Source organism: Mustela nigripes, unplaced genomic scaffold (assembly GCF_022355385.1).
Source record: "Mustela nigripes isolate SB6536 unplaced genomic scaffold, MUSNIG.SB6536 HiC_scaffold_76, whole genome shotgun sequence".
Lineage (NCBI taxonomy): Eukaryota > Metazoa > Chordata > Mammalia > Carnivora > Mustelidae > Mustela > Mustela nigripes.
Genome location: NW_026739491.1, coordinates 877,096 through 947,273, shown reverse-complemented (window position 1 = coordinate 947,273; position 70,178 = coordinate 877,096). Strand labels below are relative to the sequence as shown.

Genomic DNA, 70,178 nt, shown 5'->3' with positions numbered 1-70,178 from the left:
TCTGTCTAGTCTTCTAATTACACGTTAGATTTTTGTACTCAATCCTCCACGTCTTTTCACTTTTCTTTTATATTCAACTCTTTTCCTTTTGGAGCTGCACTCAGGATAAATTTCAACAGCTCCCTTACATTTTACTAATTCTGTCTTCAGCTTTACCTAATCCATTTGGCTCATACCTTGAATTCTGCAATTTCAAGGATGACATTTTTCATTTCTAGCAGTTGTGTTTGACTAATGTCTGAATGTCTGTATGTATGTATGGGTTCTTGTTACTCGTCTGTATGTTGAAGTATGCTGAAGACCTTCATGTTTTAGCTTTACCTTTGCCTCTGTTATGGCTTTTTACAGTCATCATAGATTTTTATAGTAAGAAGGCCAATAAAAATTTGTGTTCATTGAGAAAAGCTGAGGTAGGGTTGGGCCCATGGGGGGTAGAGGGGAGGATTTTCACATTGTTTCCCAAATTTACTCTACACATACCCTAACTACTGTTATTTTATTTTTGGTAATGGTGCGTGCAGGTGTGCCTCTTGGGAATGACTATCCCACAGGCAATCAAGATAGACCGGAAGTTCCTTTCCCTGGGGCAGAACCCTGATAGACAGGACCTCATTTAAGCCTCAGGCGTTTGCCTCTCTGCTCTGGGGCAGGGCTAATTGTCATCCTTGCTTTAGAGATGAAGTCCAAAAAGATAAAGGCCCTCATCCAGGACCACCCAGCTGGAAGATTCTGAGTATGCATTTGGATGTGTCTGGCTTGGTCTCTGGGACCAAGTCTGCTCCAGCAAGACAGAACAGCCTCCAGCTGGAGGGAGAAAGTGCATTGAGCCTGGGGCTGAGGACCTTCAAGGGTCTGTCCCAGGGGACATCCCCCTCCCCCACCCAGGATGTGTCATATTCTCAGGGGCAGCCAAGGGTGAAGGGTAAGCAGGGCCAGAGATGGGGTGGGACCAGGAGGATGATGTCACCCCCATACTTCGTAATGCTTTGGCAGAGCCTGAAGCTCCCACCTTGGGAAGGAGAGGAAGGAGGGGGAGAGCTGGAACCAGCAGCTCAGAGGCTGCCAAGTTGCTGATCAGGACTGGGCACCATGCCAGGAGCATCCGAGACCAGGCCTCCTGAGCAGGGGGGCTCGGGGAGAGGAGAGCCATTCTCAGAGTCCTGGGAGGGGATTCTGGAAAGCGGTGTCCACATCAGATCAAATGCAGAGTGCTCAATGGTTGGTCTACGTGTCTGACTGGCCAGGCTAGTGTCCAGCCGTCCCCTGATGGGTGTTCGACTGTCTGATGGCCTGTTTGTCTTCTCACTGGTGGATCGGCTGTCTGATTTATGAGGCTGACAGCTGGAAAAGCCAGCAGGGATGGCCCAAATCTCTGTCCACTTCCATGAGAACTTGGGCTACTCTCCCACAGGTGCCTGACGTCCCCCTTCTGAATACACAGGGTCAGGCAAAAGGAAGGCCACCCCAGGTAGCCAGGTACGAGGGGGATGGAGCTGACTCAGATAAGGCCTGTCCTCCAAAAGCTCCCATTCTAGGAGGGGAGACAGAGTCATACCCGGGATGACTGAAACCCGCTCCTTGCCTCATCTGACCTTGTGGGCTGGAAGTAGATAGCAACTGGGTTGTAGCCTCCTGATGGCTCTTTAGGATGTGTTCTTGGGAGTAAGTCCTTCCTCTGTTCCTGGAAGAAGGCTCAGGTAGTGTCACACCTCTGTAAGGTGACAAAAACTCTTCAGTCCCTTGAAGCTACCCCCAGAGTCAGGTGAACAGTGAAAAGTATGTGGTCCATGGTAATAGTCACCCGGCCTTGAACTTAGTTTGAAGTTTGTAATTCTGCCTTGCTGTCCTCCGTAGGCAGCGAGCCCTGATAGGGCTCTGGCCCTCCTTCCCCCTGCAGACATCCGTGCTCCTCTGCCCCCTTTCTTGTCCTGCCTGCTCTTGGCCATCTCAGAGGTTGTCAGGCCGCTTAGAGAGGGAGAGGGAGAGGCACAGGGAAGGAAAGGTTTACTTCCTGGGCGTGTTGTGAGCTGGTTCTGCTCACAGGGCCCTGCAGAGGGTAGGACTGACTCGAGGGTCCTCAGGCCCCTCCCCAACCCCCTGTGCCCCGGAGAATATTCTCCTGTGCCTCCCTCATATGGGCCATGGGCCTCCTGCACAGGCTGGCCCCCAAGTCTTCCCTGGCTTTCCAAGTCCACAGACTCCCTGCACATTGTTCCCCAAATTTACTAGACCACAGAACTCTCATGATGATGACGACGATGACGATGATGATGATGAGTTCTGTGTCTTGTGTGGACTGCTTTGGCAGACCAGGCCCATGTCTGGTCCACAGGAAACACATGGGTCCTACACCCTGACGAGCTCTGGGCATCCCGCGCCCCCACCCCCGCCGCCATCTCAGACTTGCCTCTTCCCACTCATCCCTAGCACACAGCAGCCCCTTTCCAGTCCTTTTAGATCTTCCTGGTGGGAACTAGCTCTGTCCAGGCCACCCTGTGCCCCACCCGCTGGAGACAGGTGACCCAGCCGAGGCTTCTGACCAAGCCCAGGGGAGGGGCACCCTTCACAGGGGCAGAAATCCAAATGCCTTCACATTTCCCTCCAAAGAAATCCTTTTGATAAGATCTTTCCAACTCTCTAGCCCCCGACTCTCTTATTCCCTCAGCACAGGGGTGTTGTGAACCCATTCTTGGCTCAACCGCTCACAGTGGCTCTCCTCCCGTCATGACCCGCTGTCCGCCCCCGGTCACACCCTGCCTCTGGGCCCTGCGTCTCCAGGAAATGGGGCTTTCCTCAACTGCCCATGCTGAACCTGCGAGCTTTCTCTAAGCCCTGCTGATCCCAGTCTGCCCCTAGCTCTGAGGATCCATCCACCCTCGGGGGAACCAGCCCATCGGATTGGCCAGGGACTTTCCAGGTGTCCGAGCCAACAGCGCCGTGTCCCGGGGAATCCCTCAGTCCCCAGCAGAGCAGCGGCCTGGTCTCCCTCCTCATCTCCCCTACAGCAACTGGTCCAGCTCGAGACACCCCTCGCTCCGACAGCGGTCTCTGTGCCCCAACTCAAGCCCCTCTAGCCTCTTCTCCTCACAGCAACCAGTGTGACTTCTCAAAGAGAAGTCTCCACACCTGTGCTGCTGCTCATTCCCATGAAACCCTGGGCCGTCAAGGAGGGTCCCTGTCTCCTGCCCATGCGTCCTTCCCTGTCTCTCCAAACAGCTAAACTCTAAAGATCCGAGCAGGTCTTGTCCTGCCGGGAGCGCTCAGGTTTCAGTGAGTCCTACAGCCTGGACTTCCGCCTGAGCCTGGACTGTGCAGATGACACGTCTGCGGAGACAATGGGTCACTCGTTCACCCAGCACATGCAGCCACTGTGGTCGGCACTCGGGATACAGCAGTGAAGAATCTATGAGAGCCTTATACACGTTCAGGAGCCCTGCAGTGCACCTGCAGAAACACACACACACGCGCACACACACACACACACACACACACACACATACACACAAGTGCAAATGCGCACACACGTGCGTGCAGACTCAGACCTGGATAGAGACCTCGGTGTACGATGGCTTTCCAGGGGTTCGATTTCAGGAGGCCCAAGTTCGTGGCCAACATCCAACAATAAAATGCCCCTCCCATGGGGTACATGTGTGGCTCAGCCCGTTAAGTGTCTGCCTTCTGCTCAAGTCGTGATCCCAGGGTCCCAGGATCGAGCCCAGCCCCAAGTTGGGTTCCCTGCTCAGTGGGGAGCCTGCTTCTCCCTCCAGCTCTGTCCCTCCCTCTCCCCCACCCACCCTGCTTGTGCGTACTCTCTCTCTCTCTCTCTCTCTGTCAAATAAATAAATAAATAAATAAATAAATAAATAAATAAAATCTTTTTTTAATGCCCTTCCCACTGCCTTCCCAACACAGGTGTTCTCTCCACCCTGCCTGTGTCCAGGACATGATCCCGGCCCCTTCACCAACTTCCGGTGTTAGTGCCTGCTATGTAGCTCTAGATGGGTCATGATAAAAATGGGGACTATCGACCATGACCCACTTGCACCCTCCCCCCTCCAGTCCTTACAGAACCCGTGGAACCTCCTCCGGGCAAGGCCCATCGGCCTGAGGCTTTTTCCTGATTGAGCTTCCTTTAGAAAGTGCTGCCCTGGGTGGCTCAGTGGGTTAAAGCCTCTGCCTTCAGCTCTGGTCATGATCCCAGGATCCTGGGATTGAGCCCTGCATGGCTCAGGGAGCCTGCTTCCCTCCCCGCCCTCCGCCCCCGCCCACCCCTGCCCATCTCTCTGCCTACTTGTGATCTCTGTCTGGTAAAGAAATAAATAAAATCTTTAAAAAAGAAAGAAAGAAAGAAAGAAAGAAAGAAAGACAGACAGACAGACAGAAAGAAAGAAAGAAAGAAAGAAAGAGAGAAAGAGCTGCTCCCGACCCCCTTCCCTCTCAAACAGGGCAGGCGGGACATCACACTTGGAAGCTCCCCTGGGGCATCCCAATTTATAGAACCCCAGACTTGGCCCACAGTGGGTGCTACTGATACCTTCTTCTATCTTCTAGATGGGGTCATTGTGGGGAGGGAGCTGGACATCCCTGACCCTTGTATCTTCATTCCCAGTCCTCAACCTTGGCCCCAGTGCCACCTCCTTCAGGAAGCCCTCCATGCTCCTTTCCCTCACCCACCCTCTCAGACAGCAGGACAACCCTGGCCCCGGGCTTCTGGGCCATGTTAATGGTGTATCTGCCCCCCTCTTCTGTGGATTTCCTCTCTGAGCATGGTTCTAAGCCAACATTTCTCAAACTGCCTGTGTACAGGAAGTCCAGGCTCCCAGAGCCCCTCATAATCCAGGGATGGGACCCCGAATCCAGATCTCTAAATTAGGGTTCAAGTGGTGGTTAAATCAGACAACTGTGGCCCAGCACTCTAATACTATTGCCTGAGTTCTTTTTCCATTGCCTGATTTCATTCTAGCACTGAGAACAGGGTCCATTATATTCATCCATCCACCTAACCATTTATTCATTCATTCGTTCATTCAACAAATACATCTTCAGTGCCCTTTCTGGGCCAGACATTGTGCTCAATCTGGGGTCAAGGTGAGGAACAAGCCAGAAGTTCTGTCTGCCCCAAGGAACTCAGAGTCTGGGGAGAAGACAGAAACCCTAACTAACAGTCACAATTCATGGTCACCGAAGGTCACCCCAACAGGGAAAGGAAGCAGGGAGCCTGGCGCTGAGAGCTCGTTCTGCACCAGGCAGCTGGCTAAGCCTGCTCGTGTGCTAACTTAGTTGGCCTTTGCAGCAACCTCGAGGGTGACACTATGATTGTGCCCGTTTCTGAGAGGAGGAACCAAAAACAACCCACTTGCTGAGGCTTGCACAGCTCGGGCGGGCAGAGTCTGGATTCGAACCCGTGGCCCACGTGTGGGCAGCAAGGTGGCATACTTTCTTGCTGCTTCGGAAGAAGGCCACGGGAGGGCTCAGCGAGGCCACCCTGTCATTATGGGATGTGACAGGCAAGCTCCCTAAAGGCTGATGGGGTTAGCCAGGAGAACAGAAGGAGACTCATTTCCAAGCGGGACAGCACAGCAGAGGAGTTCAGGGCATGAAGGGAGCCTGGCATACAGGCTGGCAACTTGCTCTACGACATCAGGATGCTCCAGCAGCTCGGGTACTGGGCAGGGTGTCCAGGCACCTGTCACCGTGAGGTCCCCAAGCAGGGAGGCCAGCAGCTGTGCATATGAGCCCCTGGGCTGGGTTCAAACAGCCTGTGGCCACACACTTACCAGCTGCGTGACCCTGGGGAGCTCCTTAATGGTGCAGAACCTCCTCAGGGGATTAGATTCTCCCCCCATTTCCTAGAAGACCCTCGAGCCTCCTAGCCTATCACCTCTAAAGCCCTCCCGCTCCCCCCCACACAACTGCTACAGCTCCCGGACCACAAGAAAGCTCGATTGACCAGGACATCTGGGTGGGGCTGGCTGCCAGCCTGGAGGAAGCAGCCTCCTCAGCGGCTGGGCTCTGAGAAACTGGGGAGGCCTACAGCTAAGTCCCTACCCCAGGGATTGCCCTCCTTCCAGCCCAGACTGTGCCTGAACTCCCCATTTGTAAACAGGTCAGCCAGGAGGGGCAGGGCACCGAGCCCAGCACCTGGTGCAGACAGATGGCCACGGTCCAGCAGCGAAGCGGAGGGGTGGGCCGGCAGGTGGGGACCAAGGATGGCGGGGACTTGTCTGCTAGACACAGGGGAAGCAGGGTGAAGCCTGTGGTTCTCCCTCCATCCCCAGCACACGCCCCCTCTTCCCAGGCCTGCCCGCGGCGGTCCACAGGCCAGCTCTCGGAGTCAGGGAACACTTGCCAACACCCCACTACCCTTTCTCCTCCATACACAGATCCCAGTGGAGATTTCAAAATCCCTTTATAAAAAGCCACAACTGTGGTGACGGAGAAAGCAGAGGGCCTGCCGAAGTCAGGCAAACCCGAGTGGGATCCTGCCCTGGCCATGTAGCGGGTAGGTGGCCTCAGCTGACCACGGGGTGGGGAAGCTCAGCTTTTCCATCTGTGAAGTGGGGGGCGGGGGGGATGGTGATCCCAACGACCACAGAGTCGCCAGCAGGAGAACCTGTGCTGAGTGAGGGGCTGTCATGTGACACGGGCCCAGGAAATGTCATGGGAGAAAGAACATTATGGAAAGGGGCCCATGACAAGTGCTCAAGAAATATTTGCTGATTAAATAGGAGGTTGAATGAAAAAAGAGATAAATGATCCCCACATCTGTGCTTTTGTCTGTCTTCCTAAAAGCACACCGGAATTAGAGCCACTGGCTGGGGGAGACACAAGAGCAGGGCGGGATGCGGGGCATAACTCTTGGGGAACGGAAGGCTGAGAACATTCTCAGTGACGTCAGCCCCTGTGTGCAGAATACATTACACCCTCTCCTTGCTGCCGACTCGCGCTGACATTGAGGCTCGTCTGCGAAGGTGACTCAGGGCTGAGCTCCTGAAGACAGACTTGGGTTTCAATCTTGTCTCTTCCCCCCAACTGGTCAGGTGGCCAGAGATAAGGATGGTCTTCCTGGCCCTCCGTTTTCTCGCCTATAAAGTGAGGAGCCAAGGACCAACTCTCAGAGCCACTGGGAGGATTAAGTGAGGTGATCTCTGCCGAGAGCTTGGAACTGGGCCTAGCAAGAAATGGCTGTCATTTTCGCCATCATTCCCTCAGGCCGACACTGTATCAGCTAGCTACTGCTGTGTAACACTAGCCCCAGATGTAGGGGCCCCAACCGCCATCTATGTAGCTCATGATTCTGCATGTCAAAAATGTGGGTTGGGCTCAGCAGGGTGGTCCTTGGGTCCTCTCGCATCTGCGGCTGGCCGTGGGTGAGCTGGGTGTCTCTGTGTCTGAGGGCGAGCTGACTGCCGCTGGGGTTTGTGGGTCTTGCCTATGTTCCCCCTCTAGCTTGCTGGCTCGGGGACCCCAGGGATTTCATTCACCTGGCTGAGCCCGGATTCCCTCCACAGAGCCTGGCATTCAGTGGGTGCCCAATAGTTACTGTGCAGATCAATGGATGAAATGTCAGATGTCATTGAGTCGAGCCTCTTCAAAAAGGGCCACCGCCTCGAGGGCTCCCTTTTGAACCAGCTGTCTTTATTTCCATTGGCCTCCCGGGTGGAGGAGGCACAGGACGCAGAGCCATGGCTTCCAACTTGGTATCCTTCCAACCTGGTATCCTTCCAATACCAGGATCTCCCCTGGGTGATCGTCAAGTACAGTCATTCTGGTTGTTCACTGACACCTCCAGGGGAGCTGCTTCAGACCACAGCGTGAACCACTCCTCCTCCTCGACTGGGGCAGAGGGACAGCCTGCAGCACACCATGTAGCTTTTCCAAGCCTTGGTATCCACACCTGATGGGGGCCAGAGGGTAGCAATTGTGTCTTCTCTGCCCGGGGGTGGGGGGGAGGTTAAAAGTTAGCACTATGTACATGATGGCTGCTGAGAGGACGATGATGTTGCTGACTGGGAAGGGGACAGGGTCCAGAGAGAGGCACCGGCCTGCGCCTGCTGGTTTCCCACCCCCTCTCCTCCTCTGCCCTCCCACTGCCACTGTCTGCTCCCCAAGGCACGCCTCACCCTGCAGAGCTGACCTGCCTCCTGCTCCCAGCTCCTCCTCTGGCTGGGGTCTTGTTCACAGCTTCCATCTCACCCCAGCACCCCCTCCCTCCTCCTTGTGGGCTCCCTCAGGCTTGGAGCTGGGCCCCTCTGGGGAAGGGGCTCTCTCTTCCCATCCCAGCAAACGCAGGATGCTTCCTGGCCCCAAGGCCCAGAGTCCTCTGTAAACCAGCACCTGGAGGATTGACTAGTGGGAATAGAGGGTCGTTGTCCCCCTGGAAAGCCCAAGCTGGGCTCACCCAGGTATGTGACACAAGGGCAGAGGCTAAACCTCTTCATTTCGGTCAGCTGCCACCGGCACCCTCCAGCCCTGAGCCTCCTCCAAGAGGCTGCTGGGGCCTCTCTCAACCCCACCTTCCATCCTTCTCTCCCCTGCAGCCTCTCTGCATTTTCTGCTGTTTCTGCCGAGCTCCACACCCCCAGCATCCTGCAGGAAGCCCACTCCCGTTCCCAGAGGACCTGCTTGAGGCATCTGAGGTGACATTGGAGGGGGAGGGAGGAATTTGCTTCTGGGACTGACATCGCTCCAGCCCTGAAGGCAGGTGTGTGTGTGGGGGGGGGGGGGGGGAGAGGTGGGAAATGACTTCAGAGGGGGCAGCTGGGAGTGGGGGTGGGTACTTCCAGCTCAGATGGCCTCGAACGGCCCCTCCCACCTCCCACGCCCCACACCTTCCCCAGACACAAGGAGGGTCCCCCCCCTCCCCCCGCTGCCTTCCCTGCCCTGCCGTGGCGCTCTGGCTGGCTGCAGATTGCTTCCTGCCCCAGTCCCAGCCTCTTGGACCCATCCGCAGTTCCTGCCTTGGCGGCACCGATGTTCTTCACTGGCCTGTTCCTGTCCAGGGAGGGCCAGTGCCGAGGGATGCGGGGTTCCGCTGAAGCTCAGAGCCCTCACGGGAAGAGGCGTCCCCGGGGAAGCAGATCATGGTGTCTGTTACCTCATGTGACAACCACAGTAACACCGGGACTTTGGCATGACAGCCTCCAGGTCACGGATGAGTCTGAGAGGTTGCTTGCCCAGGAGCAGGAGCTGCCCAATTTGTTTCCACGGGGAACGGGCTGCCTGGGGGTGGCGGGGGATGAGGGTGTGATTCCTGCGGGAGTGTGGCCAGAGGGGAAGGGGGCTGAATGTGAGAACTTCCGCACCCTTTCCTGTTTGTCCACTCGCTGTTCATTATGCTACTTCCTTCCACAGGACGACAGAGGCTCTGCATGGGCCCCAGGGGGTCCCTCAGCAGTAGTCAGCACTGACCAAGCTGGGGGCAGCGATGGTGGCTCCGTGTGTGAGCGGCCTGTGTGCACACGCTTAGGAGTGTAGGTGTACGAGATCCCTTATATTCACCAGAACACAGGTGCCATACAGCCCAGGATCTGTTTTTCTTCACTGCTGTGTTCTTGGGAGACTAGAACGGTACCTGGCACAGACGAGGTGCCCATTTAAGTGTTCATTGAATGAATGAATGAACAAATGAATGAACGAACAAATAACTGAACGAATGAACGATCAGACAGTGAGCAAATGAAGCTTAGCCCACAGGTTCCAGAAACTCCGGAGAGCAGCCAGATACCTGACCAGAGGCAGTGTGGCAAGTTGGGGAGGAAGTGGTGGCAGTCCTGGCTTGGGAGAGGCCCTGGGGGCTGAACTGTCACTAGGGACACTAGCCACCCTCAGCACCTGGCTCCTTGGCCCAGGAAACCCGCTGACGTGGAAGACCCCAGGGACGGGGCTGGAGGAGACTCTGCCAGGAAACAGGCAGGATGGGGGGTCTGCCAGGGCAGGTCTGGAACATTCTAGGCTGGCAGACATTTGACCTTTCCTGCCTGCCCAACGCTGGCCACAGCTTAGTTGGAGGAGATGTCTGGGTTCCCTCACAGCTAGGAATGGACTGAGCGAGCCCTCAGGGGGTGGCAGGGCCTGTGTGTGTGTGTGTGTGTGTGTGCATGTGTGTGTGCACACACTGGGCTGATATCCGGCAGTACTTGCCTATATAGCCATAACAGTTACAAAAATACTGGAATATTTCTGTCTACCCTAGCCCACCCTCTAGTCTCCCCCACACCTCCTGCCTATCCACAAAGAAGGAACTTATTCCGGTTCCAGTCTGGCTCCCATGCCCATAGTCCGTGTCCGTGCCAGACCAAGCCCCTTCCTGGACGCTGCCATTGACTCCCCAAAGGACCCAGAGAGCAAGTAGTACCCTGTCCCCATGCTTCCTGCCTGGTCCCAGGGAGCCATGGGTTGGCTCTACCCAGGGGAACCCTCGCACCTTCCTACCCTATGTCCCAGCAACCAGGTCATCATGGGGCCGCGGTGGCCATCATCTGAGCCACACGTCCCTTGGCTAGGACATTCATGGCAAAGATGACAGCCTGGGGGTTCCCCCCCACCCCCACAGAAGGCCTCACAGCCCCCCAGCTGGTCCGGCAGCCCATGGAGGGAGGCAAGAAGGATGGAAGCCCCAGGTGGGGTCGGGATGGAGAAGCCAACTTGGGAACTGGAGAAGCTGGACTCTGCTCCCTCCCTACGGAATCTCACAGGCCTGGAGGCAATGGCGGTGGGGGGGGGGGGGGTAGGGGATGGGGGAAAGGAAGACGGTGGAAATTGCCCCCCATCCCCACCCCGGGAGGTAGGAGTGAGGGTCCCAACAGACTCAGTGCTCACGATGACCAGATGTCACTGAAGTCATGCCAGCCTGGGGGTGGTCCCAGGTAGCCTGGGAGGCGGCGGAGGCAGGAGGAAGTCTAGAGTCAGATCCATGGAGTCCCAGGGCCGGCTCTGGTACTTTCCAGCTGCAAGGCACAGGGGAGAAGCCTCAGGAGGAAGCTGGCTGGGGGTTTAGCCCATCTTCTTAATAACTTCTGACATTTTCTCAGCCTTCTTTAATGTAGTTTGCAAACACAGATTTGAGCTCACCCCTGCTCTCTGTGGCCCAGGGTCACACGGGAAGACTGAGGAACAGCTAGATCCAACCCACGTCCCTGGACTCCCTCCTCTTCTGAAGAGCCAACCTGAGAAGCAACATGGACCCTCCCCAGGGGTCCTCGTTTATGCCAGGTACGAGGTGCGGGGCCACCACTAAGATGGCAGGACCCTCAACCAAGGGCTGGGTAGAACCTTCTACCTTCTCTCCCGCCTGCCTACCCGGAGGGAGGCAACCCAAGGCCACAGAGGGGGATCTACCGCTGACACCCACAGCTGGTCCCATTTAATTTGGGGGCCAGCAGGTGGCCTGGGACAATGGTCCCCCTTGCCTCCTGCCTGCTGCCCCACCCCCACTCCCATCCTTCAGACTCCCAGCCTCAGCCTCAAACCCCTGGGCATCTTGGCCAGCCGATTCCTGCTCTTTGGGTGGAGCTCTCAGCTTTCTGGGCCATCCCAGCATCCCCTTCTTCCCCCCACCCCAGCCTAGAGAGAGTAAGGAGGGGAGACACACATGGAGAAAGGGGCCCCCAGTTTCTCTGTGTTCATGGTTGCTAGCCCCACCCTGGGTACTGTCCCCAACACCAGGGGCCTGCTGGAGACCACAGTTTGGAACACGCAAGCCCCCTGGTACCTGCTTCTCCCCAGGTCTCATGCCTGGAGCTCCCCACAGCAGGCATCACAGAGCGACAGGAAAACCCCACCATCTGGTAACCTATACTCTCCTGCCCCAACACGGCCCAAGCCCTTCTCAGGGAAGCCCTCCCTGAGACCTGCTAATGGGGAATGGTCACGTGGTCACCAAGGGACCTCTGAGCTGAACTGGACTGTGTCCCCACCCCACACAGCTTCTCATCTAGCTGAAGCCCCAGAGTCTCCTTATCTGACTGGGGAGCCTGGCCTACAGCCAGGGACCAAGGCTTGTCTCTTAACCCAGCCTTTCTCCCTCTGGAAGGCCATCACTGGTGCAAGGGTGGCGTGTGGGTCCCTTCCCTGGGCAAGAGGAGGCAGACAGTAAATGTGGGACGGCTCCCAACTCCCCAGGAAGCAGGAGAATGTGGAGGAAATTACTTAACCATGTGTTCTTCATTGTCCTCATCTGTAAGTTGGGGATAATGAACATGGGCCTCCCAGGATTATAGGGAGTCAGTCAGTTGACAGTCAAAGGCACTGGAACTGAGCAGAGGCTATTCAGGCCCCAATTACTATGTACAACTGTCATCCAATCACTTTTCAGGCATTCGCTGGGTCTTCCTGGTTCCTCATTGGCAGATGCACAGCTTCTGTCCTCGCTGCCCTTAACCAGCACAAGGTCAGGGATAGGGGGCTTGTTTATGCTTTCTGCTCCAGTCATGAAGGGATATCAAAGTTTGTGTGTTTGAGGGTGGGCTTGAATTCTAGATTCCAGCCAGCCACAGTCTTCCTAGTAGCTAAGCTATGGAAGCACTGGGAAATGAGAGCTATAGAACTGATAAAGTTTCCCTTTTTGCTTTGGCCTCCAGGAAGCTCAGAGAGAAAATTAGTTCGATTCAACTGAACAACTAGAGCTCAAAGACGGCAATTGCTTTCATGTCCCAGGCCAACTGGATTGATGGACAGTACTGAACTGGTAACGATCCCCGGGTTGCTTGGAGCATGGCCAGGGTGCCTCTGGGCTAAGGAAATGAGAACGGTGATCAACTAGTGATATCTGCTGCAAGTACAGCAGTGAAGAACACAGGATGTGCACAGCATGGATTCGCCATCACCAGGTTGGCCAAGTCGGCTGGTCTCATTTCACCCACGTCTGCACTTCCTCATAAGCTCTTATTTTCCCTGTTATGGTTCATGTTTTATTACATGTACTTGCCTACAGAATGAGGCAGGTTATAAAGGAAATAAGCTGGGATGGCTTCCCTCCGAGCCCTCAGGCCTCTGTGCAGGCTGAGCGCCCCGGGGAGAGCCTCTGATTGCAGCAGAGAACAGGCTCTGTGGAGCTTAAGGGTTCTTCAGCCCCCTGGGGCTGACCCCATGTCCTCCACAGGCCAGAGTGTCAGCCACAGAACGTCTCTTGCAAGAAATTAATTAAGTTCAGATCAACAGCTGCACTGTCCCTAAGATGCACGCCCCCCCCCCTCACCTCCTCAGTGAAGACAAGGCTGTCTGGTTTGCGTGCCCCTCCTCTGCCCTGCCCATCTCTCCTGGGGGGCTTCTGTAGCTACAACTTATTGGGACCAGAGAATCTAAAAGCAACACGATTCAGGAGTCACTTGGGGGAGCTGCTGAAAATGCAGATTCTTTGTCCCCAGCCCAGATCTGCTGTATCAGAATCCCCTGGGCCCAGAACCATTTCACCAGCGCTCCCATTGGAGTTAGAGACCCACAGGGCTGGGGCTGGTGAGGAGCCTGGAGAAGCCAGGGACTTTGGGCTCTGCCAGGCTCCAAGGCTAGGCAGCAGCGCCACCTGGTGGGCCCTGCGGAAACACCTCCCAACCAATGCCCCTTCCAGCCCTACTTGAGGGTAGACCGCCTCTTACCAGTTTGTTTTCAGGACTCCAAAAGCAGCATCTCCAGGCGGCAAGCTGGATCGTTACAAATCCTCTTTAATGTTACTTGTCAAATCTTGGACGTGTTTTATAGAACTGTGCACAGGGCCCCTTCCCACTGCCTTACAAGGCACAGTTTCACCCACCCATTCCCTCGGGGGCAAAGGACAGGCCCGCCTAGTTTCTCCGGGGAAAGCATCCTCCCCCCACCCCCCTTTCCCTGGACAACTCGGGATCCTGGCAAACGCAGGACCAGCTGTGTCATACCCCCGGGGTTCATCCCCCGGATTCCCTAAGCAGCCCAGAGCCAGTCCAGATTCCCCGGCCCAGGGGACCCCTTCTTCGGCCCAGCTCAGAGCCTCATCCTCGGTTGATCTGAGCTGGCCTGGTGATGGGCTGCTGCTCCTACGAATGTGAGGTAAAGCCCACCCTCTCCCACCACCTTCAATGAAAATGTGAAAACCAAAGATAGAAGAATTATAGTGGAAAAAAAAAAGTTTACCCACGCAGTGGGCAGCCCCGATGACTTCTCCAAATCCCACCCCCATCCCCAATGTTGAATACACCTTTCCCCACCCCATGTACAAAGCTCCCAAGGTGGGCAGAGACCCCGTGCCCCTGTGCAGAGACGCCGTGGGAGCGTTCTCTCTGGGAGCCTACGCGGATCCCGGCAGGCAAGAAGCAAAGCAGCCACGGAGCCCCTGGGGCTCAAGTCTGGAGGCAGAAAGGTAGGGAGACAGGTCCAGGCCCCAGAAAGCCTCCCCTCTCCAGCCAGCACAGGACGGGCACAGGGAGTGAGGTGGGCGGTGAGCCTAGAGCAGAACCTGGAGACCCTGAGGAGCCTGGAGGCGGGGGGACTGGCAGGGAGATGGGGGACAGCAGCCGCCTCAGTACTTGGGGACCTTGCTGTAGTCTTCAGAGTGGACGTGCCGGCACAAGCAGATGGACAGGAGCATCCCCAGGAACTGTGGGGGCAGAGGGCAGGAGTCAGAGGGAGGACCCAGGGCAGCATCTCACTGTGCAGGTCGGCGAGGGTCCCGGGGCTTGAGCAGGATGGAGTGGACCCACAACGAAAGCCTCAGGACCAGCCTGTGGCTCCTGCGGCAGAGGCGCCCAGGGAGGGGACAGTGATCAGGCCGGCCTGGCCTCCCTGAGGCCATCAGCGGGGATGGTAGGGCTGGGGGCGGAGCCGGGGTGCTGGAGGGGGAAGGGATTCAGACCTCGATGACAGCGACGCCCACACAGATGCCTAGGATGATGCCCACGTTCTCCTGCAGCCAGGCCTGCACCTTCTTCATGCAGCCCTACAAGGGGAAAACACGACCGCGTCACCCCACCACGCAGCCTCACCCCACCATGCACAATGGCCGGGACGCCCCGCCCTGACCTGGCCCAGAGGGCCGGCAGAGCGGGGTCTGTGTGTTCCCTGACTGTGTAAATCAACGAATATGTTGCTGCAGGTACAAATGACAAGCAAACAGGTGAATCAAAGGCAGAAACAGCTAAGTGAAGGAAGGGTGGCCCGAGTACCCAGACCCCAGGGTGCCCCAAGTCCAGCGCGGGCCCCACAGCTGTCCACACACCTCATGGTACACGGGCCAGTACTCGGGGCTGTTCCCGCTCTCGGTCCTGTTGCTGTCGAAAGCCTCACAGAAGCCCTTCCTCACCACGAAGCTGTCCTCTTCCTCCCTCCTGGCCTCGCAGGAGCAGGGGTAGGTGATGTTGGTGCGGTTCATGAGCTCCGCATTTTCCGTCCAGTTGTAGAAGCTGACCCAGCCGCAGCACTTCACCTGCGGGGAGACCGGCTGCTCACGCCCACAGCTCTCAGGCAGGCGGCCCTCCAGGGGGAGGCGGCATCTCCAGGACAGAGGCTCAGATCGACCACTTTCAGCCACCACCCCCCTCCCGCCCAGGCCCAGCAAACCACCAGGATCAGAGTTTAGGTTTCACTCTGGCTTCTGGGAGCCACAGGGAATTTAAAGGGGCTTTCAGGAAACAGACATCATAAACATTAAAACAGCAAGAGACAAAAAGTCAGGGGCAGTAGAAATACAAAGCAGCACAGGAGGGACGTTCAAGTTGAAAGACAGGACACAGATAAGTGGGACAGAGCAGGGCAAACAACACACAGTTAAGAGTGGGGGTCTCGGGGAGCTTGGCAGCCTCAGTCCGTAGAGCAGGCAACTCTTGATCTCTGGGTCGTGAGTTCAAGCCCCACATTGTGTATGAAGCCTACTTGAAATAAATAATTTTTTAAAAAGAGCGTGGGGTCTGGAGTCCAGCAACTGGGTTCAAATCCCAGCTTTGCCATGTACCAGCAGCTTAACTTCGGTTAAAGTGCTTTCCTCAGTCTCCTCATCTGCGAAATGGGGTAACAAAGGTTCCTAAGTCAAGGGGCTGCTGGGAGGACTCCCCGGGATGAGGCAGGCCAAGTGTCCAGCTCTGATCTGGATGGCTCGGGAAAGGCCAGCTCCACTTTTAGCTGCTGTGTACATGTTAGAATTGAGATCTGGCTGTGAGCTTCCTGGTTGTCAAGGTGAAAAAGGAGATATGGCCAATTCTGCGTTTTGGAAGAGAAAATGTTCTGGCTCCAGAGGGGAAGAAGGCCTTTTGAGACTCCCTGGGCCAGAAGCGCCTCCGTGGGGCTCGTGAAGGGACCCTGAGGGGCTGTGGGTCACATCTGGGCTTGAATTCCTGACAGGGCTGGGATGTGAGGAGCTAGGCCTGTGCTGAAAAGGCCCCTGGGAAGGAAGAACCGAGTTGGGGAGGGCCTGTGCCAGCCACCAGCCCCGGCTTCCTCGTGGTAAAGGGTTAGCGAGAGCCACTCTGCCAGGGTCCCTGGGAGGATTAAGTGGACTTGCAGGGTAAGCTTCACGTCCCCCTCGCTGGGTGCATGGATGGTCCCCCCTGCTTCCCTCCCAGCTCAACGTGGCGGGTCCCTGACCAGCAGCCTGGTGACCAGCAGGGGGCGAGCCAAGCTCAGGCAGTGGCTGGGACAGGTTCCTTCCTTCTGTCCTCCTTCCCTCTGTCTGGATGCTTAGCAGCTTCCAGCCTGGGCCAGAGGCCAGCACGGCTGAGGGGCGCACCCAGGCCCTCATACCCTCATCAGAAGGCAACAGCGCTCCTTGACCACCACACCAGGCAGAGTCCCCGACCCCGCCTCTTGCCGAGACCAAGAAGCCTTCATCACCAACATGCCACCAAAGCGCTGTGTAAGCGCCACCGGCTTCACACACTCCTCTCACGGGTCCAAGGCCCTGTTTGCCAGACAGGGACCCAGGCTCCGCAAGCAGCAGAGCTGGTAGTCCCAGCCTCAGGGGCCTGACTCAGTCAGCTTTCTTAACCACCGTGCCAAGGAGGCATCTGACAGACATCAGAATGATCTAGAGGCCTCACCAGCTGCAGAAATCCCCCAACCAGTCAAGTGCTTCCCACGGCAGGGTGCGCACCATCTCTCAAGGGACCCGCCTCTCCCCCAGGCTCCTTGAAGGAGGGACGTGTTCATCCTGGGACATGAGGGAACCCCCAACCTCAGCAACTGTGGGTCAAACTGAACGTGTGAGGAAAACATCTTCCCACAGGCACTGAGCGCCACAGCGGACACAGGCCCCCCCCAACCCGGCTCCATCTGGTCCTCCTCACCAAACACTGTGAGGCAGGAAACACTACCCTCCCCTCTTCACGGCCCAGAAAAGGGGATGCACCCATGTGGTTTGGACAGAGTCCCGTCTCCAGATCCCTGCTCTCCTGGTGCCGTGGAGTCGGACCTACTCCCGCTGCCCCCACCCCTGCCCCTCATACCCCAGTCCCCTGCCAGGCGGCAGTCAGTCAGAGCTGCAGGCAGGCCCTGAGTGACCGCTGTGGCCGGTGCCCCCTCGGGAGATAGGAGGCCGCTGCGGCAGCCCAGAGACGCTGGGTCCCCACCAAGGGCATACAGCCTCTGGGACCTGATCCCCGAGGTCCGTTTGTGTGTGTGGTGACTGGCTCGCCATCAGGGCATGCTGGGAACCCAGTGGGCCAGTCAGTTATTCTGTCTCTCAGTCAGTCAGCCAGCCCACCATTCATTCATTCATTCATTCATTCATATAGTCAGTCATTCTGTCTGCCAGTCAGTCCATCATTCATGCATGCATTCATTCATTCTGTCATTCATTCATTCATTCAGTCAGTCAGTTCATCATTCGTTCAGTCAGTCAGTCAGTCGTTTTGTCACCAGTCCATCATTCATTCATTCAGTCTGTCAGTCATGGAATCTGTCAGTCAGTCATTCTCTCATTCCTTCATTCAGTCAGTCTGTCTCTCTCACTTACCTGAGGTGGAACACACACACACACACACACACACACACAGCTTGACAAAATTTTAAACATAGACTGACATGACTGCCAGTTGGATCAGGATTTAGATAGAACATTCCTTTCACTCCAGAAGGTTCCCATGGGTATATCCCATGCCAATACCCTCCCAGAGGTAGCCTCCACTCAGACTCGTGTCTGCACATCAGCCTTGGCACCCAGTTCCTTAACCCCCCGGAGGGACTCCTGACACTCCCCAGCCTGGCTTGCGAGGAGGGCCCTCCTGCTCTGGCCATAGACTGGGGGCATCAGGAGCCCCGGGCAGCCTCCAAGACCCTGGGCCCCCTGAGAGACTGGGGTGGGAGCTGGGGTGCTAGGCAGGGGTACAACTCATAGGCCCCTTGCCCCCAACAGATACACACTCATATACAAACTCTCTGGAATATTCAGTCAGGCAGACGACACCCAGACTCAGACACACTGGGCCAGGACGCTCACGCCACCCCCACCCCTGCCACCGTCGCCTTACCTGGGCCTGCACGTAGTCCCAGGCCTCCTGCAGTCTGTCCTCATGACTGTCCTTGTAGTTCTGAATGAGGTTGGTCACGATGTTGCCCATTTCCTGCTTTAGCTGCAGACGGAGGGGAGAGTAAGGGTCAAGGTCGGATTTCCTGAAACCCATTCCCCACCTTTGGTCACATCTACTTAAACGGCCTCTCTCCTCACCCACCCCCCTCTGGGGACATGCTCACACTCAAAAGCATCCTACTATTCATGCCAGCTGCTTTTCTAGTGCTTCTAGGGTGCCAGGCCCCTGCTGGCCATCACAGGAAGCCCGGGGCAGTCAGGACCTACCACAGCTGCGCTGTAGTCTATTCGGCACTCAGCGCCCTCTGGTGGCCTCTCATCCCTCAGGAAGAACACCGCCATCCTGTCAGTGGCCCACAAGGCCCAGCTTTGTTTCGCCCCCGCTCTTCCCAAACCATTTTCTGTTTTTCACCTTCTACTTCAATTACCCAGATCTGCTTTGCTGTCTTTCTGCTAGGCATGCTCGTGCCTCAGGGCCTTTGCACTTCCTCTTCCACCTGTCATCCTCTTCCCCCACATATTAACATGGCTCACTGGTCCACTTCCTCCAGGGCTTTGTTTAAAGGTCACCTCCTCCGAAAGGCCCTCCTGGACCATCCTACAGAATATATCTCTTCTCTGTCCCCTCCAACACCCCCTCCCAGGCTCTCCTCAGCCTGCAAGGGTGGGCCTGCTGTTTCATAGCATTGTCATTACGAGCTCATTCCTTTTCAGGATGTACTGTGTCTCCCCTCCACTAAAATGTCAGAGTCATGGGAGCAAGGACCATACCTGGTGAAGCCTGGCCAGGTCAGACGTGAGCTGTACTTGAATAACGGATGGCTGTACGTTCACCGCCTAATGCTGCGCCCCAGGGCAGTACTCACATACTCTCCCCATTAGTCCTCATGCCTGCCCTGCAACCCTGCGAACTCCAGATCCTGACTGTGTCGGGGAATTCAGGGTCCGTTGGTGAGGGAGAGAAGCATCTGCTTTTCTCAACGCCACCAAGGAAACAACGATTTACAAAGGCAGATGAGGGGCACAAGGAATAAAAGGACTCAGCCCCAAAGGCCGCCCAGGGGCGGCTCTCAACAGAGGATCGCACCCAGGCAGCTTTTCAGGAACAAGTCAGCCGTGCAAAGGGAGGCAAACCCGAAACCAACCTTGAGAACTGAGAACAGGGCCCCGAGCCCCAGGTAGGAACAAGGCCCCACCGCCCCCCTCCGCTGCCCTCCACCCTGAGAGCCAGACCAAGCCTGGCCCCGCCTGGCCTCTCCCATGGACCTTGTCCAGGGGCCTCCCTGGCACACCAGCACAAATAAACGAGTCACAGCCACCTGCTGTCACCACAGAAGCCCAGGGTGAGAGGCCAGGGTACCGAGGGGACCGCCACAAACCTGTCCCTGGGTTCCGGAGAAAGGGGAATCAGGATATAGGACAGACACTTCCTGGCAGGGGTTTTCAAAGCCCAGCTCACAACGCGGTGAGTGGGCTGCCTCAGCTCTCCGCGGGCAGCTCAGAAAACCCACAACCCTCTGGAGAGACCAGCAGCCCTGGCTCCTTGCCCCCTCCCTTCACGGCCCTGGGAAACCAGCCCCGCTCCCCAGGCCTGCTCTCTGCCCCCTCCCTCTTGACAGAATCCCCAGCGTGGTTCTCTTCCCTTCACTCACACTGAGCTTTACAAGGTACAAAGCCTTCCTACCAGCAACGAATCACAGCGGCTAAGTTTTATCAAATACCTCTCTGAAACCAGCCATGCTAAGTACTTTTTTGTGCATTAATAGAGATGCAGGAAATGAGGCTCAGAGAGCGTGATTACACAGCAACATGGGTCACACGGCCAACATGTGAAGAGCTGGGATTTGGCCCTGGAACCCAAGTTTTGACCTGTGAAGCTCTATCAGCACTGAAACCACTTGGGCACAGCTTGAAGGAGGTCAGAGCGTGTGAAGGAACGGCCTGGAGAAGCTAAGCAGCTAGCTAGCTCCCCGTCCTACAGCTGGGGCTCCTGCAGGCTTGGGTCTTTCTGCCCTGACCCTCTCTGCTCCGCCTCTTTTCCGGGGGGGGGGGGGGGAGGAGAGAATGATCCGGAAAGAAGGGGGCATTTGCATGGACAGCTGCTTCTCCCACAGCGGTCTTACCTGCCCTCCCCGCCCCCCACCTTGTCTTTATTTATACCCCAGCCCATACTTCCCTATTTCAGGTCCCCTGACATGAGAAAAGTGATGGAAGCCCAGTGGTTTCCACTGAGGCTGGGGGGTTTCCATGGAAACACCACCTCATCCTGCAGCCCAGAAGGGAGCTGAGAGACCCAGCGAGACCACAGGGACAACGGCCGCCGCAGGGGCTGGTTCAGCTCTCAGCAGATGCCTTGGGATCCCCATGCCCAGGAGGCCGAGTCGGGAGCTCAGGGGCAGTCACCCTGGCAACCAGGTCATGCCTGAGACAAGAGCAAGCGGGAAGGGGAAGGGGGAAGATGCCCACTCTCTTCCTTCGTCCCTGTAGGGGACGCTTCTGGGGTTTCTCCCTGCGCTGCACCCAATTCTCCCTTCTAGAAACAGCACTTCCTTTCCTTAGGGGTAACCCCCCCAATCCCTTCATGAGCCCGGAAGCCCTGCCCCTCTCATTGCCATGGGCAAGTCCCAGGCTGCCATCCGCGACCTCCCCCACCCTGGGCACAGGGAGTGCTTCAAGGATGGGATTTGTCACCCAATGTGACCTTCTCTTTCTGCTCATCGGGCAACACGAGGGCCTACGGGGGACTGCCTGCCCAAGAAGGCAGCTGACAGAGAAGAGCCAGAGCCAGATCAAGGGACTGAGAAGGACAGAGTCCCAGGGGCAGCCTTCAGAAATCTGGATCCCACAGAGCCTCCAGCCAGCTCTGGCCTATCTCGTTACTATCTATGCAATGAAGAGTTGTGCCCAGGATTAAAAAACAAACAAACAAACAAAAAACAGTCCTTCCCAAGGACCAGCAGCATTCATTACAGCTCAGAGCAAAATGAAAATGCAGGGTCCCTTGCTTAAAAAGGATTATAAATTTCAACGCAGCAGCAGCAGCAGCAGAGTATAAACCAAGCATGGACCCTTTGAAGCGGAGGGCCCTGTGTAACCACTCAGGTCACACGCCTCCGAGGCCAGTCCTGGAAAGCTGCCCGGTCCCTCCTCCCCATTTCCCAGCACAGAGCACAGATCCAGAGGCAAGATCACACAGCTAGCGAGCAGCAGAGACGGGACTTAACCCTAATGGGGAGGCTCCAGAAGCCTGCGATCTGAACTGCAGCCGACCCCCACTGTTTCCACACCCCCCACACACCCCCACCCTCCCCACCCCCACCCCACCGTCCCCTCTGGGGCAGCTCCCCACTACCACCGGCTGTGCTTGCACTCCACCTTGTTGCAGCCTGCTGTTTCACACAGAGGCAGGATTAGAAGAGACCTCAGTAAGAGCCCTTCCCATACCTTCTTGGGCTCTGCTTAAATTCTCCCCGTATGGAGAACTCAGGACCCCACAGAATGGCACATTGCGGGGGTGGGGAGGCTCTTGATGTAAGCAATTCATTTTAAGTTCCAGAGGGGACCAGCTGAAACAAATCAGATCACTCTCTCCCAGGAGAAACCATTTGGATATTCAAGACCAGACTGGGTCTCCCTCCACCCCCTCTCCTCTCTGGCTCCTCCACCCACTCCTTGGGATGGTGTGCTGACCTCTCTCCATGCTCTTTATTCTAGGCATCAAATTGCCCTCGAGAACGAGGTGCCCCCCCACCGCCCCAAGCAATGAAATGGACCCACATCTTCCTGTCTTCTCCTGGGGATCCCATAGGACATGTTGCCAGGTGCTTTGCCAGAATGCAGACACAGTGGGTCTGAGGCTTCAGCCTGGGATCCCAATAAGAAATGAGGGCCCTTGTTGGTAGTGGTGGATGCAGAGGGGGTGGTGTGTTTACTCCTAGTCACCGCACCCGAGTCTTTCCTGAAAGCAGGCAGCAAAGTACATAACCAGCAACCCAGAACTCCCCAGGCTCCAGTTAACTCCTTGAGGGCGGGGTCTGAGTCAGGCTCCACCTTCCACTGCCACGGAGCCAAGGAGCCACACGGGCACCCAGCACCCAGCGCCTTAAGAATTTTCAACCCAAGGCACCTGGGTGGTTCAGTCGGTTAAGCATCTGCCTTCGAATCAGGTCATGATCCGGAGGTCCTGGGATAGAGACCCACATAGGGCTCCCTGCTCAGCCAGAAGCCTGCTTCTTCCTCACCCTCTGCCACTCCCCCTGCTTATCCTCTCTCACTCTTGTCAAATAAATAAAATACTAAAAAAAAAAAAAAAAAAAAAAAAAAGACTCTCCATCCCACTGCTCTCCATGATCCCCTTCCAGAAGGAATGCCTGCAGGCCTTCCTCCCCTTCCCAAAGGGAAGACAAAGGTCACATGTCTCTGTCCTAGCTCCAGCTGTCCACCCCCAAGGCTGGTAGCAACCTGGGCCAGAGCATCAGGAAGTTTCCGTCATAGGGAGCAGGCATCTCACAGAACAGCACTGTCCTTGGGGAACCCCTTACCACCTATAGGTCAGGGCGTTGCGACACACGCACACTGGCTCCTCTGAGCTTCTCCGGTAGGAAAGGGTAAGAGCGGGGAGGGCATCACCGTGTTCCTGACCAGCCTCCCCCAGGGTGAGGAAGGGCACAGCAGTGTGGCTGGGCCACTGCCCCCAACCCCAATCCCCAGCACCCACCCAGCCCAACTCGAGCTCCTTCCCCTTCAAGCCCTCAGCGCCCTGCTCTTCTGCGCAGCCCCCTGACATTATCCACTGAAGCCTCAGCGGCCTCACCCTTGTGGGCCATTGGGCAGGGGAGCAGCAGGGCCTGCCTGAGTGTGCCAAGGCCAGTGCCCGGCATGTCCCAGCAGAGAGTACTCCCTTTCTTCCTCGAGACCCTCTCCCACTCTCCTCTTCCTGGAGAGGACAAGCCAGAATCCCAGAGCGTCAAAGCTGGGAAAGGCCCCCGAGATGTCAGCTGGCACTCCAAGAGGCTGGGCAAGTTGTCCAAGCCCCTGGGGCAGCCAGAGGCAGATCCCAGCCGAGAACACAGGGCCCTAGAAGCCCAGACTTGGGCCAGGCCCACCAAACTGGGGCTGGATATACGTGATCAGATGAGCAAAGAGCTAAAGGAATCCCCACTCTCAAATCCTGGCCCACGGCTCTCGCTAAGACTAACACCAAAGACAAGAGGAACAGCTGCCGTTTCCTGAGCCCTTACTAAGCATTAATGAAGTTAATGATGGGAACCAGTGAGCCCTCCCAAGGAGTCCAGGAGGTGTCTGCTCCGGGCCAGGCGCTACTCAGGCCCTTCCCATTGGCGGGGCTCTCAAATCCGCAGCAAAGAGCTAGGAGATGGCCTTGGGGAGATGGGCCTTGGGGCCCCGGGTGCTCTGGCACTGAGCAGTGTTCCAATTTTAGAAAGGGATTGGGGTCTGGGTCACACCCCGCATTCTTTCCCATTCATAATTCCCAAGGGCCCCCTGAATGGGGTACACAGAGGCCACGAATAGCCTGGCTTCTCTTCGGGTTTGATTCTGCCACTGAACGAGCTGCAAAGGGCATTTTTGCTTTTCAGAGTGGTTCTCGGATTTCAGAACTGCGGCTAAGGGGAACGGACCTGTATTGTTACCGCTGTCTGACCAGTGACATGCGTGGAGCACAGAGAGGTTGAGTAACTTGCTGAGGGCCTCAGAGCAGCGATTCCAACACGGGCAGTTGAGTCCTAGAGTTGAGGCCTTGGCCCCCTCCCTATCTTATACAAGTGTTGCAGTCTGTGCTCCCTTCAACTCTGGGTGGGAGTGGGGGCCCAGCCGCTTTTCCCTTCAATTCAGAGATGCAGAAGCCCGGGCTCGAGAGGCCATGTGCCTTGCCCTAGGCCCCCAGCCTACCCTGTTGCTGCCCGGGGAACCGTGGCTGCTGGGAACTCAGGGCAGGAGGGACAAATGGCATCCCCAGAGACCACTTCGGGCAGGGGCAGAGGGGACCCCAGTGGCTCGACTCCTTCCACCTGCCCAGGAGGCCTGCAGAGTGAGAGAAAGGACAGCCCATTGCCTCTAGAAGTTCTCTTCCTCTAGGCTCAACAAGACCCACTTCCCCAGCTGGACCTCATCGGCAGGAATAAACATCATCAAGGACATGTTTAGTCTTCCACCGGGATTTACAATGTGCTGGGAAAGAAAAAATAAATCATTCATTCTAACTTGAGTGAGCGAGCACTGCCAGAACATCCCCAGCAGATCCAGGAAATGTCCCTCTGCCTTTCAGGAGAGGTGGGCCAAGGTGAGGAGGGCTGGGACCTGGGGGCATGGGGTATGGAGCCTGGTGGGGAGGAGGAGCGGGAGGCAGGGGAGGGAATCACGGGGTAGGGCGGACAGTTTGGACTGGAGTCAGGAGTCCTGATTCTCCAAACAAGCCTTGCTCTGGGGCCGTGGGACGCCACTGAGGCGGGGCTGCTGGCTGTCAGCCAAGCGGAGATCATACCAGCCCACAGGGAGGCAGGGTGCTGGAAAGGCAGGCATGGGCCTTGGTTGGGTCAGAGGGATGGGGATGGAATTCTCCATTCTGAAGCATCTGAGCTGTGTGTGGCTGTGGCCAAGTCATTTTGCTGCTCTCTGCCTCAGTTTCTTAAAACTGGAAAATGTTTGTAAAACCGAAGTGTGTATCAGGTTACTTGCTCCGCTCCTGGCATGTGGTTGGCATTCAACAGGGGCCCGAGATGGGGGTCGTCGTTATTACTATGAGATGGGGAAATCAGACAGTGAGAAGGCAGACTGCCCGAGACCCTTACAGAGCCGACCGCCTTCTGAGTCATGGAACCCAGCTTACCAGGGCCCAGTTCTTATCCACCCTGATTATGACCTACCACCAACTGGGTCCCAGAGAATCCCCAGGTGGCACAGGGCAGAAATAAAGACCAGATCTTACAATCCTTTCACTGAGAAAAGAGTTGCCCTCCTTTAAATGCTGCCTCCCTGTCTGGTAGCCAAGCGAGCTCCCTTTCATCTGCTGAAACCACTATTTCCCCTTTTGCCTCGGCTTCCAGGAAGCTCAGTATTCAAGTTAGCCCTCAGCTACTGTGTCTAGTGTCCTGGTGTCAGGGCCACTGCTTCTCCTCTCCCACTGTGCATTCAGTCCCTCTCATTTTGACTTTAGTTACCCAGTGCCTGTGTTGGAACTCAACTCTACTTCTGGGAAAGGGCCACTGCTTCTCCTCTCCCACTGTGCATTCCAGTCCCTCTCGTTTTGACTTTAGTTACCCGGTGCCTGTGTTGGAACTCAACTCTACTTCTGGGAGGCTAGGAGTGGATTATAAAGAAGGAAAACAGACTCAGGTAGGAGCCACTGCTATGAAAATCACACCAGTATGAACCAGGAGCCGCCTGGGTTCAAAGCCTGGCCCTGCTGCTTACTCGCCGTGTGACCTTTGATCAGGGGGGCTCATTTCTGCGTTCTGCTTCCACATCTGAAAATGAGGGTGACATGCCCATGACCACACAGGACCCCAGGGAGGAAAAGCTCAGTGAGCACAGTCTGCCCGCCACAGGGGGTGGCAGCCTTGTTCTAGGCTTCACGAAGTGTTAGTTGTTGATGTTGGTGTAATGTTTTCTTGCCTCCCTTCTAAGAAGTGATCTGAAACAACCGGACCTTCAAGTGGTAAAATTAGGAGCCCATGAGCCACCAGCTCCGCCTCCCTGATCGCTAGGTAAGAACTGTATCGCTGGAGGAAAGCGGTGGCCCCCAGGGGCATCCAGGGCATAGGCCATGTGCAGTGGATCTGGGGTGAGCTCTGGGCCCTCCCGTGGCCCAGCCACTGGCTGACTGGGTACCCTAGCCCCTCACCTGTCGGATGGGGAATCACGGGGTAGTATGTGAAAGAATGAAAGCAAAGTGGCCAGCATCGTACAGTAATACATGGTGTGCACTGAACCAACCGCAGGGGTGCGGGGGTTCTAGTCCCTGTATTACTGACAGTATTGTTTGATATCTCTCTGAACACCTGTCTCCCCTGTCTGTCAATGAAACACAGCGCCCAGCTGCCAGAAGGATAAGACAATGTGTGTAAAGCTTCCAGAAGATACTGTGTGCACACAGTAGGTGCTCCTTAAGTGCTAACTTTGATAGTCACAATCAACTGGCTCACCCAACAGTTATTCCTGGCTTCCCTTCTCCCTTGTGCCTGTGTCTCTAGAGTCCCCTTAAAGGCAGGGTACCTTTGTGACCCAATCTGGAGAAGACTGTTGGAGGACTTGCTTTTCTGATCAAAGGGATGGCCCAGGTCTGGCACTGCCCGTTTCCCTCTGTTCCGGCTACAGCAGCACAGATGGTGCTCTGGCAGCCATCTTGTGACCATGAGGTGAGTGGAGTGATCTAGTGAGTGGCATGGTGAGGATGCTGAGCAGACAGCCAGAAGCATCGTCTCTGATCTAGCCTGACTTCTGATTAAGTCAATAGTGAATGTCAGCCTGATAGCCTTTCTATTCCTTTATGCTGAGTGCCTTCCCTGTGACACAAAACTGATTTTCTTTATTGACAGTGTCCTCCCTGTGCCCCATCTATGGATGAGTGGCATGGATTTAGTACTTGCTGAGGTGCTTGAATAAAAACAAGATGAACAACATCTTTTGGGCGTTGACCATGCCGAGCACTGTGCTATGTTTTTACTATGATAATCCCCCTGAATCCTCATCAGAACCAGAAGCTAAATTATTATTGCCCTCCATTTGCAGAAGGGGAGACAGGCCCCAAGAGGCAAGCAGCTTGCCTACCGTCCCCCAGCTACAAGGTGCTGGGGTAGAGCTGCGTTCAGGCCCACGGCGACCCTGCCCAGAATGCTGTACCCCTCCCATCTCACTAGGAGATCACAGGGACCAGACCTTCTGGGTTTGTCTGAGACAGCTGAGGGGCCCCTGGTCTCTCCCCTACCCCCTGGGACCAATCCCCCTCCAGGCCCAGCCCAGCCAGGGGCCAGGAGAGTGCTTACCTTGCCCATGTTGAAATAGAAGAGGGCTCCTGCAGCCACCTGGACGATAAGGATCAGGAGGAGGAAGGCAAAGTACTGGGGACACAGAGGAGCAAGGAGTCAGCTGCATGCCCAGTCCCCTGGGGTGCACCCGCCCTGCTCACCCCTGCAGGCACTCCCGCAGTTGGAACCAGGGTACACGCAGGTGCCCCTCAGCTGGCCGGCAGTACTCACCAGCCCCAGCAGGCAGCGGACCTCCTTGATGGCACCAATGCAACCCAGGAAGCCCATGAACATGGTGACGGCCCCCACACCGATGAAGATGCAGGCCCCTACCTTGAGCGAGCTGGAGGAGGTCTCTGGGGATGGAGAGAAGGACATTAAGTCAGGCCCAGCTGTCTCACCCTCATTAAGCACGCCATCAGGGGAAGGCCGAAGGTCGAGCACTGCTTCCCTTGGGCTCGGCCCCCACCAGGCGCTGTGCTAGCTGCTGGGTAGACAGGAGTCAGAATACTGAGGTCCCCATGGCCAGGAGCTGCCACCCAGTGGGGCGGGATGTAGGGACAATACACAGCACAGATCCCCCAGTTGTGGGGAGAGCCACAGGGACACGGAGGCTAGCTCCAGTACACAACCATGGGGCGGGGAGTGGGCTGGGTGGCTGGGAAAGGCTGGTCTGAGCAGAGGAGAGCCTAGAAGCAGCCTAGTGAAGCTCTGAGAGGGGAAGGCATTGCAGGTGGGTGGGGGAGGGGAAGGAGGGGTGGGGGGTGGGCACAGCAAGGAGGAAGGAGCTAGGATATACTTAAAGAAGGCAAGACAGAGTGGGCCCGTGGAAGTCTGACCTGTGATATGCCTGAGACATAGAGAGGTGCCTGATGACAAGATACCCTCTCTGGGGGCGCCCCTGTGGGCAAAGGTCTGGGTTCCGTCAGAGCACTTGACCAGCAGTTCCCAAGAAGCCCAGCGCATCGCCCGCCAGAACAGGACGCAACTCACGCCCACCTCCAGATGCCCTGTACCCAGAGGCTGTCAGATGCAGAAGAGCTAGGGCAGATGGGCCTCCCCCTGGCAGGGAGTGGCAGACTCCCCCGACAAAAGCCCCTGCACTCTCCGGGAGGCGGAGGGCAGGATGTTTCCAGAAGGCTGGCGCGCAGCCTGGAATGCATTACTGGATCAGGGGGAACCCGTTAGGGAAGTAGATTCCTGGGTCCGTACAACTGGACAGACTTTCTTGGGAGGCCACCCGGAACCTGCAATTTTAATGTGCCAGGCAAGGCATGGCCAGAGCTGGCACAAGTGGCTGTCATCAGGGAGGACATGGGCCAGCTCCGTGGGGGGGCCTGAGAGAAGCTGAGACCCCCACCCCAGCCACCGAGGACCCCTGAGCACCCTTAAGCAATCATTACAAAGCTCAAGTGTGGATGGACAGGAGGGCCGGATTCAGCCCCACTTCCTGGTCACAGACAGAAATGTTCTGGAGCTCGGGAGGAGCTGGCTAGCCCACCCTGTTCTCAGGGTGCAGGGTAGGGCTGCCTACCCCCCAGCTCCACACAGGATCCCCCCAGGCAGGTGGGGTAGGGAGGGGAGTGGGGAAGCAGTGCCCCTGCTGGGGTGAGCGTGGGGGGGCTCCTGGCACTGAGCTCCCATTTTCATTCTAGGTCCTCGGCGCCCTGCTCTCAGCAATTGGCATAGTCAGGAGGAGGCCATCCAATCCACTTTTTCTAAGCTTCCTTGGTTTGGGTTCCTCCCAGGGATGACTCCCAGAGAAAAGAAATTTGGCAGAGTCTGGAATCCACTGTGTGCCTGCCAGAACACGGCTCTTTATCCGGATCATCCCTTCATTTCCAAATCGCTTCATGTCCACGCCAGACCCATGAGGGTCGATTTATATCCTGATTTGTCCCTAAGGGCCCTGATGCCCAGCCAGGCTAAGAGGCCACCCAGATGCCCAGCAGGCAAGACCCAGGGCTGAGACCTCCCCAACTCAGCTTCTTCCCCAGGAGGCCAGCCCAGCTGCAGTGTCTCAGCTTCTCAGAACACCCAGCGGACAGCAGTCCCTGACCGCACCCAGGATCTCAGGCTGGCCCCGATCTGAGCACCCTGACTTAGGAAGGGGCCAAGTGGACATTCTGGGGAGGCCCTCCACTGTGCACGGCAGAAACGTCTGGGTCTTGCCGGGCCTGGCAGGTGCCAGAGTAGCAGAAGTGGCTCCACATGAAAGGGACCGGAAGCAACAAGAAAGGGGTTCCCATTCCAGCTCTCCTGTGAACAGGGTCTGAGCCTGGGCAGGCCATCCTTTGGCTTCTGTTTCTTTCTCTGTGAAATGGAACTAAATCCTACTTCTTCAAGATGTTCTTACCAACTCCATCACTTCCATAGGGTTGACTGGTTACTAGGAGCTGTTCTAAACACTTTTCATTTCTCACAACCACCTTATAACATAGATTTGATGATTATCCCCATTTTCCAGACGAAGAGGCCCAGAGAGGTGAAGTAACTTGCCCACGATCACTCAGCTAGGAGGTAGCAGAGCCAAGATTTGAACCGCAGCAGCCTGGCTCCAGAGTCTGTGCTCCTGACCACAGAGCAAGGTCTGATTAAGGCAGGACTGTGTAGCGAGTGTGAAAACCCTGCAGTATATTGGGGTATGTGGGGCTCAGGAGCCATGGCCCTGTTCATATCCCAGCTCCCACTCCTGGCTGAGTCTCCTGGGACAAGTTAACTTCCCTTCCTGTGCTTCCATTTCCTCCACTGTGAAATGGAGACAGACACACTTCACCCCATGGACTCCCAGTTAGGGAGTCCTCACCAGTTAGGTTGAGGGGAGAGCTGTGTCATGTGGGCCTGGAACGTCTGTAGTAAGTCAGAGCCCTGGGTCCCAGCCCTGTGTGATTCTTAGCAAGTCTTCTCTCTCTGCTGGATCAGTGTTTCAGAACCCTGGCTGCTTGGGGAAATCACCCGGGGAGCTTTGTAAAAACCACAGTGCTCCAGGTCCCCGCCCGCACACCAATGGAGTCTGATCCCCTGGGGTGGGCCCGGGACTCTTGTATTTGTGAAAACATTCTGGGTGCATCTACCAGTGTATCTAGGGGACCTCTGCCTTCTGGCAGCTGGAGAGTCTTCCAACTGAATAGGGAGGAGGCCGGAGGAGCAGTTAAGAGGTTTTCCTGGAGCCTGGGGCAAGGTGCAGGGGACAGATAAGCAAAGGCTGAGCTGGGAATTGAGACTTTGCCCCCTGGCACTGTGCCTGCTGGGTGTGGCCCAGGACAGGAAGTGGGGAGCCCGGGCCTAATCAGGGCAGAGGAGAGTGCATCCCAGGCTGGGAAGGTGTGGGGAGCACGGGCATCCCACTAGGGCTGGAAATGCAGAGCCTCACCCCAGAACAGGGGAACAGTCTGCAGCCCCCCAACCCCCAGCAGGAGGCAGGGCCAAGAGCCCCAGGCTGCATCGGATGTGGCTGGAGGGTGGCTCATCCTTGCTTCCTTTCAGGTCCGAGGGGAGGCCTAGCCCCTTGGGGCCACAGTGACAGGTGTGGCCTCTCCATCACCCATCCCAGCCTGGTTCCGCTTTATTCAAATCAAGCAGCTGTCATGGGCCTGAGTCCAAACCTGCTGCCTCAGCGGCAGCTGGGAGGGAACTGAGCCAAGGACACACTCACTGAGGGCAGTGGCATCACTGTGCTCCTTGGGGCCCTCAGCTGTGCCTCCCGTCCACCTCAGGGCATCCATGAGGTCAGTGCAGCAAGCCTCATACCTATCACTGGAAGCTCTGGGAACATGAGCCAGGGACATCACTTCTCTGAGCCCCATCTCTTCATTTGTCAGGCAGGACAGGAACAGTTCCTACCTCACAGGAAGGTCGAGGGATCAAGGCAATTTTTATGGGCAAAATGCTTGGCCCCTTGCCGGCCCCATAATGAGCCCAGACCGTGGGTGCTATGTCCGGCGTCTTCTTCCTCAGTCCAGAAGCCCAAAGAACCTAGCTGGTGCCAGGCACGGAGCAGACACAGCTTGGACTCCTGACAATTTGTGTTTCCCAGCCTTTCCTACATTTCTCTAAACTGACCGGGGATGGAGTGTGGCCCACATCTCACTGAGCTGGCAAATGGAGGGAGAGACTCTAAGAGGCCTTCTCACGGTCAGGCCTGAGGGCAGGGGTCCGGGCTGGGACAGCAAGCCTCCCTCAACCCCCAGTGTTCTCCAGACAACAGCAGCTTTGTGTGGGGAGGGAGAGAAAATTCCTCCCAAAAACCCCTGCAGAGGGGGGCCCCGGGGTAGAGTGGTCAGCACAGGACCTGGGCGAGGCCCCAAGGACGGCTAGAAAAGCGACCTTTCAGGTTCAAGTTCTTGCGGGCAGCCCTGAGGGCCACCCTGGCTCACTGCTCCGGGGCCAGCTTGGCAGGGGGATCACGGGGAAGGACCCTTACGTAGCACAGAGATGAAACTGCTCTTGTCGGCCAGGATCCATACCCCGAAACCCAGGATCACCGCGCCCAGGATCTGGAAAGAAAAGGTGCAGTCAGTTGGAGCCTGTGGGGACCCCTGCCCAGCTGCCCCTGCACCAGGCCAGGAGGACCTGGGGTTGGGGGGGTGCACCACCTCCATCCTCAGGCCCCACACCCCAAGTCCCAGCCATCCAGACAACAAAGCCGTGTGTGGGGGAGTCCCTCGTGCCTCCCATCTCCCCTACCCCACCCCCATACATGGTCAGACCAAACTTATTAGCTTTGAGGGGTACAGCCTCCTCCCAGGGGTACCCCACGACTTTACCTCCTGGCCCTGTCCTGTGCTCACCCCCTCCACTCCAGGAGCTAAGCCCTGATAGGAACATTGCAATGCTGTTCGTCATCCCCAAGCGAGGACCTCACTCACCCTACCCTACCCTAGTCGGGCCGCCTTAAAGACAACAGCAGCTGCTGATGACCCTACATTCTTCCCCAGTGTCTCCCAGCAGGCCACCTGTCCCCTCCTTGCCAGGTGGACCCTGTCATCGTCCTCACGTTACAAATGGGGACACAGAGGCCCCGACCTTGCCAAGGGTCACCCATTCCATCCTTCTGGGGCTCGCAGCCAGGTCTGACTACTACCCCGGGCCAGACTGTGGCTCACACTAGCTGCAGGATACTTGGACCCGTCCTGGGACATCACCTGGAAAGCCAGTCTCTGGGGACAGGGAGCTACTGAGGAGCCACTGAGGGGAAGGGTCTGCCCTTGGGTGGGTGTGTCTCAGATGACGCAGCTTGCCGGGATGAAGGGGGACTTCATAGAACAGGGGAGTTTGGCTCCCAGATTCCTGAGGCCCTGTCCACCCCAAGCCCGCACCTCATGGCACAGCTGGCCAGTGGCCAGGCGTTGGGCCCACAGTCTGCTCTGTGCCCCCAGAGCCCTGCAGCAGAGTGCCTGACTTGCTCACCTCCTGTGAGGGCGGGACAGAAAATTCCCTCTGGGCAAGCACAACCCCCAGGAGATCGAAATCCAGGACTGCCCAGCTAACCTCCTCAGCTCATCTCCAAGCACCCACGAAGGAAATCCCCAGCAAGAACCCAGGGGGGCCTCTGCAGTTTTCCCAACCAGAGACTGTCATCCGGAGTGGCTGGACCAGCCCTGAGGCGATGGGCCAGCCAGGAAGAGACCCAGTCAGGCGGCCAGCCAGAACTGGGGAGGCACATGACCCCCTCTTTCTCTGTGAACCCAGACTGGAACTATGGGGCACCACCCTGCCCCCCCCCCACACTGCCCACAAACTGCCCCCGAGCTCTGCCAGAATCTCCGGACAGGGCTCTGCCAGGAGCCGGGACCCTCAGACCAGCGTCCTTCCCCCGGAACAGCAGAGCGTCAGCGGCTCCTGGATTTCTGTGAAGCTCAGAAAAGCTGACGAGGTAATTTTCTGGGGCATCTGGGGCCAGGAGTTCGCAGGCAAGGAGGTACACATGTACATGTGAGCATACGCGAACACACACAGCCGCCAGAGCAAACTTTCCAAACCACAAGTCTGATCACGGAACCGCTTCCCGATGTGCGTAGAACAGAGAGCAGGATTCCTGGAAGGCCGACGCGGCAGGCACCCTGGAGCCCCACACTCCGCCCCACTCCCCCACACTGGACTTCGATGCTTCTGCTGGAACTCCTCCCACCGCCACTGCCTCTGACAGGGAGCTTCTGTGGACCGTCCCGACAAGGTCGGCGGCCTTATAACCTGCTCTCCTGGGGGCCGTAACCTTCATGCCCAGCACCCTGCATAGCTGCAGGAACCCATCCCCTGCCCCGAACAGAACCCCCAGAGCAGAAAGCATGACTCCCCTGTTGGTGAGTATCCGCCTGGCACCTACAACCGGGTCTGCACGCACAGAGGGTCAAATACCCACTTGGTGAATGTGTGGTGAGTGAACAAGGAGACGAACCAACCAAGGTATACTGTCCCTGGTCCCCTCTCCCTGCACCCTCCTGTGATAAGAGCTCCCTCTCACCCTGCCCACCCCTCCCCATATTCTGGTGGGCCATCTCTGGCCCCAGCACACAGGGAGTTAACACCAGACTAGAGCCAACCCCCAAAGCTCTGGCCAGGGACCAGCTTTTCCAGTCTCTGGCTCCACGGAGAAGGGACCCCCTTGGCCAAAACCATCAACCCTGTTTCCTTTCTCCACGAAGTCTCCACCCCTCCCTCCCGCTGCATGCGGTGAGCTGGCTGTCTGGGCCCCTGGACTGCAAAGCCGCCTCTCTCCAATCCTAGGGTCCCTGGGAACAGAAGCATGGCACTGCGACCCTCTTGTTCCCCAGTCCTGGCCAGCTGGCCCTGGAAGCCGGGTGGAGGCCCAGGGGTCAAGCACTTGCCAAGAAAGGCTTGGCTCTGGCTGTATGGCCACTGTTTTCTAGAGCCCCGGTCCAGCCAGGAGGGACATGACTATCTGGCTGGGGAAGCCCAGGTGCCCTGCCCTCAGCAGAGCTTCCACACCCGGCTGCGGTCCACAGAGGACGAGAGCCGGCAGGGCAGGGGCACCTCAGCGGTCCGTAGGAGTGCCGGGAACACGCTCATTTCTGTGTGTTGGGGCACAGTTAGGAGGGGGAATTGAGAATGATTATTTCCCAAACTGTCTACGACCCTATGTAACTTGCAATGTAGAACAACTTTTCCCCCAGGAATCCGTGTCCGCTGTAGAAAACTTGGAAAAGGGGCAGGAAAGCATAAAGAATAAAATCCAAATTCTCAGGAATCCCAAAATGAACATTCAGAGGCACTTTCTTCTCTCAAAAATATCCCTGGACGTGTGCACTTTTTAAGAGTAAATCTGAATCATAATAAATATAATAATAAACATCCTATTTTTCAGCCTGATTTTCTAACAGTAGGGGATAAACCAGCCACCCAGAGGAGACAGCCCCCAGCAGCACCCTGCACCCAGGAAAGCCTCTCAGGACTCCCCGCGCCCCATCTCTCTCACACATACACACACACACTCATGCACACACACACACACACACACACGTGCAGACTCACACATGGATCACACGCTTTCCAGCCCCATCATATACACATTCATGCACGTACACATTCACACATGTGCACACACACCCTGCCCCATCACACACTTGCACACACATACATTCACGCACATGCACACTCACACATGCATCACACACTCCCCCTGCCATCGCACATCTAATGCACACTCACATGGACACATGTGCACTCACACATGCATCACACGCTCCCCCGCCCCATCACACATTCACACATACATTCACACACGGACATACTCACACATGCATACACACCTTGCCCCATCACATATGGACTCATGCACACTCACATGCACACATGTGCACTCACACATGCATCACACGCTCCCCCTGCCCCATCGCACACACACATGCACTCACACACTTCACACATGCATCACACTCTCCTGCTGCCCCATCACACTAAAGCACCCACAGACAATTGACACATGTGCACACTCACACATGCCCCACTCTCCCCTTGCCCCATCACACACACTCACACATTTACACACATGCACACTTGCACACGCATCACACTCTCCCTCTTCCCCAACACATACACACGCTTATGCACACACATACATTCACACATGTGCACTGACACACGCATTACACCCTCCCCCTGCCCCATGATGCACACACTCATACACACTCACACACACACACACACACACACACACACACTCCAAGCAAGAGGAGTCAGTGTCAGGCCTGAGAGGAAAATTGAGGTCCCAGGAAAACCAGTTCAGATGTGCACCGGCCTTACACATCTGGGCAGCCCTATGCCAGGGTGGGTCTGGGGTCGGGGGTGTGTGTCTCCACACTGGCCCCAAGCCTGCAGGTCTCCTGCACACCCTCTGGGGGTGTGGGTACATCCCCCACAGTGGGCATGAGGGCGGGGGAGGGGTGGCAGCTGTAACAGCAAGATCTTCAGAGGGGGTGCAGGAGGGTCAGGGGCCGGCACAGAGACGTCTCTGCTGATGAGTTAGGGGACACCCGGGGGGCTCTTTCCCATCCATTCCCACCTCCAACCCGGACCAGCCCAGCCCTCAGTGCCCCAGGAGAGGGGACAGCGGGGAATGGGCATCCAGTGTTCTGCCACAGAACCAGCTGGAATGCAGGCCATCTCCTGGCTGGCCCCTCCCGGTTCTATTCACCCTGGTCTATTCACCCCCACCCACCACCCCTGACCACCACCCTGCAGCCTGGAGTCTCTGGGGGGTCTGAGCCTGGGTAGCCCCAGGGGAGAGTCTCTGTGGGAGGCAGTGGGCTGGTGCAGGTCATACTTACGAAGAAGAGCAAGTTGAAGAGGAAGAGAAAGTATTTGGTGACTTTGATACAGGCTGACCCCATCCTGATGGTCCTGGAGCTCCCTGGCAGGAAGAAGACAAGGCAGGTGGGTCAAGGCCAGGAGGGAAAGGGAACAAAGCTGACAGGCATCCCGGACCCGCCGACCGCAGATCTTCCCAGAGGGAGGGACTAACATGAGGTCCCATTTTACGGCACCCTGAGTCCCAGAGAGGTTAGATGACTGGCCCAAAGCCACACAGCTAGGCAGTGTAGGCCTATAGGCCATCTCGGTTGCTTGATGTTTGACAGCTGGGAGTCTGGACAGGCCCCTCGACTGGGCAGGGCCTGGAGGGAAATGACTTAAGACCTTCTCGGACTTTGGAAATACCCAGATGGATGCTGGTCAAAGCCAGGAGGCCAGGAAGTTAGCGGGTGACTGCTGGAGACCCAGAGGGGAGACAGTGGCTTGTGGCACAGATCCGTAGCCCTCTCTGGGGCAGGGGCCTGCTGGGTCAGGAGGGAGGTCCAGCCTTTCAGAAAAGGGACCGAGAGCTCCCTCCACCATCTCTTCACAAAGGGCACAAGTGTGCATTGTCGAACATCCAATGAACAGAACATTCAACAGAGTTAACACAAAAATTTTAAAAAAAAAATTTTTTTCTCTCACCCCAGAAATAAAAACTGTCCTCATTTTAGTAGCTCAACTTGCAGCATGTGTTTCACAGATGGTTTTAAACAAAACTGGGCTCTTAGCGTATAGAGGGATCCGTAACCTGCTTTTTTCATTCGACAATACACTCTGCGTGTGCTGGTAAAATGCCCCACAATGTAACTTCACCTGCTGCGTAGGATTCCTTTCTGTTGATCGTTTCACATTTTGGAGGGTCAGCTTCCTCCAGAAAATTCAGGTATGGGCAGCATTTTACATATAATGTCTGGGGGTTCAGAAGCCCCATTAAGCCCATTCAGGAGCCCCCAAGGATCCCAGGGTTAAAGTCCCAGATACAGATTTGTCCCAAAGCATGTAGTCAGTACTCGACATTAGACACACGGCTGTTGCCCATTTTTCACTGTCATCCTGGGTGACACACACACGTGCTTTTGAAACAGCACAGACCATGCTGGAGCGCGCTGGTGTGTCTCTCCACACTGACGGACCCCAGGCCAGGGCAGGACTTAGAGAGGGAAGCTGGCTGCCCTCATCCCTTCCCCGAAGCCACACAATCCTGGAATGACAGCGGCCAGCTCTCGGGCCCTGTGGGGTGACAGGAGCCAGTGCGGGGCAGCTGGGGACGGGACAGCTGCATGGGACAGCTGCTCAGGCAGAGTGGGGCTTGGGGGCAGGGAAGTAGGCATTGGGCCCAGTCCTGTTCCCACAGGCCCTATGTCGGGGGAGGGGGAGAGCAGGGCACAAAGCAGAGGGAAGGAGAGCTAATGGGTTGGCTTCACCCCTTCTTCCTCCTGCAAGGGTAGAAGGCAGTCCTAAGCCTTGTGCATCTCCCCACTCCATAAGGAAGTCCCCTCTGCCTTTTTCTGGAAGTAACCACCTTCTATCATCCTTGCCAGGCGGAGCTCAGCTTTGACTCCCTATACCTTCAGGGAGAGGAGAGAGGGTTGAAGCGGGGAGGGCTCACTACCTCCCAGGGGGTCCATTTCGGGGTTCTGACATCTCAGTTCGGGAGAATGTTCTCTAGCTGCCTTGCTGGGGGTCGGACTGGGGCACAGCATGAAGCAACACTGCCCAAAGAAGGAAAAGGCTGTCTGGGATGGTAGTGAGCACCCTGTCACAAGCGGCATGGAAGCGAAGTGTGAGTTACTACTTTGGGGATTCAAGTGCTACCTGGCGACGTTAGACTGAATGGCTCTTCCAGTCTACCAGGGTCCAAGGCTTGGGCCCAAGAAACGCAGGGACACCAGGGACTCTAGGAGCCAGGGAGGTCTGCCCTCGGTAACTCCACCTGGGGCTGACCCCAGACCCAGTGTGGGGCGAACAAGGACGACGCTGTGGCAGGAGATCCCGAACCCAGGCTGGCCGGAGGGAGCCCTGCAGCGAATGGTCCCAACACAGCTCTGGACCGACCACAGGCTCTGCGTACACTTGCACAGAGCAGAACAGCAGCAGAGGAGAGATCCTCTCACCCAGGGTCACGTTTCTCATTCCTACCTGGACCGGCTTTCCTCGCTGGGTTTCCTCCCCGTAAGTGACTCAGGAGGCCCCGAGGGGGGGGTGACCCAGGCTGCACCCCAATCTACAGAAAGGTCACGCCTTTACTGGGAAGAACCTCAGTGACTATACTCTAGGGGCAACCGAGGCCCTGACGGCGTGCGCTGGGTTCTTGTGCAACTGGAAAAGTACGCAAGCGGTCTTTGGCAACCGTTGCCTGCTTCTAGAAAGTACGGGAAGGGGGTTTCTACAGGTTCCGCTCCCACATCCTCTGCTCAGGCTGGCCAGCCAGGGCAGCCTCGCAGGGTTGGGGATGCTCAGAAACGAGCAATTTGTGGACGAAAGTAGATTCGGTTGGGGCCCCTGAGGGAGGGGTAGCTGCCGGTGAACGGGAGGGACTCCAGGCAGCCACCAAAATCTGTGTGTCATCCCCTTCAATCCCCCCAGGCCCAGGAGGTGAAATAACTCATTCAAGACACACAGCTCGCAAGCAGGGCTGGGCTCCAGAGCCCAAGGTCTGTCCACTGGGAAGTGCCTCCTTCCAGAGAGTGATCTGGACCATATAAAGGGATCTTCGGGGATGGCTGGGATTCCCTAGTGGGAAAGAAGGAGGCAGAGGCTGCCGAGCGGTTATTCCTTGATGCTCCAAGACTCTGAGCAAGCTCTCTGGTCTCAGGGACTCATACAAATTGTCCTAGGCTTCGGGCAAAGCCCTTCAGTGTCCTACGCGCAAACTGAGGCACCGAGGGCTGAAGGAGCTCGCCCCAGATCACCAGTACATGGACCATCGAGGACAGAACCCAGGCTGCCTAGCCCCTTGGGCTCCCTGATCCTCTCCAGGAGGTATCTGGGTGAGCTCCAATGCCAGAACGGGAGTCGAGGCTGCCCCATGCCTGGCAGACAGTCCAGCCAATCTGGGCAGGCCCAGAGACCACCTGGGAACCACCTGAAGGGGGAGAAGGTGCTGAGAACCAGAGCCTGGGGTGGCAGCTCCTGGGCATGTTGGCCAACATCCAAGGATTTATGGTCTTTGTTCCCTCCAAGTACAGATGTTTCCCCCTCAAAGCAAAACAGAGAAGACGATGGGCAGTTCCAAGAAGGCTGGGGGGTCAGCTCAGGCTGAGAACATGCCCAGGTGGCATCGCGATGTGGGGTGGTGTCAAATTCAGGGACCCCACCCCCGCCCAAAGTTGGATTCAGATGACCTGGGGGATCTGAGCCTCAGTCTTCTCATCCATGCGGTGGCTCTAAGGGCTGGTGTAGGGCAGGGGCTGGCCAACGGGGTCTTTAAATCAAATCCAACCTGCCACCTACTTTTTGTACATCTTGTGAGCTAAGAACAGATTTTACATTTTTAAACAGTTGAAAAAAATCTATTTTTTAGCCCAAGAAATTCACATTTTAATGGCCCTATCTGAAGTTAGCCATGCTCTCCCCAGCTTAGGTCTTGTCCCTGGCTGCTCTGGCATTGAGGTGGCAGAGTGGACATCACGATAGAGGCCACTGGACCCACAAAGCCTGGAACATTTACTCCCTGGCCTGTTCTGGAACAAGTCTGCCAGCCCACAGTGCAGGGGATCCGATGACGTACACCCACACGTCTGTAAGAGGCAGCAAGGGTCAGGACCGCTGTTAGCTTGAGATCTTGGGGGGTGAGCAATCTGGTGGCAAGAATTGAATGTAAAGAATTGCAGTTGGGAGAGAGAAGACAGAAGACCCCCGGATAAGGATTCAAACGCTGGCTCGCCAGCACATGAGAGGGAAGGTCTTTGATCCCCTCACCTGTCGAAACCTCACCTGTCCCCTCACCTAACGGAACCCGCCACTATGAACAGAGGAAGGTCGGTAGCTGGTACGGACAGGGTGCAGTGGGCAGGGGGTCGGGCAGACCCTTCTCAGTACTTGTGGAACCAGTCAGGGTGGAGGGTTTCATCCGCAGACGAAATTAAACAAAAGAAATGTCTCCCCACGTTACGCTTCCGGGTATACACTTTCTGTAAACACCGGAGGGTCAGCCTGTACTTTCCTGCGAGCTATATGGACCGCCAACAACACAAGGGAATGACACGCATGCATATCTGAGTGGAAAATTCCAGAGCAGCCGCTGGCAGCCGTCTGAGCAGTAGGAAGGAGGTCCTGATTTTATGTTATGCTTTACAGTAGGGAAATTGATCGTTTCTAAGCAGCTACAATTTAAATTGACCAAATATATAATTTAACGCCAAATCAATTCGTACAATGAAATGACTGCGCTGGTATTTTACTAACTCCTACTCATCCCTCGGGACTGACTTCAGAGATCACCTCCAGGAAGCCTCCTTTTCCAGCCAGCCTCATCCCCATCACCCTGGCCCTGCCCACAGGCATGCTGGTTAGCCACACTCCCTCTCCGCTTCCTTACAGTAGCTTTGGATACTGGATCAGTTCTCAGATCAGGCTAGGGCGTTGGGCTGCCTGGGTATGAATGTCATTCTCTCACCTCCTAGCTGTGTGATCTCGGACAAACGACTTACCCTCTCTGAGCTTCACCTAACTCAGCTGTGAAAGGAGGAAAAGAAAACCTATTCGGAAGCTCTGCCCGGAGATTACATTAGATAATGTGGATGAAATGCCTGGCATGGGGTAGGCTTTCCATAAACGGAGGTTACTGTCCTCGTGTCTGATGCTATACAGTAATTCTCTGCGTAAATTGTCCCATCTTCCCTGTGAACCTGTGATACTTCGAGAGGAAAGACTATGTATTATTTATGAGAGCAAAGGAGGCTCCCAGCCACGGTTGCCTAGTGAAAGATGGGATGGGTGGCTGGATGCAGCAATGGGTGGGGGGAGGGGGATGGAGGGATGATGGACCGACAGATGGAAGAATGGAGGCATGAGCAGAGGACTGAAGAGACAGAGGAATGGCGGGCTGGAGGAGGCTGGCAGGAGGGACGGATGGACAGGAGAACGGAGAGATGGAGGCATGAAGGGAGGAGAGACTTCCACATAAAATACCAGGACTGCCATATGCTCGAGCCACCTGAAACGGGTCTGACACTCACAGCTGAGCCCTTTCAGGCCTCTCCTGTCCTCATCCAAGGGGTGGGGGCGAGGGGCGTTCTGGGGGGTGAGCACCCGAGCCAGCTCTGAGTGCCAGAACCCGCTGCCAAGGCTCCTTCACCTTCCCCGAAGCCTGAGTACAGGACGTGGGTCTGGGGAAGAGCTGGGACCTTCAAGAAAACCCCTCGTCTGCAGCGGGTGCCTGCGAATTCGCACCTGCAGGGTAGGAGGGTGGGTCTGTCCCTCCCCTGAGAATGGGGTAGGAGCCCTCCGGCCTGATCCTAGAACCCGAGCATGGGTTAACCCTGAGCCTGGGGTAAGGGAGCTACATGAAGGCCTGGCACATGCGGGCCCAGATTAGGGAGATGCAGGCTCAGACCCCTGCTCCAGCAGAACACAAGGGATGAGACCCAGCCCAGTGACAGCCCTCCCCGGGCCAAGGACGGGCTGGGGCCAGAGCAGTGTTTTCAGGAGTGGCTCCTCAGAATCGGAGTCCTAGAAGACGCGCTGTTGAGGACAGGAGGGTTTGCGGTCACCTGCCCTGTGGAGGGTCACTTCTCCCCAGGAGCCACCTGCACATCAGGCCATTCACCTCTCCACTCACCCAGCAGCAAGCATGGCCAAGCTGAAGCCATTGTTCCCTTAGCAGCCCTCAACACTGCACGGAGCGCCTCTTAGGAAAAGCCCAACCAGAGGCTCTCGAGGGTACCTGGGGGCCAGTACTAAGGAGTCTCAGTGCCGTAGGGTTTCCGGCGGGGGACAGGGGATGTCCCTTGGGGATGGCCCTTCCTCTCCCTCTCCTGTCCCCTGGGCTGGCCCAGACCAGACATGTAGGAGTCCTGTTCATCCACACCCCCTCTCCTTCCTCCTCCCTCTTACCCCGCAGCCCAAAAGCATCTCCTCCCGTCCGGCACCTCACCCGGCCCAAATCTCACCTCCCGCCTGGCCCAGTATAGCTCCCTGCTGGTCACGAGTTCCCCTTCCGTCCTCCCCAAGGCCTTATCCACACCGCAGGAAGAGGTTTGAAAGCTGTAAGCCAGACCTCGTCACTCCCCTACATACAATCCTCTAACCATGATACAGCCACACAAGTTCCTACAAAATCCAGGCTCTTCTGGAGCCGTGCAGCCCTGCCCGCATTGCCCTGCCCCTCCTCTGTCCCTGGCACACCCCCTGCTTCCCGTACGCACACTCATTTCCAAGGCCACGCTTCTGTGTCATGCCAGTACCCCAGGCCCTTGACCGGCTCAGTGCCTCTGCCCTGGCGGTCCCCTCAGACCCATCCACTGGCTCGTTCCCTTCCCATGGGCCAAGTTCTCTCCTCCCAGGGAACTTCCCCGAATACTTGATCTACACAGCAGGCCCAGCTTCTAGCCACACAGTAGAATCAAAGCCTGCCAACACCCAGCTCCCGACCCTGCCCCGACCAAGTCAACCATCAGAATCTTGGGGGTAGTGGGGAGGTTCCCCTGTTGACTGTCAGAATAGCACCCTTGATGGGGGGCGGTGGGGGTCAGGGGGGTGTACCTGCCACATGGTCCACTCACTGCAGTTAGCGCACTGGTTCATGAGTGCCTCTAGAGCCCGGTCTGAACTTGACTCCTTCGGGTGAGGGCTGTCTGTGTCTCATTCACCCTAGATCCCAGAGCCTAGAGCAGTGTCGAGCACATGCTCAGCACCTGGTGTGCATTTGCAGAAAGAAGAACTGGGAAGGAGGTGTCTGGGGAGATCAGGAAGGAATTCTTAAAGGAGATGGAACAAACCAACTTAGATCCTGCAACTGGGGGTTTCTGGTCCTTAAAATGACATTGCTGGTTTACAGGAAGGGGTGGCTGCTTACTCCCAAGAATCGATTTTGATCTCCTCTGTGTCAGAAAAGCTGGTGGGAGCTGTGGGCCCTCTCCCTAGATGCAGACGGGCAGGCACATGCCTCCGTTGGGTTTCAGGGGAATCACTAACCCTAGAATGCCAAGACGTGCCTACTTCTCCCAGCCCAGCTGCCTTCAAGTAGTGGTCCCCAATCTCAGCGATGTCAGACTTACCCTGGGAGTTATACAACTGCTCATGCCCAGGTCCCCCTCCCAGAGATCCTGAGTAAGTTGGTCTGGGGCACAGTCTAGGCATTGGGATCTTTTTTTAAGCTTCCCAGAGGATTCTAAGGTGTTGAGACCCACTGCCTTAGGCCTGGTCTTCAGCACGGCCTGACCCCTCTGTTCCGAGGGGGAGGCAGGCGGGTCTGGGCATCAGGGCCCAGCTGGAGAGAATCTCACATGCAGCTCCCAGCACCTCTGCTCCAACCTCAGCTTCCCGGAAGCTAACACCCTCCAGGGTTCTTTACTCCAGGAGCAATATCTACTCTGAAGACCTTCGAGATCACTGCATTTCTCAGAGGGGGTGGCGAGAGCAAGAGTCTGCAAGTCACACAGCACCATCAGGGCCGAACACACAGCAGAAGACTTGGCCATCCCCGGTGCACCTGCCGCCCTGCCCTGGCTCCCCGGGCCTTTCTTCTGCACAGAGACGTACAGAAGAATCACACAGTACCTTTCCTTCCCACCCCCAGAGCGGCCCCATAACCTGGGGAGACACTGTGGAGCTGCCTTTCTCAGCAGATGAGGGCACTAAGCACCCACCGCCCCCAACCAGCCCGCACAGGTATGAAGAAGAACCACGATCAGGCTAGTGCGGAGTAGGGCTCAATCCACACTGGGCCCCTTGGTCACTCCTCCCACTCTCCCTGCCGGAAGATGCCAAATCCGCCCCATCTTTACCAGCTGTGTGGCCTTGAGCAATCACTTCCTCACCGTACCTCAGCTTCCCCACCTGTAAAATGGACTTACTAATGGATTATGTATGGCAAGATGCACACGAGCTTGTCTCTGCAAAGTGCCTGGCACCCAGAAGTGTCCAATATATGCTACCGATCATAAGAACAACAATTACTATCCAGAAGTTGCTGACCGCCTGACCAACAGTCTAAAACCCTCGGGGACAGGGGGTGTTAATTTAGCCTCCTAACGAATGCCAGGCCTGGAGGCCTCCATGTCAGACCGTGATGACTACCACTCCCTGGCAAGAGGGTGAGGGTTAAGCAGGGCAGGGATGGGCCAGAGAGTAGGGATTAAGCAGGGCGAGAGGCCTGGGCGGCCTAAGGAACAGGGCCTCTGCCCTGCACATGGGCATAGCCTCTGTCTCTGGGCCTCTGGCTGTGCCCCAGGGGCCTGCCTGAGGCCTGGAGATCGAGCCGGTTTGGTGAGTTGACAACTGATCTCACCACGTGGGCTCAGTCAGCCTGCTCAGGCAGAAAGTAGAATGAGAAAGTCTGGCCCAAATGTTCTGCTCTGGAAGCCTGCCTATCTGGGGGCTCTGCATGGGCAAGCTGGTTCTTAGCCGCTCAGCTCTCCAGTTCTCCGGACTTTGTCCTGGTCATCCATAAAAAGAGGCCAGTCACAGGTGGCTGTGTTTGTTTTCACGTGTGACAGGTGATATGTTTCCTGAACCCTCAGCTAGCTCTGGGGGCTGGCTTTTTTACCTCATCATGATCTTATTTCCCATTCTCGTCTCTTACCTTTTGCTGCTGTTGTTTAAAAAAGAAAAGAAAAGAAAAGAAAAGAAAAAGTAAAAGGCAGTTTCTCTGGGCGACGGGAAGATCACGAGGCCATAGAAGGCATATGCAGATTTCTACAGAAACTACGATTCCATGAAAGATTTTGAGGCGATGAGGAGGGCTGGTATCTTTCAGAGTGCAAAGTGATTTTGGAATGTAAAGAATTTCTTTGGGTTGAGTTCAATTGAAGTTTGTCACTGACCTGTGTTCCTGAACTATGAAGCATGAATATTGGGTTATGGAATTGTCTTGATAAATAAACAACTAACACATTAACACACACAAAAAATAAAAAAGATCACGAGGCCATAGAACGGGATTAGGCTCAAGTTTCCTTCAAGACCTAGGTTTGAATCCCCGCTCCACTTCCTACTAGCTGTGTGACCTGGAACAAAGGAGTTACTGAATCTCTCTGAGCCCCCAAATCTCATCTCTTACACGGCGGCACCACCTCTGCCAGCCTGGGTCAGTAAATATTCCATGCAGTGCATGGAATCCCCACTCCAGGCGGGCCCTGAGCTGGACATGGGAACAGATGAACGCACCCCATCCCTGCCCTCAGGGAGTGCCCTGTCTGGAGGGACAGAGCCCTGCAAGGGAGCAATTACACACCAACATCATGTTCAAGTAGCACCCAGCCTTCCGCTCTCCTTCTGGAATGAGACAGTCACTTGAGAACACAGTGTCCAGTACTGGACAGTAACAATAGCCAGCGCTTTGGCCATGACTACTGGTCAGATCGTGTAAGTGCTTCACGTGGCTTGGTTCATCCTTGCAATGAGCCGATGAGGGGACGACTGCTTTGATCTCCAGTTTATGGGTGAATGGGTGAAGAAAGTGAGGCTCAGCGTGGGAAAGGGACTTGCCCAAGGTCACACAGATCGTAAAGCTAGGAGTTGAACCCCACAGTCCGTCCCTCTGCTGTCAGGCGACATGGCCCGCAGAAACCAGTTTACAAATGGTCAGGTACTAAAATAGCTTCACCAAGGCCCAGCCTGAGTTTATTGGGTTCTATAGCCCAGTCTCTAAGCCCAGCCCACTGAAGACCTCTGGAGCCACACGGGGCACCAGGAGCCAGCCTGCACACCCATCGCAGAGCCTGGCAGCGGGTGGTTAATAAAGGGTTAACTTCTGGGCCAGGGCTGGGGTTCCCAAGACTGAGGGTGGGTGCTAACTGTGGGCCCTGGGGAGGCAACTGCGGATGAAGAAGGGGGCTCTAATCAGGGACCCCACATGGCATCAGGCAGGCCCTTCAGTCACGGCATCCTCTTCAGAGGCACTGGGTTCAAGAAGAAAGAGAACGAGCAGCTGAGAGGCCACCTCCTCCAAGCAGCCTTCCCAGAAGACTCTTCTGCACAGGATCTCTCAGAGCACTGTCTGGTGGCCCTAACTCTCTCAGCATGGGTAGTTAGGGTTGGCATCAGACAGGGTGGGCATCAGACACGTGGTGTCTGGCTCTATCTGCCCCTGTTACTTGACTTTTCTGAGTCAGGGCTCTCTAGGGTCTCATACTCTCTCCTTCAGTCCTTCCCCCCCACCTGCATCTTCCCTTTTGTGTACGTCCCTGTCTCTGCCAGTGGCTTCATCCCTGTGTCCAAGACCAGCTCTCAAGTCTCCTCCTCTTGCATCCTGAGAGCTTCTGACATCCAGGATGTCCCATGGCAACTGGCCAGCACACAGGCTCCCGGCTCCAGCCTAGCCAGCCTTCCCCAGGGCCAGCACCAAGCTCCAGGGAGGAGTGGCCTGGAGAAATCCATTTCCACAGCTGGCTGTGGGCATCCAAGGCCTGGATTCCCAGGCAAAGTAGGGGACACTGAAGCAGCACAGATACCTGACAGCTGAGGCACAGCCTGACAGGTTTCCATCCCCAGGGAGAAAGGGCTCCAGGCCTGTCGGGTCCTCTGGGATTGCCCAGGAGCAAGGCCTGGGCAGCCTCAGCCAGGGTGCCCTTGGGTCTCGGCACTTCTGGAGACATTCTGGCTTCAGAGGTACTTGGAGGGCAGGCAAAGGTTGACTGGTGGGAGGCTGCTGTTGGGCGGGGAGTAAAAAGAGTGGCAGGAAAGAGCAGTGACGCAGACATAAGGAAAGAGAGACAGAATGACAGGGGTGGGCAACACAGAGAGAGATCCCAGGTGAAGGGAGCCTCCTGGGCATCCCCAACTCCAACCCACAGGCCTCCGGCCCTTTCAGGTCTGCACAGGAAGCCCCCAGAGGAGCCTAAGGCAAAAGCCACCCAGGAATGCAGGCCCTGCTCACCTAGACAGGATCTGGCCCTGGGAGCCAGCCCAGCTCCGCCTCCCCCTTGCTCACCCCTCGCCTTCTTCCATAGCCAGGAGAGCCTGCCTTCCCTGTGGCCCCCCTGAGAGACTGCACCCTCCCATTCTTACCCACACTGTCCTCCCCACAACCAGTCATCAACAATGGCCCATCCCCTCCCCAGCACATTCTCCACAGCCTTGGCCTCCCCCAGATTCTGGGAGCACCAGGCAGAGCCCTGGGTGGAAACTGCCCCCCTCTGATAACCCCTTCTGAGCAGGCTGGGTCTGAATCACCCAAAGGAGCACTGGAGCCACTCATGGACCCCTCAGATTGCCGACGGAGGCAGAGGACTTGATCTCAGCCAGCAGCAGCTCAGCCCAAATGAGCACCCAGGTCCCAAACAGCCCCGTGGGGTCCCCTAACTTGAGTCCCCAGGGTCCTTAGGAGGCAGAAGAAGAGAGTAACCGAGCCCAGCTTGCTCTACCCCATAATCACTGCCCTTTCCTAAACCTTAGTTTCCCTCTCTGTGCAACGGGGCAGGCCCTATGCCAGCTTCCAGAGCTCCTGGGGCCAGAATCTAGGACCGTTCACCCTGGAGACCTAGGGCTCTGCCATTTCCACCTCCTCTCAACCTGCTTCCCACTCCCATGCTGGGGCATGCCACTGCAAGGCAAAATTTAGCCAAGAATGTGAGCACGGCCAAGAGGTGGGGAATAGGTGTGGGTGGAAAGGTCACGAGTCCCCGCCATGGGCCTTGGCAAGCCCCCTTCTCTCTCTGGGCTAACAACAGTTCGTTCCTACCTTACAGGGAGGTAGGAGATTTGAGAAATCAAAATGCTCTAGCACAAGGAAGGGAAGCATGTGATTATTATCACCGGGAGAAGGTTCCAGGCCACAGGGAACTAGGAGGAGGGGTATATAGACAGATGGACAGAAATGGAAAGGAAAGGTGCTTGGCACTACAGGAAAGGGTCTCTGTCCCTAGGGGCCCCTGGCATTCCAAGAGTTCTCAGCATAAAGACCTGCAGTGACACTACCTTGGTCTCAGGCAGTTAGGCAGGGCCTCAGGCCTGGCCCCCCACCCCAGGCATGCTGTTTCCCCCAGGCGGCCCAGCATACCAGCACCAGAGCCAAGGGCTTAATGGCCTGGTGAGCCTCCAGGTGGCCAGAGAGAGAAGGGACTGTTTGTGATGCAGTAGGAAAGCAAACAAATAAATCAGCCACGGCAGGCTGGACTCAAGGCTCCTGGGAGGCAGCTTTGGGCTTCAGGCCACTGGGATTCCTACCCCTACCCCACCTCTACTGGGATCCTAAGAACAGAGAAGGTAGGAGTATCCCCCTTCTACAGATTGGGAAACTGAGGCTCAGGGAGGTACTGTGCCTGGGGTCACAACTTGGAACCAGCAGAGCCTGTTTAAACACATTTGTTTGCAGCTGATTCTGTCCTTCTGCCCAATCTGTCCCCTTTTATCAGTCTAGAACACCACCCAGGCTAGAGCAGATATAACTGCAAGCCTTAGACCAAAGCCCAGCCAGACACCTGCTCTAGGGTGTCAGGTGGGTGGAGGCAGAATGAAGCCTGAGCTGATTGCAGGGGAGGGAGGGACAGGCATTTCCTGAGTGCCTGGAACCCACCAGACGTCAGAGGTTGATGTTTTGCACGCTTATCTCATGCAAGGCTTGCAAGTGGTCAGTGAGGAAAGTTGTGTTCTTATTTTTAGGAGATGGAAGCCAGAGGACAGAGAAGACAGGGGACTTGCTCGAGATCACGAAGTGTGAAAGCCACAGGTCTGAGGCTGACCCTGAAGGGGTCAGGCGCCCCCAGTACACACAGACCCAGCACCCTGAGCCCTACCAGCCAGGCAGACCTTTGGGGGGCTCAGACCCACAGCAGCCACAGCCTCTACTCTGGGGGCTTGTTAACTAGCTCACCCAATGGACAGACCCTGAGAAAGCTGAGTTGGCTTGGCCAGGTGCCACGGCTGGCCCCAGGGAAGACGGTGGCCAGAGCCGGGCCTCAGAGAATGAGGAAGACTCAGGTCAGGGGACAGGGGAGGAGGTGAAGGCATTCAGACGGAGCTATGGGGCCCAGGCACCTCGGTCTGGGAGTCTGGAAAATTCTGTACTGTTCAGGAGTACAGGAGGGCAGACACAATCCAGAGGGGAAGACGGGGGTTAGGGAGGAGGCATAGCCGGGCCTGAACCCCACTCCCTGGGCATTTGGGGCCCATCACCACCAGGGGCCCCAAATGCCCAGGCAGGAGCCTATAACAGGGATGGCCGGAACCACCCTATCTTCCCTCCACAGGTTCCTGGGCCAAAGCAAGGATCCCGGTGCAGTCCCTTTCTGGAGACCCTTGCACCCCAAATCTACCAGGCCCTGGGACCTCCAAAGCAGAGGCTGAGAATAGAGAGGAGGCTAGAGGTCCCCTTCCTCTGTAAGGAGGCAGCTTGGGGGCGATGGGCCAGGCTCAGGACAGGGAGAAAAGGTAAGAGGGATTCCAGTCCTGGCTCCAGCACCTCTTTAGCTGTCAGATCCCAGGCATGTCACCCATAGCCTGTCATTATCTGTAAAATGGGCTCAGAAATAACACCCTTGCTGCCTGCTTCACAAGGTGTGGGGAGGCCTGTGGGGAAGAAGTACGTGAGAAAATGTCCATGGCTAAAAGCTATAAAGCATAAGGTATCATTAGCAGAAATAAGAACTCTGACACCCCGAGGAGGGGAGTGACTTCCCCAAGGTCACACAGCCAGGTGGCAGCACAGCACTGTGTGACCTGGTTCTCCAGATGGGTAGACCAGGGCCCTCCCCCAGCCAGACTACGAGTCCCAGAGTAGCCATACCCCTCCGACGGACCCTCTTTGATGGGTGCAGCCCACCCCCACCAACCCTTAGCTCCTTCGGTCCAGGACCTGCTGCCACTCTAGACCAGGGAATCTGGGAACGGAAGCCCAGCTCTGAGCCCTGCAGCTGTGGCTTTGGGCACGTTGCTACAGCCCTGGGACCCTCCACGTCCTCATCTGTAAAATAGGGGCCACTCGGTCACTGACACCACGGCTGCAAAGTGCCCAGGGTAGGGCCTGGCACATCTTAGCTTCCCAACAGAGGAGGGCTCTCTCCTCTTCCTCTGCTGTGCCTGCCTGACCACAGCCAGGCTTAGGCACACGTTTCCCTGGCCTCCCAGAAAAATGCCCCGAACAATAACTGGGAATATAAATGGGCTGAAAACATTAGATCTTAGAAGGGCACGTTACTGAATGGCTAGTAGGTGGTGGGGGGGAATAAAAAGCAGAGCAAGACCCTGGTTCAGAGACAGTGTGGGGGACCCTCCCTCCCCCAGCCCCCTCACCTGGGGCCCTCTGGGTCCCCCTCAGTGTTCACGGAATGCACCTCTGCCCCCGCACCGGACCCACATGATGGAAGCCCAGAGTATATGATACAGTTTGGGGTGGGGAGTGTTGTTGAGGGGGAGCACGGAGAGGTGACAAGGCTGGGGTTTCTGTAGTGCTTCCGATGGCTTTCAGGGCTAACTTGGACATATTAGGTTCCCTGTCAGAGCCTTAGTTCTCCTTCCTACAAAATGGGGATGGTGATAAGCATCTTATCCTCTTGCACATAAATATATAATTGCACATCCTGGAAAAGCTGACGAGGTGGAGGCAGGGGGAAGGTGAGTTTCGGCCTCATGCAAGCCTTTACCAGGTGGGACCAAACGGTTCCTACTGGGAGCTAAGATTCTCCACAGAGCCTCCAGTGGCCCATTCTACGACTCCATTGGTTCTCCAATTGTAGTTCCCAGACCAGCAGCAACAGCATCTCCTAGAAACCTATTAGCCATCTGCTTTCCTGGGCTGCCCCCTACAACTCCATTGGTCCTTCTGACCAATGGAATCAGAAGACTTAGGGGCATGAACCATGCATTAACAAACCCTCCAGGAGATTCTGCCATATGTCAGAGTTTGGGAACCACTGCCCCCCCCCCCAATGACCCACCTCCTACTCCAGACAAACTTCCTCCCACAGACTCATCTTCTCATTCCCTGGCTCCCAGAAGACTGCTGAGAAGGAAGGAGTCACCATGGAGAAAGGTCATTAAATACTAAAGAGATCTCATAATTAGTTAATGACACCACAGGCTCCTGGAAAGGAGACAGGAGGAGGGTCAAAAGTCAGATTCAGACTCTAGTTGAAGAGGAACAGCTCCCCATATCTGTCTTTTTCCTTCTGTCTCTTACCCGCCTCCCCCCAACACAGATCCCAAGCACTGGCCCCTTTCCTTCTATGTGCTTGCTACCTAGCTCCTAGGGACACAACACCCTCTCTCCCTAGTGGGGCTAGAGCTAAGTTTGGGGATACATTCTGGTGGGTATGGAGGAAAGGATTTTTCCCTGAGAACTGGTCCCTCAGACTCCAAGTTTAAAAACCAGCTGGCTAGAAAGCCACTTCTAGGAGTCTACTCTGTGGAGAGTATTAGATGTGAGCACAAGATATATGTATGGACAAGGCAGTCACTCTAGCGACCTGGGAGCTAATGAAAAACTCAAAATGGCCGAAACGTGTAACAGTAGGAGAATGCGAAACTGGGTCATGGTGGATCCACACAGTGTGATACTATGGGGCTGGGAAACGTGCTGAGGAAGAATATTGAATAACATGGAACAATCCTCCCTTTACTATGTTAACCCACCGTGGCGGCAGAGGAAGTGGTTCGTATGGTATAATCCCAACTGTGTGTGTGTGTGTGTGTGTGTGTGTGTGTGTCTGTGAGTGTGTGTCTGTGTGTACATCAAACTGTTCCCAGTACTTATTTCTGAATGGTTCTTGCCTCCTTTACATCTATCCCTTAACCTCTAAGGTTTTCCACACAAAAAAATTTTGTCAGTAATTATAAAGTTTGTGCGTGTGTGTGTGTCTGCCCATTTGGTTCGGATGGAGAAGACGTTTCTAAACAGTTGAGAGAGCTAGCCTTCCTACCTCAGAACCACCGGTCTGGGTGGCCTCTGCTACAAGGGGGACATGGCCTCTCCCAGGGAATGTCCACATTCCATGTGGACGTCATCCCAGTGCACAAGATTAGGACTGTAAGTGGAAGCTAAGGGAGAATAGGTTTGCTTAAATTCTGTAGCACATATATTTTTTTAAGAGTCAGATCTGGGGCACCTGGAGTCCCTTGTACCCAAAGGGTGGCTCAGTTGGTTGAGCGACTACCTTTGGCCCAGGTCATGATCCTGGAGTCCTGGGATAGAGTCCCGCATCAGGCTCCCTGTTCGGCAGGGAGTCTGCTTCTCCCTCTGACTCTCCCCCTTCTCATGCTTTCTCTCTCTCTCTCAAATAAATAGGTAAAATCTTAAAAAAAAAAAAAAAAAAAAAAAGTCAGATCTGTGCAGGGGAGAAGGACTCTTTATTTCTCCATAGCAGTGGTAGGCGCAGCCTTCATGTGCCATTCTCTGGCTTTTACTGAGGGGGCTTCCTGTGTTGGGCCCGCTGCTAAGTGTTTCACCCATACCCATTACCTCATGTAACCCGCCCCCCCACACCCCCGCCGCGGGCAAGCCACGGGAGAGGTCCCACTATCATTCCCCAGTTCACGGATAAGGAAACCAAGGTTCTGGGCGGTTGAGAAACTTGCCCAAAGGTGAGCAGATGCTGGGAGGACGAGCTGGCCCACATCTAGGTCCCCTACATGCCCCCAGGGGACTTCTGACACGCAGGGTTTGAAAAGCACGCTCCACAGTGTCACAGTGTCGCGGCAAAAGAGGGCAGGAGAGGGCGTGGGCAGAGAGGAAGGGGATCAGGGGGCCTTGCCCAGCCTCTAAATGTTCAGCGCAAGTAGACCCACACATCCTGCCTGCCTCCATTACTCCCCCGCTGTGTGGTCAGGAAAGGTCGGGGAGGTGAGCTGTCGACGTGACCCACAGGGACCCAAGGACGAGCCGCCCACTCACTCACGCAGGACCTCAGACAAACCAATCCTCCCACAGCCCCACTGACTTATTTCCTCTACACACCATAGCATCTCACCGGGTCCCACGGCAACAACATTCCAATAAACCATCTCCTAAACCAGTGACTGTGAAAGTGATTTTCCGACCCCAGTAGAATTATTCATTGTTACCATTATTATTAGCAATGACAAATCAACATGTATTGAGTGCTTACTGCTTACCTGACATCATTCCAAGTGCCTTCTACTTATCAGTGGAACGCATATTGTCCTCTCCACTTGTTTCCCTAAGGAGGGACCTCTACCAGGAGAACACCTCTAGTCTCGCTCCGCCTCCTCCCTTACTTCCTGGACCCCAACAGAGGCTTCTGTGATTGGCTCGTCTCAAAAACACACTGGGCATGCTCGGCGGGGCATGCAGCCTTCCATCCTGGCTGCCCTCCGCTCCTACCACCTGTTCCTGCAGGGAGGCTGGCCCCTGTCCAGCGCTGCTTGTGACCGGACACGTAACTCTGCCAGTTCGACGGCAGACGGTTGGAAAGCCCTCTGGGCCCCGGATCTAAAGCTGTGTTCTCCGGCCAGCCTTCTCAGTGTTGATGCTTCCTGTCGGAGCCCCATCTCTGTCATGTTTCCATTTGGTTCCAAATTCAGAAGAAGGGGGTCTCTCTAAAACCTCAACATATGTTAAGATCCTTCAATCCTTGTAGCGCGGCCCCGAATGAGAGATTATTATCATCTCTATTCTCTACAAGAGGAAATTAAGCCCTCTGGTGTCAAGGACTGTAGAAAGCTTTCTAGGCAGGCAGCGTTCAGGGTGTATTCCCCGGGGATGGAAGTTAGGATGACATTCCCAAATATATCCAACTCGTCTCCCAGGCTCTGAGGCCAGTGGACGTAGCCACTGCTTCCACAGACACTCCCTCCGTCTTTTGATAAAAGGCATGGCAATTGATACATCAAACCAACACCCAATCCCTTTGGGAACAAATATGATTGATCAACAACAAAAACCAGACTGTGATCCCAAATTCAAATAATATCTTTCTGTTTAAATATGTATCGTAAGTTTCTCCATAACTTTACTGTATAAGTCCATTCCTTCTTTCGTGAGCATCAGACTATGGAATCATTGCAGGAGATTCAGAAAATTGAGGAAGGAGGAAAAAATAAAGGTCTGCAATCTGATCTGTATAATCCCATTATTGTGTATTTAAACGTACTTATTCATCTACTTTTCAGCCTGGAGTACAGTTGTGGGGTGGGGGAAGCTCTGCTATTCTGTGTCTACAGAGCCCCCATGGGGGAACTAGGACCTGCCCACCTACATTGGCTGTCTGTCTTGGTGTGCAGGAGAATGGACTGGGCACCCAGAGTCCTCTTTCGGAATAAATCCCTGAGACTGCCAGCTGTGACGTCACGTGTGCCTCATTTACAAAAGTCAATTGCAGCAAATACAGGATAACAGTTTCTAGTTCTGCAGCCCAAGAAAGGCTGTGACTTTTTCAAGGTCACAAGGCAAGTAAAGGACAGGCTAGGGTCTCCTGATCCCCACTCTCAGGCTATTCACCAAGCTTTTCCCCAAAGACTCACCCCCCAAGGACTGAAATTCTGCTTCCTCTTAATAATAGCAGCATTACCAAAACCAGCTGAAATACGTATGTATGTAGCACTCACCATGTGCCAAGCACATGTCATAAGTGCTTCATGTATATTAATTCACATCATTCTTGGGGTGCCTGAGTGACTCAGTTGTTAAGTGTCTGGCGTCAGCTCTGATCATGATCCCAGGGTCCTGGAATTGAGCCCCGCATCGGGCTCCCTGTCCCTTTTCCACTCCCCCTGCTTATGTTCCCTCGCTCACTGTGTCTCTCTCTGTCAAATAAATAAATAAAATCTTAAAAAAAAATCACATCATTCTCAATAGGCCTATGAGGTAAACACTATTATGATCCCTATTGTAGATGCCAAAATGGATGCACAGACGGGCTAAGACACTTGCCCAAGGTCTCACCCAGCAGGCAAGTAGCAGAGGCAAGAATCACCTTTAGGCAGTTAGGTTTGGGACATCACTTGTGGTTCCTTCCCAACTTAGGCCAACCCCAGCTGGTCCCCAGGCCAGCTTCTGGAGCACTGACCGCCTGAAGAAGAAAACCAACCTAGGGGCGCCTGGGTGGCTCAGTGGGTTAAGCCTCTGCCTTCGGCTCAGGTCATGATCCCAGGGTCCTGGGATGGAGCCCCTCATTGGGATCTCTGCTCTGTGGAGAGCCTGCTTCCTCCTCTCTCTGCCTGCCTCTCTGCCTACTTGCAATCTGTCAAATAAATAAATAAAATCTTAAAAAAGAAAGAAAGAAAACCAACCTAGAGGCTCACCTCCCTAGACAAAGTCACCCTGCAACTTCCCATCAGATCCAGGATGTGAACCCAGACTTCCAGTGCTTCTTCCACTTTCCTACATTGGTTCTAGAAGCCTAGGTTCAGAAACAACCACTTCTTTCCAGGATACCCCCCCTCAGCACAACAAAAAAAGTCAGGCACAGGGCCCAAAGTAGAGTCAGAAACCCCCACTGTGGGGAATGAAGGCAGAAGGGACAGTGAGGGGCCTCCCAGAGTGACACACCTAGTGGCCTGCAAAGAGACTGTCAGGGAGGGGCCTCCCACAGGGCAATTTCCCATTCCCCCAGCCTGGAGCCTGTGCCCTCACAGGACAGTAGCACCTTCCACAAATAACACGAACTAAGCCAGAGACCCTTCACCAGGCTGGAGCCAGAGGAAGTCGAGCTGTTCCCCTCTCAGGAGGGGAAAGGCCAGGCCTCACAAGGGAAGCTGAAGCCCTGACCGAAGCAGTCCCAGGCCAGCCAAACCATTCTCGCCTCCCTGGTCCCAGGTTCCAGGAGCAGAATGGGCAGGCCCAAAGGGCAAAGCATGGGCATCCAGACCCGGCTTCCCAGCTCCACCTTTGCCAAGGAGTCGCCAAGGATCTGGCACCGAGCTGGGTCCTGCTGGGCCACCCCGAGGAGAATCACTTACTTATGCATTCAACCATCATTTCCTGAGAGCCTGCTGTGGGCCAGGTCTTGTGCCAGCAATCAAGGATACAGAGATGGACAGGGCAATCCCTGCCTGAGAGGGTTCATGGAGTCACTCCATATGCCACCAAAGAGCAGCGGGAGAGTAAAGTACTCAGTGCAGACAAGCACAGAGGAAGGGGGAGAGAAAGGAAGGGTTTAGAAAAAAGCTGCCATCCACGTTCAGACCTCCTTGCCCTCAGAAAGCCTGGGGTTGCACTGGGGAGGCACATGCCCCGGGGAATGCACTTTTTGTTCTATGCTCATGTCATCCTATGAGGCTGCTCCCGTTACCCAATTCACAGATTCAGAAACTGAGGCTCAGAGAGGGTCACAAAGCTGGGAAGGACAGAACCAAGATTCTAGCTCCAGAGTCCCGTTCTCGCCATGCTCTACCATCTCCCTGATCCGGCAGACAGGCAGAAGGTAGGTAAGGCGGCTTCAGGTGCAGTAAGCAAGGGTAAGGGAAGGAGGTGGTCTCAATTCTTGCCTGTGTGAGAGGAATCACGCAGTTCACCCCGGGGTGTGTGTGTGTGTGTGTGTGTGTGTGTGTGTGTGTGTGCGCGCGCGCGCGCGTGCATGTGTTCACATGGGCTCCACTTTACAAACAACAGATTCCAGGCCCCAGAACTTCCTAAAAGGCCAAGGGAAGGAACGAAGCACCACAGAGAAGGGAAGCCCAGAGAGGAGAAGGAACTTACCCGAGGTCACACAACCTATAAACAAAGGAGCCGGAACTAATTCCAAGAACCAGAACCCAAGGCCTCTTCTCTCCCGCTCAGCTGCTTCTCTGTGTCAGCACAGAGTGAATCAGCTGCTGATAGGAAAACCAACGTGTAGGGGGAACCCCAGGGGTGAGTCAGGAACCAGCCAGCCCCCAGACACCAAGTGGGCCTGTGACAGAGGCCCTGAGCCTGTGGTTGGCCTCCTCACAGGCCACATCGGGATGGGGTGTGGGGAGGGGGGAAGCAACACATACCACAGGGCTCACTGTGTTTACCTCTGGGCTTCCCTCCTGGCTCCTCGGATCCAGGCTTAGAGGAGGGGAAGCCGGTGGGCAGAGCAGCTCCTGCTGAGATGAAACAGGCCCCCCAGCCCTGGCCCCATCCTGTCCCACAGAGGGGCCCAGGCTCTTGCTGAGCCAACTCCTGACTGTTTGATGCTCTTGATTAAACCCTAACCGCCTCCTCTCAGCTTCCCCTGGGGTGGAAGAAGTGGTTATAACGGTCTGGAGTAAAGGGTCAGGGCCACGCCCAAACCAGGGGGTGCCAGCTGGCCCCAGATTCTCCAAATCCACGGGAATGTTCGAGGCTTGGGTCTGCTCAGCCTCAGGCCAGGAGGGGGCTGTCTGGTGTTCAGGTGGAACAGGGTTGGGTCCTCAGGCTCGGGAGGTATTGGGGGGAGGGAGAGCTAGGCAGTGGCTCAAAAGTCTGAGGCTGAGAGAAAGAGAGAGAGAGAGAGAGGAGAGAAGGGAAGAGAGAGAGACGGGACTGCCCCACTTGGCAGAAACTTGAGAAGAGCCAACCAAAACCCACACCCCCACACGTGGGAAATTGGTGTCCCCACCGCCTGACCATTCACCCCAGCCCTCCCTGGACTGTAGCCAGGAAGGGGAGAGCCCCAGGCACTTCTCCCCATCTACGCTGCTCTCAAACCCACTTCTGGCTGGTGCAAGCTCCCACCACTTGCCCAGATGTCCCCCCCACAACCTCTCGCCCCGTAGGGCCTGGGACAGAGGCCCTGAGCCTGTGGTTGGCCTCCTCACAGGCAAATACTGGGCCTACTGGGCAGCTTCCCTCCCTATCACTCCAAAGCATGCCTCACCCTCCCCAGCACCTCTGAGCCCCTGCTAGACACTAGGGTCAAGGCTGGGTGGAGGAATACGAAAAAAAACAGGGCACACATCCCCTAGTCACCCTGGCTCTCCACCCACCCCTCTGATGTCACCTCTTCCTTCACTCCTAGCAGCAGACACCCCAAAAGCCCGCAAGTCCCTCCCTCCTTCCCCATCACCACAGGCCTGCGATCCTTCTCCCTTGACCACTGAGTCCCTCACCCCAGCACATCTGGCAAACTGGTTTCCTAAAGCGCCCCTCTGAATACGTCACTCCCCGGTTCAACAACCTTCAGTGGCTCTCACTTTCTGCAAATCAGATCCAAACATCTCACCTTGGCATTGAAGGCCCTCCATGAGTTAATCCAACTTACCATTCCCCCCTTCACAGCCCTGCTGAGTCCCAATTCTTTGGCCAGACTGATCAAACTAGCAGTTTCTTAAAAAGTCCCTGAACACGGTGACCTCCCGCTTTTGCCTAGGTGTTTTCCTCTGCCCAATGCCCAAAACTGTCACTGCAGCAGGGGAAACCTTCCCAATTCTTAAGACCCACTCCAAATCCACCTCTTCCATGAAAGTTCCCTGTAATACTTTTTTCATTGATCTCCTGTCAGGGTCACTGGTATCCCTTCCCAGGCAGTAAGCAACTGAGGATAGAGGCAGTGTGTCATCCTTTGTCATGCGTCATGTGGGCTGGACGGGAGTGGGGGGCACTTCTAGTATTTGCTTCCTAAGTACTCTTTGAAATGAACATCTTCTCGTTCCCCAACCCCCTACCCCCCTATCCCCCACCATGGATCCCACTTAGTGACCCTCTTCCTCCCCCACAATACCACACTCTAATCTTGAGCTGTTCACATGCTTGGACAGGGGAGACTGAGGCCCCAAGCTGATCCAAGCCCAATCAGGACTGGCTCCTGGGAGCCCAGGAGCTCCTCACCCTCTGCCCTGGTTTCTCTAGGATCTCACTGCTTCTAAGCACCTTCCCCTCTGAAAGGCACACACAGTCTCCTCCCTATAGAGCAGGCTTCAGTCACACTCTGTCCCATACTACTTTCTAGCTGGTTCCAGAGTGTTCCAGGGTTCATCTCCCCAGGACATTCCGGGAACCGACATGCAGCACCCCCGGTCTCCTTCGGTGCCCAGCCTTGACTGAACAGGTTAACAAGTGCCCACATTGACCCTCACCTTCAACCCAAGACAAGTGTTCAGTGGAATAGCTGGGCTCCAGACACCAGAGCAGCGCAAACCCATGAAATCTCATCTGGCTCCAGGCTCTGGGTGTGTGTTATCTTCCCCAGCAGGGGCATGGTGGAGCCTGACTGTCAGGAGCCCCAAATGAGGGCAGAGCCCAGGTCTGTCTAGGTCTTCTCTGTATCCCCTAGCTCCATTTCATATATAGTAGGTGCTCAGTAAACATTGTAACTGGACAACCACCAGCCCCAAGCGCTATGACAGAAAACTCAGCCACTTTTTGGTCCAGATGACACACTCCCCAAATGTGAAATGGACAAAGTGATGCAGGTGGCAGGTGGCAATTTCTGGCACTCACAGGGTCAAGAATGGCTGCAGCCTGCTCTCCAAAAACAGGCTCATTCCCAGGCAGGAAGCCAGTCCATCACCTGCCTGCCTGCCTCAGAGCAGCTGTCATATAGCGAGGGCTGACTGGGTGCCTGACGCCTTGCTAAACACTGTATATGAATTACTCTGTTTAGTCCTCGCCACTGCCCTTGGATTCTGCCAGGACTCCCATTTTACAGACGCAGAAACTGAAGCTTGGAGGGAAGTGCAATCCTAATCAGTTTGGTCCCAGAGCTTCAGATCGTGCCCACTGAATGAGGCTGCCTAGCTACAATGGCCCTGGCACAGAGCACACACTAGCACCAGGAACAGAAACCTCCAGGCCAGTGAACTAACCCTGAGCATGCAGCAAGAGCCCCGGGCCCCAGGGTTGACTCTGGACCCAAAGTTTGTCGGGGTTTTCCCCTTCTCTCCCCACCCCACCAAGAACTTGTCCCCTGGTTTCCAACCACGGCCTCCCAGGCCAGGTCACCTGGAAATGCCCCAGGAAGGGGACAAAAGCCCCTGCTGAGGATGTGGTCTGAAGTGTTACTGGGATCTCAGTGTTAGGGGGAAGGCGAAACTGACATTTCCTTGCTTTACCCTGCTTCCCCGGGGCTTGTGGGTTCAAGCCCCATCGGAGAAACTAGTGTGAACTTTAAAGTAGTTCGCTTAACTCTAGGGGAACGTTCCCTTGGCCCAGCGCCACCGGGCAGGGAGAACCAGCCAGCACGCTGTGAACACCGGCGACTGAACTGCAGTCCGCTCTCACCTGCCAGCCCTCGCTTTCCAGGGCTTTCGTGAGAAAGGGCAACCGGAGCATGGAGTTCACCTGGTTCAACCTACTCCGTTTACGGAATCCAAGAAGCCCAGAGCAGGGTGGGGGAGTCGGGGCCGGGGCCGGGGCCACACAGCTGGTAGACGACACAGCCGGAAAACTGGGGGTCAGGACTCGGGGACTTAGGCTCCTTTTCACCCACCAGCTGCTGCTGTCACTTGCTCCGAGAAAGCCGCCCAGGCGGGCTCTGGAAGTGGAGACGAAAACTAACTTTGCTGCTGTTGGTCCGGCCGGCCTCCCCCCTGCCCCTCTCACCTTCTGGCTTTGCTTTCTGCTCGGCGCTGCAAGCCCGGCGTCGCCCGCTCGCGCCCACCCGCGTCCGACTGCGCAGCTCTGAGCTCAGTCACTCTGCAGTTCTCCTGGCGACCGTCGGGGAACGCAGGGACTGGAGCAGGCCCCGCCCCCGGATGACACGCCCTGGGCACGCCCCCCTGCCCTGCCGGAATGTTGCTGCCTCCAAGCCGTACCCGGCTCCGCCCACCAGGCCTCCCTAGGAGATACCCGTAAGCCCCGCCCCCGGCCTGGGGGTGGGAGGGGCTCCTCTTGCCCCGCCCCGCTCGTTGTGGCCTCCCTAATTCACCCGCCAGGCCTGCCCCTGTGCCCGCCTCCTCGCCACGCCTCCTCAGATAGGTACTCTGCGCCGCGGCTGCCACCCGGCCCCTCAAGGCCGGATCCCGGCTCCTACCCCTACCCGGGTCGCGCTCGAGCCCTGCTGGTGGGGGGGAAGCCCTACTCACTGCTCTGCCTAGCGGCCCCGCCCCTTCTGGGCCCTCTTTGTCTGTCCCAGACTCCCCCCAGACCCTCCCGCCACCGCGCCCGGGTCACGTTCTCCTCTCCCCCGGGACCAGCAGCCTCGGGCGAACCCCCGCCCCAGGCTCGCCCTTCCCTGCCTCAGTGCCTCACTAATCCTGTTCTGCCCTGCCAGCCCCAACCCGGGGCGGGCCGGCCTCGGCCCCCAAGCTGGCATTCCAGGGCGGGTGTATCCGGGTGCGGCCGGGGACGGCGTGGGAGCGGTTTGCGTTCCAAGTCGGAGCCCTTATCAGCAGGCGCCCTGGGCCCAGGCGCTTTTTGAAAATACTAACAAGCACTGATTGGACCCTTGCCAGCAACCGAGCTCAACGCCAAGCCCTGTTAAAAGGACTGGCCCTTAAATTCACACAACTCTATGCGATGGTACTCTTGTTGCGCCCATTTCACGGGTGAACGGCCTGAGGCTGGGAGAAGGGTAGTCGTGGCCTCTGCGTCTCACGCTGGAGAGGAGCCGGATCCGGTCCCAAGCCCTGAATCACAAGCTCAATGCTACCCGGGCTTGCCTGGACTGGCTCCTGAAAAGTGACCCAGGCCAGCTAATTGTTGGGGCTGTGCTCAGCAGGCTGCCAGGGGTGAGGGAGGAGGCGTGGGCTGAGGAGGCAGGTAGCAGGAGGGGCTGCTGGCCTGAGCCCCAGAAGCTGGTTTTCTCCCTTAAGAAGTGACTCAGAATTAAGATGGACTGCAAAGATCTCCAGACAGCCGTGGTGCCTGAACCTGTGTCCCAGCCCTACGCACTCCCAGGCCCAGGGATCAGCCCCAGGCAGGTTTCCTCGCTATGACCAGGACCATTCACCTTGCAGCTGACAAAGCTCTCTAACTCCCATTATCTCATTGGCATCTCACAAGGACGCCATTGTGGGGAGGGTATGATTATGCCCGTTGTGCCTGGGTGGAGTAGGGCGGGGAGCTTGGAGCCCAGCCCAGCACGGTGGTTCCCAAAGCGTGGTGCCTTGGAACAGCAGCGGCCTCAGCAGCAGCCTCAGCAGCATCTGGGAACATGTTAGGAAAGTGTGTTTCAGAGCCCCATCCCCAACCAACTGAATGAGAAACTCTGGGGTAAAAGCCTAGCGATCTGTTTTAACAAGGTCTCTAGGTGATTCTGAATCACAAGCAAGTCTGAGAACCATGGTCAGGCATAATGGCGAAGAAGGTGCGGTGGTCTGAGAATCAGGAAGACAGGGAGCATCCCGGGAGCCTTGTGACCCAAGGCAAGGCAAGGTACTGAACTTCTCTGGGAGACACCCATATAAGGGGAATAGTTATACCACCAATCTCGAGGGTGGCTGTTGAGAATTAAGTGCGATAATGGTCATGAAATGTTCTCCTGCTATTGCACACTGTGCACACTCAGTAAATGTTCTCTTTCTAGTAAAAAGTCCCCTTTATAGAATCTCCACACCAAGTCGGGAGAGTGGGGCTGGGGTCGGGGGAGTGAGGCTGGGGGGTCTTTAAGCCCAGCAGGGTCCACTCTGTTGTCCTTCCCACAGAGGGATGCCATCTTTGCTGCAAGCAGCCAGCAGAGTAATCTCTCAGATGATGTTGACGCCGGTGGTCCCACGGCCACTTTCAGAACCACTGTGCTATTCCATCTTGGACCAACTTCCTAGCGAATCCATGCAAAATGGGCATAAAAATACCCTCCTCTTCTACCCTGTTCCATGCCCCTCCCTTCAGGCCGGGGGTGTGTGATGGCGATTGGCAGTTAGCAAAACAGCTGGATCCCATCAGTACCTCCTTCCCCACCAGGCAGACTTTCAGTTCCATGAGTCCCATCTGCTACCCCTTCTGGTGTGTCACTCCAGATTAGAGATAGTGGCAGCTGTGGCAACACGGAGGGGCCAGTCGCAGGCAGATTCTAGAATCTCTGTCGTACTCCCCTACCACCTGCTAGAGCCCCCTAGAAAAGGGTCCTTCTAGAGGAGCTCAGAGTCTATCGGTCCTATGGCACAGAACTCCCATAACATGTTGATAGGAAAATTGAGGCCCACACAAATAAAATGTTTAAGAAATATTCTTTATCATGACCAAGAGGGTCATGTTCGAATTTAGAACTCTTGGACTCTTTAGAATTCTCTGCAGGAACATCGCAGTGTGGAGTGGGTTAGCCCTGACTCTCAAACCTCAGCCCATCTGCTCAGATTCTCTTCCCAGCGCCCTGTTGTCCTGTGCACACAAGTGGCCTAGGGCTTGGGCACATATACACCCTAGCCCATGTGCCCAAACTCTGTCCATACTTCTTATCTACAGCTGTCCCTCACTCACCCCTCTAGGAGTGCCCCTGTACCCTCGGAAGGATGGACCTGGGGAATTTGCTTATGTGGACCATTTAGGCAGAGGTTTCTAGGGTTTTGGCTATCTGAAGCATGACTGTGCAAGGCAGTGAGGTGTAGGTTCTGAGTGGACACAGGTGGCCCTCTTGCCTGGGTCTGTGAGTGGCCCCAATATTTGTCCCTATCTCCCCAGCACCTAGCACACTGCCTGCTACGTATTGGAAGCTGAAGTCATTGAGGAGATGTGCGTCTGAAGTATTACTAAAATATCAGATTGGCTTGGCTCCCCCCCCGTGTTTCCTCTTCCAGCCAGAGTCAGGTTTTGTCATGATTTACCCTGGGCATTTTGCCGGGCAGCCTCTAGTGAGAGAGATGACTTCCTTCTTTTGGGAAACTCCTCAGGCCATTCCAGAAGTGAAGCCTGGATTTTAGGAGCTGGGAAAAGGAACAGGAAGAACTACTCTAGAAAGACTTGAGAGAAGATACCAGATGGAAAGCTTGGAAGTAGGGGAGATGGTGGTATGGTCAAGACTTTAAAAGGTTAAGGGCACCTGCATGGCTCAGTCCATCAAGTGTCCAACTTTTAATTTTAGCCAAGGTCATGATCTCTGCGATCATGACATCGAGCCCCACATCAGCCTCCATGCCGAGCATGGAACCTGTTTGAGATTCTCTCTCTCTCTCTCCCCCTGCCCTCCATCTCTCCCTGTCTTGTGCTCTCTCTCTTTAAAAAAAGAGGGGGTATGGTATGGCTATGGGGTTCCCAGTCTCTCAGATGAATCCCCCACTTCAAAGGGGCACCGGAGCTGCAGAGCAGGAGACCTGAAGGTCCTTATGGTCAAAAACATAGTTGTCAGAGTCTTGTTGGTACCTAAGTACCTAGGCCTAGGTAAGACCCTAAGACTTTGACACAACTCTGGGAGGGGGGAGGGAGGGAGAATGGTGTATCTGTTTCCTGTTGCTGTGTAGCAAACCACCCAATCATTTATGTAGCTCATAAATCTGCAGTTTGGGGTAGATTCATCGGGGAAGACTTATCTCTGTTCTAGGCAACATCTGCTGGTTCATTTGGATGTCCAAGATCCTTCACAAGATGGTGCACTCACATGGCTAGCCAGGTGGTGCTAGATGCTTGCTGGGAGGTGCTAGATGCTAGCTGGGAACTCAGAGAGAGCTGCGGACCAAGACCTCACTTCCTCTCCACGAGGCCTCTCTGCAAGGCTGCTGGGGCTTCCTCAGTGCCAGACAGCTGGGTTTTAAGAGCAACCAGAGAACAAGGTAGAAGCACATGGTGTCTTGGGACCTCAGCCCGAAGCCATGTGGCATCACTTCCTTTGTATTCTATTCGTGCAGGCAACCGCAGAGGCCCCCAGGGTTCAAGGGGAGGAGATATAGTCTCCCTTTCTTGAGGACAGGGTGGCAAAGTTCTAGAAGAGATTGCAGAAGAGAAGAGACTGTCACAGACATCTTTGGAAAACACAGTCTGCACCAAGTGGGTCCTCGAATAAGTGGAGAAGTTCCTCTAGTGGGAACTGAGTGTCTAAATTAAGCCGATTTAAAGAGAAAGGTATATGTTCGTGCACAGATGGATGAGAAGGCTGGTGGGCGATGAGTCTGGTACACTTGGGTTACTTAAGATCTTCCTTCTTCCGAGAGTCCTCAGAAGAGAGTTAAGACTCCTCGCTGTCTACACTGTCTCCTTAAATCCGTACATGTAAACACCATTCATCTGATCCTCTTAAGAGTGGCTTCCACAATCTTTTCAGAGATCGGATGCCCATTTCCAAGATGTGGAAATAGAGACCCTCAGAAGGTAAGTAACTTGCCCAAGGTCATACAGCTAGTCAGTGATGGAGGAGAGAGAAATGACAGTTTGTCACCAACCCAGTTTGCTGTTGCAGACTGTGAGCCCTGGGGAGAGGCCCAAGTTGGGCAGAACCCAAATACCCAGATTCTGAGCACCCAACCCTGAGCCACGCAGGCCATCCCTAAAGGCTCACAGTGAGTTAAACAACAACGACAACTCCCTCTAGGGCCTTGAAGGGACCCCGCTTCCTGCCTAAGAAGCAGAAAGGATGCAAGTCCCCGCTCCCTGGAACACTGGGCTGTAGCCCTCACTTGACACAAGTCTTGCTCCAATATCCGTGCTCACAAGTAGTCAACAGCAGTTTCTGAAACCTGAGCTCATTTAAATGCATTCCGCAGGGCCACCAACTTTTACTAGCTTCTCCAAAGGATTCCACGAGGATCTGAACTCCAAGGCCCTGATAGCTGTTTGTAGCTGGGGAGGGCCCGTCTTCCCACCAGAGACACTGACCACGAATTCCTTCCCAGCTCAGCCATTTCACAAAAAGCATTTAGACCCCTGCTCTGATCCCCACCTCTGACCCCCTGCTACAACTCGGGGTGTGCAGGTTAATGCCACCCAGCCCTGATCTCAGGGCCTTTTGGCACAGTGGGGAAGCTGAGGCATAAACAGGGGTGCACGGTAGGCTTACAATGTGAACTGCAAAGGGAAATCAGTAAGAACAACTTTCATGCGTGCCTGGGTGGTTCAGTGGGTTGAGCCTCTGCCTTTGGCTTGGGTCATGATCTCGGGGTCCTGGGATCGAGTCCTGTGTCGGGCTCTCTGCTCAGTGAGGAGCCTGCCTCCCTCCCTCTCTCTGCCTGCCTCTCTGTCTACTTGTGGTCTCTCTCTCTGTCAAATAAATAAATAAAATCTTAAAAAAAAAACAACAACCTTCATTTTCCAGGTAAGCTGTCACATTGCACAGGACATTTAAAAAATGACTTCGAATATATTTAACTAATTTGATGGCTAGCATTTGCGAAGCACTTCGCATATTATAAAGCTTTTTTTTTTTTCTTTTTTAACTGTTGGAAATGATTCAGTGATGTCTCCCCATCCACAATTCCCTGGATACCTGTTTTTCCTCCCTTTCAGGCTTCAGCTCAACCCTGTGGCAGGGGGTAGGGCACCCCAAACAGTCCTGAGCCCACGCCCCAACATATGTTAGTTTATGGATTTATTATTGAGATATATTATAATTTCACTAGCCATTTTGGATATTTTGAACCATACACAGAAACAAAACTTAAACATATGAGAGAAAAAATATTTAAAATATTAAATACGTACAAAAATAAAAATAAAGAATGATAAGCCTCTCTCAATTATATTTCCCTTGCAAGCCAGTGGCTCACATCGGAGTCCAGCTGTCACAGCCTCCTTGCCCACTCATGCCCTGGTAAGAGTTGCTGGAGCAGAAAACAGAGAATGTTGCTCAGGGCGACCCTTAACTTCGGTATCTCCAGATACTTACGAGTCCCTCAGGTGGACGGGGAGATGCTTTAGGAAGGGAAACTGCCATTTTACGCCTACCACTGGGTAGAGCTGCACCAAACCCGTGTGAGATCCTCAAAGAGAACACTCCTGGGCCCACGAAGCCAGTAGGGTAGACACACTCCCGCTGGTAGGGTTGAGAATACCAAAGCTCAGAGTGGTGAGTTGAAAAAGCTTTGAATTTGTCACCAGCATTTCAAAATTGGGAAATTTCACATAACATGTAGATTGGCAGCTTCTGTTGAAAAATAAGAAATCCAAACACCCTGATAAATCTTCTGACAAGGGACAACTGGCTGGGCCTGAGTGTGGCCATCCCCTTCACGCATAATCTATACTCTAGAGCTGACCACAGTCCCCACCACTCCCTGTTGCCCACCCAACCTGCTTCTCCTGTTTCTGTGAGCTCTGCGGGCAGCTGGGTTTGCAATCCCTGGTGGGACAGATGCTGGTTGAACTGGTGTTCACACTGAGAGCTTCCTGAGTAGGGGCAGCACAGAGACTTTTGAGGAAGACCAGGACACCCTGTTCTGTTTTCCCCTCCTCTCCACCATCCTCCCGAGGACAGCTACAGGATTCGCACAAGCCCCCCTGGGAGAGATGGCACAGGCTCCAGTGCCCCTCTCTGCTAACTTCCTAGCCCTGAGACCCGAGGCACACTCCCCCCCTCCACCTCTCCTGGTCTGTTTCCCCGCCTGTAAGGTGCACACATAGCATTTAGCTACCTTAGCGCTGTAACACGGACTTGCTGGTTATCTTCAAGTCATTGCTGTCCCCCACAGAGGTGGAGAGAAAAACAAACAAAACGTCACCACACCTTTCCCTCCAAAATGAGCTTGCATTGCCCCCTGGTGTCCACACTGCTCAGTGCAGCCAATCCAGAGAGGCAGGAGAGAGACCTAGAGAGGGAGGGGGTGGGGGAGTGGGGGATAGGTCCCAACCTGCTCCCCACCTGGTCCTGGCTTCCGTTCAGTCAGGCCCCCAGGAGCAAAGTGGGGCCCTGGCATGAGGGCCAGGCTAGGGTAGACATGAAATTAGGTCTCAGCCGACCTCAGCTAGACTCCCCACTCATCCCACCAAAGGAAATGGGGTGTGGGATTCAAGAGGGGGTTCTTGGGGGCTTACAGTCCCCCTGGTGTCTGGAGGCCTCGAGGACCTGGAGACTCCGGTTTAACAATGGTGACAAAATAATATTAACCACAGTAGACACTGCAAGCACAAGAAGTGGGATCTAGTTGTTGACGTAGAAAACTTCACTCAAAGGCACTCGCCAAGCCCCCTAATTGTTGTAGGGAGGGGTGGGGCTGGCTGGAGAGTCAGACTCAAGCCCCACTGCAGAACTGGCCTAATAGGACAACTGTCACTGTCACTATGCTCTATCCAATGCCCCCCAGGCTCTAGGAAGTCAACTTCGCGGCCCTTGGGCCACCAACCCCCCTGCAGGAGTTTACCCCAATCAGTCCAGTAAAGCACGCGAGCCCCTGGCAGAGCCCAGAGTTCTGATGCTCACTTTGGGGAGTAGAACTTGTCCAGTGGGAATTTCCTTAAATATAGAAAGACTACTCAAAAGACACAGGGCAGGGCAGCTGTGAGAGTAATAGACCGCTCTGCCCAACGCTCTGCCCACCGGAAGGTCTGGGCATGGTCCTGGCCCTGGGCTAGCCTCTTCTCATCCATACTTCGTCCCCCTGAGGTGGGAACATTATCACATCCCTTTCGTGGAGAAGAAAGCTAAGGCTCAGTGAATTTAAATTCATTCAAATAAGACCCCCAGCTGGTAAGCGGCAAAGCTGGTGGCAAGCCAGGGACTGCCTGATTCCAAAACTTTAAAAATATGCTATATAGCCCCCTTTCAGTGCCTTCTTTTTCGGGACCCATGTCCATTTACTGAGAATGAACCAGAGAGTCTAGAATGAGGGCCTAGAAGGGTCTTCAACCTAAATATTTCTCTAACTGCCCCCACCCCTGTATTAGTCAGCTTTTCTGAGGTTATGCTATAGGAACAAAGAACCCGGAACATCTCATTGACTTACAACAGCAAAAATCTGTTTCTCTTGTATGTGAATGACTGCTGAAGGTTTCTGTGGGTCAGGTGGCTCCTGCTGCCTGTTGTCTTTGTCATTCCTAGGTTCAAGATGAAAATCGGCCTTTATTTGGGACAGGCTCTTTTCATGGTCAAGCCCCAGGATGGGTCCCATAACTTGTGCTCAGATGTCGCGTGTGTCCCTTCTGCCCAAATTCCACTGGTTAAAGCAAGTCACACAGCAGAACTCTTCATCAGCTTCTGCAGGGGAGCCCCAAACGGACCACACTTTAGCCCCTGCAATGCTGGAAATAGAGAAAGAACTGGGGTCAGTGCTTTCCAGAGTGAGCTTTATGGTGATGATCAGCTTTATGCCTTTGACGATGTACCTGGAGTCCACTATGGTGGTTCAGTGGGGAGGGGCTTTGGGCCCACTGCCCTCTCCCTCTGGCCCTGCTCTCCACTCTTGGAGATATCAGAATAAGATTTCTTCTGAAGAGAGGGCGGTGCACGTGCACATGTGCGCGCATGCGCACACACAGACTTGAAAAAATGTTTACCCCAAATTTATTCTCTGCCTAATGAGCAAACAGCCTGCTCTAATGAGTCTGCAGGATGGTGGCATTGGGATGCGTATGCTGTGTGGGTCAGTGAGAAGACTCACGTGAGTCCCCACAGCACGTCCGCAGTTCTTCCCAGAGATCCATAGCCAGTGTCTACACTGTCCAAGGGGTTGAGCCACCAAGATCCTCGACCCTGCGTTATTAAATGTAAATGTCTTCCCTGAGTGAGGAAAAGCCTGTGAAGAGAGGAGGTGAGCCAAGGGACCTAGAAAATCTAATCTACTAATAGAAAAGTCTGGTAGTGAAGGAAACAAGAGGCTGAAACCATTCCTTTGGCCACACATCTGCCTCCATCTACTGATTCTACTTTTTTTCCTTTTTAAGAAAGCAAAAGACAATTATAAAAGTGTAGTTGGTTCTGAAATGCATTACCACATTTCCTGAGTATGACATGGTGTTTCTGAAAAACCTTGAGTGATAGACCCACAACTTCCACCCAGCGAGGAGCCCCTGGGCACCAGGCGGGCTTGCCGTGTGGACAAACAGACCAACTAATGGACCCACTGGTGGTTGAACAATTAGGCAATAGCTGTTTTAGATG

General features: G+C 55.4%; 1 protein-coding gene across 2 annotated transcripts; it reads right to left on the bottom strand.

Annotated features, from left to right (window-relative positions):
• Nucleotides 1-13,627: 13,627 nt before the first annotated feature.
• Nucleotides 13,628-60,951, bottom strand: LOC132008270 (CD82 antigen-like). 2 transcript variants are annotated; one of them, XM_059386812.1, is made up of 9 exons: nucleotides 60,824-60,951; nucleotides 36,258-36,340; nucleotides 31,895-31,967; nucleotides 27,703-27,827; nucleotides 27,490-27,564; nucleotides 18,429-18,530; nucleotides 15,188-15,394; nucleotides 14,825-14,908; nucleotides 13,628-14,569 (listed from the first exon to the last, which is right to left on the bottom strand). In XM_059386812.1, the coding sequence occupies exons 2-9, from the start codon at nucleotides 36,318-36,320 to the stop codon at nucleotides 14,492-14,494; spliced, it is 807 nt and encodes a 268-aa protein (XP_059242795.1). In that variant the 5' UTR covers nucleotides 36,321-36,340; nucleotides 60,824-60,951; the 3' UTR covers nucleotides 13,628-14,491. The 2 variants fall into 2 exon arrangements, with proteins under 2 accessions (XP_059242795.1, XP_059242796.1); XM_059386813.1 differs by lacking the exon at nucleotides 60,824-60,951 and adding an exon at nucleotides 57,038-57,059.
• Between the last annotated feature and the right edge of the window lie 9,227 nt (nucleotides 60,952-70,178).

Excerpts from the sequence above, each read along its gene's own strand:
- LOC132008270 (XM_059386812.1), bottom strand. The coding sequence starts at position 36,320 with ATGGGGTCAGCCTGTATCAAAGTCACCAAATACTTTCTCTTCCTCTTC. Across the intron at positions 27,828-31,894 it reads CAGTTTCATCTCTGTGCTAC|AGACCTCCTCCAGCTCGCTC; the intron begins GTAAGGGTCCTT and ends CTCCATCCCCAG. Across the intron at positions 27,565-27,702 it reads TCCGCTGCCTGCTGGGGCTG|TACTTTGCCTTCCTCCTCCT; the intron begins GTGAGTACTGCC and ends CTGTGTCCCCAG.